Source organism: Desmodus rotundus, chromosome 4, assembly GCF_022682495.2.
Source record: "Desmodus rotundus isolate HL8 chromosome 4, HLdesRot8A.1, whole genome shotgun sequence".
In the NCBI taxonomy this organism is placed as follows: Eukaryota; Metazoa; Chordata; class Mammalia; order Chiroptera; family Phyllostomidae; genus Desmodus; species Desmodus rotundus.
Window position 1 is genome coordinate 94,426,761 of NC_071390.1, and position 72,089 is coordinate 94,498,849.

The 72,089-nt window shown below is 37.1% G+C and overlaps 1 long non-coding RNA gene and 1 pseudogene across 1 annotated transcript; one reads left to right on the top strand and one right to left on the bottom strand.

The window, feature by feature from the left end:
* The window catches only part of LOC112317695 (aromatase pseudogene), a 1,506-nt pseudogene extending 1,108 nt beyond the window's left edge, over positions 1-398 (top strand).
* Positions 399-23,462: 23,064 nt separating this feature from the next.
* On the bottom strand, positions 23,463-55,164 carry LOC128780710 (uncharacterized). The gene is made up of 4 exons (XR_008426713.2): positions 55,028-55,164; positions 37,411-39,359; positions 35,341-35,404; positions 23,463-28,280 (listed from the first exon to the last, which is right to left on the bottom strand). It is a non-coding gene; the product is annotated as an uncharacterized lncRNA (long non-coding RNA).
* Positions 55,165-72,089: the final 16,925 nt, after the last annotated feature.

Consider the following 72,089-nt stretch of genomic DNA (forward strand, 5'->3'; position numbering starts at 1 on the left):
GTACTTGGTCATGCGCAAAGCCTTACAGGATGATATCGTCGACGGTTACCCAGTGAAAAAGGGGACTAACATTATCCTGAATATTGGAAGAGTGCATTGACTTCAGTTTCTCCCCAAGCCTAATGAATTTACTCTTGAAAACTTTGCCAAGAATGTTCCTTACAGGTACTTCCGGCCATTCCGTTTTGGGCCCTGTAGCGGTGCAGGGGAGTAAATCACCATGGTGACGATGAGAGTCATCTTGATTGCCCTTCTGAGACGATTCCGTGTGCAAGGTAAAGAGGGTGGGCTGATAAAGATGCAGAAAAATTTACTTGTCCGTGCACCCAGATGAGACTAGCAACTTCCTGAATATAACTTTTATCCCAAGAAATTCAGACAAGAGCCTCAAATGCTAAAGAAGGCTGGTCAGTGCTTACTCTGGAGCACTTTTCACCAGTAGTTTATAAGAAAATCATTCAACTTTGCCAGGTAGTATCATCCTCACAGTGAACATTCAGTGGTCTACAGCATTTTGATAGGCATACATACCTCCTACGAGTTGTCAGCAAAGCAGGAGACATTAGTCATTTGATCTTGTCCAAACCATAGAACCAGAGCAGGAGAAAACACAAAGGCCAAGAGTTTGCAGGGAAAATGGTCAGTGAAGAAATTGCCGCCTTAAAGGCCCAATTCTACAGAATGTGTTGGAAAACACAGGCCATCAGCAAAACTTACATCTGACTGCCCACGGGATCTCCATTGCCCTGCCCCAAGAGCAGTTAAATGTCAGGGGCACAAGAACCCAACCTCATTAGAAAGACAAGGCCAATTTCCAGGTGCCTAGAGCCAAACACTTGCTAGTGTGAATAAAAGTATTTGATTTGGTTTTCAGTGGGACTGGGGATGTAGTGGGAATATAGGGGGATTCAGTGGAATATAGTACTCACAGTTTTTGGAGGAATACAAGTTCTGCATTTGCCTTTTCCAATGAATTATATTCAATTAACTCTTGTTTATTCACATGTGACATGTCTGTAGCAAAGTCAAATTGGACACTATCCTTTCTCAGTCTCTCAACTCATGCCTCAACCACTTACCTCTGCTATAATAGATGTAGGTTCAGATAATACAGGGTAACCTAGTAATTATTGAAGTAAAATATAATTAGGACCATATGTCTACTATAGGAATAGAAAGTCACACAATGCATTTCAAATTCAAATGTTTTCCTTTATGTTTGCATTTTTGTTTAGCTCCATTAGTATGGATAACCAAGAGAAAACTTTAAATAATGTTATCTGGTGACTTACAGTAGCTCCATGATTTGGGGGATGAGAAGTCCCTGACCATTTCTAACTGTATAGCCCAGTGGGTTCAAACTTTTAAGATGTGCTACTCCCATTGTGGTATCTTTCTCCCTCAACATTTCTCCCCTCTCTTATTATGACCCCAAATTCAAGGGCAACAGATTAGTAGAAAACGTGATCAGTGTAGAACAATCATTATTTATTCTACCTCAGATTTAATAATTACAGTAGAGATTTAACAATTGTCTAGTTTATTGAATCATTATCTGTAGCCATGGATAAAATGCACACCTTGGGATTAACTAGGTAGAGGGAATCATTTAGTTAATTTTTTAAATGCCACTTCTGTTATAGTATGATTGTGTCAACTGAATATAATTTAGAAGCTGAAAATTAAACTCATTCATAAAATGCAAACTTAAATAAATAAATAATAAAATGAGATATTTATTCCACACCACATTCATGGAATCAAATTTGGAAACTTTTGTGGTAGTCACTGATGATTACTCACCTATAATAAGTTCTTGTCCCGAATTTATCCTTGTTGGCAGATTGCCTTCTGCTATAGGATCTGAAATTGCTATTCCAGCCTTCTAACGAGCTATAGGAATGTCACCCAAGCCAGGCCACTGATACCTGGAGAAAGAGTTTCTTCTCTGATTGAAACAAACAGACAAAAAATTCATACACAAAGAAACTGTCATTCTGTCTCTGGACTTGGTTATAAGGATATATCATCTGGATTTGTGACAGCCATCTTTGATTATGAGGGGACAAATCTTAAAAAAAAATGATCTGAGGGATAAGCCTTAAGGAATAAGAAATAGAAAGATGGAAGGAGCTTGAGGGTATGATGATATCATTGAGTCACTGATTAGTCAACTCTGTAACTGCCCCACTTCAGAACTTTTGTTTTATGAGACAATACATTTTTAAGACATTTAGTTGGTATTTTCCATTACTTGCATCTAAAAGAACCAAATGATATTAATATATCACTACTATCACAGGTTGAGTTTTCTGGAAGCAGATGCTGAGATACAGTTTAGGTACATGATGTTTATCAGGAACGAACAACTGTAAAAAGGAAAAGATAGGAAGCAGAATTGGACAGAGGAAGAAGGTGAACTGGACAAGAGTTATGAAGCAAGTGCTGCTCATGACAACATCTTGCAGAAGGTCACAATGGCCAGACATTTACACTCCTGCCTCACTCAGTCACTGAGTGTATGCTGCTCTGGGAGGGATTTGACCTTGGGCAAAGATGTCTATCACACACTTGCATATGTGATAGGCAAGACAGCTGGCTATTGACTTCTGACTACGTGCCCTATTGCTAACCAGCAAGTCCTCCCTTATAGGGTGATCTGGGTATCTTTATGTCCTCCTAGGCTATATGCATATGTGCACACATAAATACATGCATATTACATGTATTCTACCTGCCAAGTCTATCTCCATTTTAACATCTCAAATTTAATTTAATCAAAATTAAAAGATGGTTTTTATATCATCAAAGTAGGATTAACACCTCAAATCATCTTTGATATTTTTTTCTTGATTCTACCCAATCAATGTGTAAGCCTAGTAATATCTTACCTTGATCTCCTCTTTTTTCCCCATTGTCACTGATGTCAGCAAAATTCAAGCCTTCTTGTGCCACAACTAAGGCTAAAGTAATTTTGTCTCTGAACCTTTAATTTTTTTATATATATTTATTGATTATGCTATTACAGTTGTCCCATTCCCCCCCCCTCACTCCACTCCATCCTGCCTACCCCCTCCCTCCCACATTCCCCCCCTATAGTTCATGTCCATGGGTCATACTTATAAGTTCTTTGGCTTCTACATTTCCTACACTATTCTTACCCTCCCCCTGTCTATTTTCCACCTATCATTTATGCTATTTATTCTCTGTACCTTTCCCCCCTCTCTCCCCCTCCCACTCCCCTATTGATAACCCTCCATGTGATCTCCATTTCTGTGGTTCTGTTCCTATTCTAGTTGTTTGCCTAGTTTGCTTTTGTTTTTGTTTTAGGTGTGGTTGTTAATAACTGTGAGCTTGCTGTCATTTTTACTGTTCATATTTTTTATCTTCTTTTTCTTAGATAAGTCCCTTTAACATTTCATATAATAAGAGCTTGGTGATGATGAACTCCTTTAACTTAACCTTATCTGAGAAGCACTTTATCTTCCCTTCCATTCTAAATGATAGCTTTGCTGGATACAGTAATCTTGGATGTAGGCCCTTGCCTTTCATGACTTGGAATACTTTCCATCCCCTTCTTGCCTGTAAGGTCTCTTTGGAGAAATCAGCTGACAGTCTTATGGGAAGTCCTTTGTAGGTAACTGTGTCCTTTTCTCTTGCTGCTTCTAAGATTCTCTCCTTCTGCTTAATCTTGGCTAATGTAATTATGATGTGCCTTGGTGTGTTCCTCCTTGGGTCCAGCTTCTTTGGGACTCTCTGAGCTTCCTGGACTTCCTGGAAGTCTATTTCCTTTGCCAGATTAGGGAAGTTCTCCTTCATTATTTGTTCAAATAAGTTTTCAACTTTTTGTTCTTCCTCTTCTCCTTCTGGCACCCCTATAATTCGGATGTTGGAACGTTTCAAGATGTCCTGGAGGTTCCTAAGCCTCTCCTCATTTATCCAAGTTCTTGTTTCTTCATTCTCTTCTGGTTGGATGTTTTTTTCTTCCTTCTGGTCGACACCGTTGATTTGAGTCCCAGTTTCCTTCGCATCACTATTGGTTCCCTGTGCATTTTCCTTTGTTTCTCTTAGCATAGCCTTCATTTTTTCATCTAGTTTTTGACCAGATTCAACCAATTCTGTGAGTGTCCTAATTACCAGTGTTTTGAACTGTGTATCTGATAGGTTGGCTATCTGTTCGCTGCTTAGTTGAATTATTTCTGGAGCTTTGAAGTGTTCTGTCATTTGGGCCATTTTTTTTTTTTTTTTTTTTTTGTCTTGGCAAGTCTGTTACTTAAAGGGGCAGAGCCTTAGGTGTTCCCTGGGGCAGGGTAACGCTGGTTGCTGCGCTGTGACGCTGTATGTGGGGGAGGGGCCAAGAGGGAGCAATGGCACTTGCTCCACTCTCCACCAGATATCAATCACTCCCTCTGCTACCCACAATCAAATTGGGCCCCTCTGGTGCTGGTTCCCAAGTGGGTGGGCTTGTGCATGCTCTAGGCCCTTGTGGGTCTCTCCAACGAACTCTCCTGTGAGGCTGGGAGTTTCTCCTACTGCTGCCTCAACCCCCACGGGTGTTTTCAATCAGAGGTTTGAGGCTTTATTTCCCCCCCCGCGCTGGAGCCCTGGGTTGTGAGGTCTGCTTTGCTCCCCCGCCATTTGTCCTGGTTTATCTATGCACAAATGTGGGGTCACGGAGTCTGCTACCCGCCGCTCTGCCTGCCCCGTTCTCTGCCACTCTGAGTCCGGCCCTCTCGGTTTATCTGTGTGCGAATGTGGGGCCGCAGGGCCTGCTAGTGGTCGGACTGCAGGCCTGTTCGTCCCACACTCCGTCCGCCAGTCTTGGTCCCGCCACGGCAACTAGTCCTCTCTACCCCGGCTGCCTGTCTCCGCCCCTCCTACCGGTCTGGATGAATGTTTATTTTTTATCTCCTTGGTGTTGGACTCCCTTGCCATTCAATTTTCTGTCAGTTCTGGTTGTGCGAGGAGGCACAGTGTCTACCTACGCCTCCATCTTGTTTCTCTGAACCTTTAATTTATTCTTCTCAATATTGTTACTAACTTGTGTTTCCTTGAGCCAAGTCTGATCATGGTGTTGTCTTTTGTGAAAATCTCTCTTAGCCCTCCTCTATTTCTCTACTAAATTTCAACAAATTTCTTAGTTTGTCATCCCAGCCCTTTCAGGACCTTGCCTTTAACTTATTTAACCGAAACAATAAGTTTATCGCTAATTCCAATGCGATGCATTCTATTTTCTGCCTCTCTGCCTTTCTTTGAGCTATGGTATTTTAGAAATCTCTTTCTTTACCTTCATTCATGACTTTAAACATTTTATCAGAGTCCAGCCTGACCCATCAGACCCTTTGGTCAGTATGCCACACCAGGACACACTAACTGAATTTCAATCCAATTTTTGGTCACATATTCTGCCTTTTATTATGTTTGCAGGGCTGATGAACCCAAATAAGCACACTAAATAGGTGCTAAGGCACCAGAAAATCACGGCACAGCAGATTCAGTATACCACCATGATCTATACACTTGTTCTGCATTTAGGCCAAAAGTATATTAGCAACAGCACACACTATTCTTGTACCACTATAAATCAGGGGTTCATTCAGCTGGGCAACCTGTTCCTCATATAGGTTTCAAATATGTACCATTTGCTTCTCACTTTATGTCTATCACTCTCCTGTTGTAGGCATGAGATGCCATGGAAACTACTCAATGCTCACACATGAATATCCCATAATTGAGATGAAGTTCAAGTCTCATGAGTTAGACTTGATGCTGAGGGAAAAAAGAGGCTGAGTTGTGTACTATACTTGGACCTAACAACACGTGCCTTCCATTACCCAAGGCTGACCTAACTACTGTTCCAGTTAAATGCCCAATGTGCATGCAACATAAACCAACATAAAGCACTAAATAGGACTTCATTCTTCAGGGAAACCAGCTAGCCCTTGGTCACAGGCCAATTTTATCTGATTCTTTCTATCTTTGAAAGGGCAGTGATGAGTTCTTACAGGAATTACTATGTACTCTCATTGTGGACTTCCAGCCCCTGTCTGCAGTGTCTCTTCTTTTACCATTATCCGAATGTGAACATAATGCCTGATCTATGAAAATAGTGTTCTCCACAATATCTTTGACCAATGACCCATTCTAAAGTGAAGGACATGCAACTTTAGGCTCCTGACTATAGCATTTGCTTATTTACCAGGTGCTAGCCTGGTAAATTTTCTATAATCCAGAAAGTGCTAGCCTGATAAAAAGTGGAAGGACCTTTTAAATGAAAGCTCATCAGAGTTGCCAAGTGGAGAACAGCACCCTGTGATATTGTGGTGTTATTTCCTGGGATGCACAATTATGTTCACTCACAGGAAGAGTGCAAGTGAATACAATATGAATTACACTGAAATAGAAGTTGTAAGTATCATCTGGCTTCTTTTTAGGCAAAGAAAGGAATTACTGTACAAGTGTGATAATCAAATCTGATTACCATAAGGAGCTAAGGTTATTGCTACACAATGAAGACAGGGAGGAGTATTTTGAACAGTGAATTAACTGTAGTGGCTCTTGGCTCTCCTCCGTCAAATGAAAACCATGAATGGGTAATTGTAGCAACCACAGTTTGACAAGGGCAAGGCAACTCTGGGCTTAAACCTCTTGGGGATGAAGATCTGGGTCATCTCACTAGGCTAGCAGTCTAGGCCAGAAAGGGTGTTAGCTAAGAGGGAGGAAAATCTGAAAAGGGGTTGTAATTAATGGAGGGAGATAATGAGTATCACTTACAGACTAGGAACTGATTATAGAGATGAATACTAGAGCTTGCTTTGCTCTTTTTTAAGGTCCTTTGTAAGGTTAAAACTTTCTACCGCCTTGATGAATTAGGCCGGCACTTCCTATCCCAGAAAGAATTGAGAGCATCTTTATCTTGGAGAGACATGGATGTCATTAAGAGAAACAGATGGGTTGGAAAGGGAGTTCTTGTTTATGTGACATCTCAGATTCATGCACTTGCTTTGCTTTTGGGAGTGTTAGCAGCAGCTTACATTATTCCCATGGTTGTGCAGCCAGATAGCTGCTTCTGCCACTACAAACCTAGACCCTGCTTTGCAGAAGGCTCCCCGTGACACCTGCTGCTCTGATGCTTCCCTGATGCCACCATGACATGAGATAGTGCAGGACTCACCTGACATTCACTCATGTGCAACCCCGAAGTTTGAAAGAGTAAATGCTCTATGGGAGGAGTTTGGATGAATGAAAGTTAGGAGTCAACAAATACATTTGGATTTCAGACATGATGAAACTTAGTGACTGTTAAGTGCTAAAAGAGATTTACGTTGGATTGGTAATTATGGTTCACCTTAGGGTAATAAGCACACCTTGGAAGACCCAGATAGTCCATTTAAATGACTATATCTAACAGAAATACGTATTTAAGCTCTCCAAACACATGTACAGGACTGTCCAGGGAAGGACTGTATGTATTCTGTTGCAGGTGTAAGCCACATTTTGCTTATCCTTTCATCTGTTTATGCACATTTGGGTTGCTTTCACCTTTTGACCATTGGGAATAATACTCCTACAAACATAGATTTACAAATACTTGTTCGAGTTTCAGTTCGATTTATTTTATAATTTTCAATAGTGACAAGTTTACAGCTTAATTTTTTCCCTCTTTCAAGTTAAACTTCCATCGTAACCCTTTAAATGTTTGTTTTATTTTCATTTCACTACACCTGACAATGTTCTTACTTACTGTGGTATCATTATGAAAAATTTAAATGTTGACAGCAATAATGCAACATCATTATATGTTGTTAAAATTCTGCAATTTCTTTTGCATATAAACTGCTTCATATTCCTCTTATGGCAAGTCTGCTTTGAGTTTACAATTTTTATTTTAGTATCTTTCATTCTTTTGCATAGAGAAAACAACTAATTATTGGCTAAATGATTAATAACATATATTATGAGTAGAATTTCAAAACCGTTCCTGTGCTGTTATAAAGAATATCCTGTGGAAGTGACAAGAGAACAGAGAGAGGAAGGTCAGGACTGAGAGACCAGTCTGGTCTGGCGGAGCAGCACAGGCCATCAGCCAGCCTCTGGACAGTCAGCAACTCAGTTTTGGGAACACTGGATTAGGGCGAAGATCTAAAGAGTTAAATAGAGCAAGACATCAGGGAGCTCTTCAGCAGAATGTCACCAATACTAAGGGATATTTGGGTTGGTCTGACTGCATATAGCTCAGGGAAAATATTTTAGTCTCTGGAAGGATTGGAGAATATGGCAAAAAACTGGCCCCTGGAATGTGATGTTGAGAAGGAACCAATGAAGAAATTTGAAATGAGTGACAAGACAGTGATGATTTGTTGTCTGTCTCCCATTAGACCATAATAAGTCATATGAGGGCAGGAAATAATGTCTGAGTGAGACAAAAGCAAAGCTTATGAAACTTGAGCTTCTTTCACATCTCTTTTCTGAAAACAGGGTTGTCTGAAGATTGTAGAAGTGTGTTAAATCTGCAGTGTTAAAGTGACTTGGTGGTGAACGTGTAACCACCATAGGAACAAATAATTAAGCATGCATAGTCTATTGCATGCTATGTGCTCATTTTTTTTGAAGATGTAGAACTTCAGGCTTAGCTAGATCTCTTTTCTCACCCTCTCTTTAAGTTTGGTTCTTTGTGAAGAATCTTTTTTAAACCTTATTTTTTGATATGTGACAGGAACATGCCCCCACTATTTTGTATATGCATTAAGGGGTGTTAAGATTTAAATACTATGTTGGGTGTTAAGATTTAAATATGGCTATTTGAGAACAAACATATTTACTCTATATTTATCTATATAAAAAGGAAAAGACTTATGTAATTCACCACTTATCTGTTTTATAGGATATGAAAGACAGGATATTTAGAATTAAAATCAGGAGCTTAAGAGCAAAAAGTAAGGGAGAAGAGAAGAGATGCTAAAAATATTGAGAATGGATTTAATAATATAATATGAGGATCATTTAGATTTTTAAAATAGTTTTAACTCATGGAAACAAGTACGATTCTTTTAGGCATAATATCCACTATTACAGTAAATGAGAAAAGAGCACGAGATTCCACACAAGTTACCAGGACATTCTCAGTTGTCCATGGAAGATATATGAAAATCTTTGCAATGTGAAGAGTACAGTTTCCAAGAGATTAAGGATGGAAAGTTCATGTTAGCAAACAAAACCAATTTACATACTTTAAGAACAATAGCAGCCATTGAGATTTTGATTTTACAATTGTGTATTTATAAGGAATTTATTAGACACTGTGGCAAATTATGTTATTGAACAACTACTTGGAAAAAGTTGACATTTTGCTTCAATATTTTAAAAAGTTAGGTCTTGTAATAGCCTGAGAAAAATGGGACTTCTGTAAGAACGAACACTCTGTCAGAGATGTTGAAATAAAATTACTTCAGCCGGGCAGAAGGCAATAAAGAAAACAGCTGAAGATGGATGGAGAGGAAACATCATAGATATTTGAACGATCTTAGAAACTGTCCGAAAGAGCTACCTTTAACAGAGAAAAAACTATATTTTAAGCATTCTGCATAATCATATTGCAATTTTTTTCTCTCTCCAGTAAAAAGTCACGAAAAATGTAAAAGAATTAAAAAGCTAAAAGTAATTCTAAAAAAGTCAATTAGGTCCTTTACTTTTCTGCTTATATTAGGAATGGTTAAATATTTAGGGTTAAAGAGAAAATAAATTGTTAATGAGAACATCTCCAAGGTTTTGATACCTGTTTGACAGAAAATCCAATTTAAAACTTGAACATTTAATGTCCTAGATAAATTTTAACCTTAAGGAAAATTTTCAGGTTGACATAATAGTGTTCTGTTTGAGACCATAATTAAATTAAAAAGAGGTGAAACACAGGTGGAAACATGAAATATAATCTATTTTACTTATACCGTATTTCTTAAGACATTCATATAAATTTTATTTCAATGTTAAATAGAATGTTGCAGTTAACATAAAGATTTTAACATATTTTTATTATTTAAATTGGAAAAAGGAGTTGATTTTTCATCCAGTTAACCTCATCTGTAGGAAACTGGCTATTTAGACACACAGGACCACGTCTTCTATCCCAGGCCAGGCCCCTTAAAACTACATGCAAGTTTACTAAAATGTACTAAAACTATAATTTTAGCTTAAAATTTTAAATATAGGGTCTGGAATGCAGAACAGCCTCTGGAAGGCTAATGTTAAATCATCCAATACATTTAGTTTAAGTGCATGTAGGATTTAAAAAGAAACTCGTCTTACGGATTTATTGGTAATTCTGCAAAGCCGTCATGGGTTTTGAAAACCGCTCAGCTCTGCCTCTCACTGACAGCGAGAGCCTGGGTGGGTAAGTTATATCATCCTTGTTACAATGTTCTTAATTTCAATGTCTCTGGTTATATTTTGTTTGCTTTATTCTTTTGTTGATTATGTTCCAGTTAAAGGTGAGATCATATGGTATTTGTCCCTCCTGGGGAGAAGGGTCTATAGGAGCTACTATAAAGGACACAAGGACAAAATCAAGGGGGAAGGTAGAGGTGGGGGAGGGAGGTGGGACTGGCTGGGGTGGGGCGGAGGGAAGGGGAGAAAATGCAGACAATTGTAACTGAATAAAAATAAATTAATTAATTAAAAAAAAGTTATATCATCCCTCAGTCCTCGATTTCCAGTCGATGAAATGGGCTAACCACACCACTCTCCTAGCTGTGTTAGAATTGAATAAAATCATGTTATAAACACTGCACAGTCTTAGTAGAGATAGCATTCTGAAAATGACAGTTATTCTCGCCTTATGTTTGCACAGGGGCTTTTGAACAACCACACTGTTAATGTTTAGATAGATCAGACAGAATCCACTATTTTAGAAGGAATCTAGTATCTGTTACTTGTATGTATCCCTAGATCTAATTTATTCTTCAAAAGAGAAAAAATAATGAGTCCAAGTGGGGCTCAGCATCACATCAGCACAAGCCTGATTTTCGGTCCACATTTCTGCCTCTCACCAGACCTAAGGCTACTCTAGAACAGTCCGTCTTTTTCAAGACTGTTAGAGACATAATTCCCATTTATTAATTTGCTCTGTAGACCTATTCATAAGGTGACTGAACTTTTATTGGCTCCACAGCTTTTCATACATTGAGACAAGTTTTCCCACATTGAAATATAACATCTAAGGTCAACGTTTGCCTGTAAATACTTTGCAGTCATTTAAACTTTCTTGTCACCTTAGGTGCAGTTTGTACGCAACTCGGATGCTCGACCTCTTTTTCTCGTTACACAAGGTGAGATGGCTCCCAGAACAATTCAGTGTATTGTGCTTTCAATCCCTAACCCAAATGTTTGTTTCTGCCCTTTCCCCCAATTTTTCCTCTGTGCCCTCTGAAGCCCTCATTCCAGGGCAAATTCTTTTACATATGTATCCTTTTCATAATTTATTCTCTGCAGTACTTGGCTTTAAAAAGAATATGATTCTTCTGATGTGTACACTATACTCCTTTTTTATGTCCCCTCGTGTTCTCATATCTCAGAGCTCTTGACTTCCATTGCTGTGTATATGCAACTGTGCCAAATTCTACTACAAGATTGTTTTTGGAGGCTATGAGTTGACTGTAGCAATTGCTGAATTTTGGCTCACAGTTACAGCCCAAATGCTACTGACATCCTTGATACTTTCTATGTCCATTTTATCTTCTAGACTGGCATTCACAAGTTGGGCATGACCACGAGCTTTATTTTCTTACTGGCAATTCTGCCATTTGATTAATTGTCTATATATCCTTTCTCTGCTTTTCCAAGCATATGACCACCCCACAGCTTCCATGTTTCAGCTTACATAGAACATAGTTTCTCAGTTGGAATGTCAAATCCCTAACAGAGACAACACGACTGTCTCAAGTTTGATAAGGCAACACTCGTGGTACATTGAGTTACAGTGGGATTGGAGGGGGGTGGGCAGAGTCCTGTAGCACAGAAGGGATGCAGTTTCCTGCAAACAGAGATTGATGGTTCTGAGGGAGAAAGACAACTCAAGCACTATGCTACTGTGCCACTACTTTGCTTTAAAATCTTTCATTATGTCTTATCTGTGTCCTTCAAGAAAATTCTAAATTTCTCAGCAAAACATCCAAGTTCCATTGTGATCTGACCACTGCTTCTCTCTCTGACCTTATCACTTTCTTTTCTACCCCCTTTCATTCTTCTTTTCAGCAATGCTAATGCCTTTGGGTTTCTGAACACAAGATTTCTCTTGCTTTGCAGTTTTCCCTTGTTTATCCCTCCACACATAACACTTTTTATCTCCCTTGTTTGCAATGCAAGCCCCTCCTTTTCCCTGTATCCATATTTCAGGTGGGGTCTTTTGAAAGCCTTTAATAAATACTTCTCCTCCCTCTCCTCGGGCAGAAGACACCTGCCCCTAGCACTCTGAGCACTTGAACACTTTCTGTCCCTCAAGTACCATATCTTGTTCTCCATGTGCTTGTAAGCTGTTCAAGGGTAGTGATTTTGTTTTGTAATTCTTTTTGTGATATCTAGTGTCTATCAAAGTATCTGGTATTTATTATATACTCAGCAAATGTTTGTTGAAAGGAATAAAGAGAAGAAGTAGAATGACACGTTATAGTCATTTCATCATCAATTGTTGGAAATTGCTAATGTCTGGTATAGTTTATGTGATTTGAAATATTTCTGTCTCAGGAGACTCTAATATAATCATAACAGGTAGTTATGTAAGTACGGTCCTCCCTAAGCTGTCCACATAGTACACAAATAAAATCAACTGCTTTATTTTCTGCCAAAGGCTCCTTTGAAATGTCCCGTAAGATGTGCAACTTAAATAGCCCAACCACTTTGTCCAGGAGATAAGGCCAATATATCAAATATCTGCCCGCTCGGACATTTGCTTGACTTTGAAAATGTCATGGTGTCTATAGAAACCCAAACATAGTTGATGAACAGTTACTTTAGTAACTTACCATCAGAATCAATTTTTTTTTGAGAATGTATTCTGTAATCACTAAGAATTGGACCAAGAGTATAAAGTCATTCCCAATTTGTTAAGTACTAAGAAAATAAATACACATGAGTTTTGCTCCATAATTTGCCAGAGGAAAAAACAGTAGTTTAAATATCATATGTTAAATAAACTTTTAAATAGATACTGACAGATGTAAATACATAATAATAGTTATTAAATATTTTTATCTATGCAGCACAATTGCTTCTGTGACTTGTATTAAAAAAGTGTTTTGCAGAGACACTTTTTCCAATTTAATAAATCATCGTCCTGTTTACCACCAATCTAAATCTCTGACCTCCTATTGAGAACCTGAGATTTCTTCCCTCTCCACTCTACCCCAGGTGCCTGGGATTTCCAGCATTGGTTTGTTCCTCTTCGGCATACAATCCTTGTTCCCTCCTCCTGGCTATGTGGCAGTCATAACTGTCTAGACTGTGTCTAGTCTAGCCAGGGTCCAATGAGAACAATCATCCCCTCAATTCAACGCCATAGCCTTACTTTACCAACGTTAAGCCTGTATCAATATAACTCAGAGGGCTGCGGTGGCAGCTTTTTACCATTTTATTTTAAATACACTTCCCCACCGTTGTTTTGGTCATCTCGTTCATCTCCTACACTAACTGGCATCACCCATTTGCTATTATTGTTCCTGTCCTCCCTACATTTTTTCTGTTTTTACTTTTGATATGCAAAATGCCATAATCCGTGAGATGTCTGCCAAAGAAGGGACTTAAGGAGTATTATGAGAATCCTGTAATTGTCTGGTGAGAATTTGACTTGGAAGGTCATGATGTAGCCATGTGTGCCAAGGCAAAATAACCATTTATTCTCCCATGCCACTCAACTGTGAAAGGGCTGCTTGCTTCACGGGGAGCCGACACTGTGGGAGTGACAGGCATTCGTGTAATCACATCTTTTACGCACCAATTTATACCAAAAATGACAGGAAGTTGGCAAAGGTAAAGCAAATATTCTAACCAAAAGCAAATGAAGCAGGAAAAGTTGCAAAATATAAGGTAAAGAAAACATCCTCAATTCAGAGCTAGGTTGGCTGCCTTGCTAACCAGCCACTTGGGTTCTGTTTTACTAAACTGTCACCTCTACAACCCCAAAATGTCTCTGGTCAATGTCTCTTCACTTTCTCCAGGGCTAGCAGAGACTAGCAGAACTAGTGACGGTTCAGTTGTGCCCAGATCTTGGTAAACAAATAGGCAAATAAATAAATAAGTAAAATATAGAACAAATGGTAGGTAATGTGGCTATGATCCTAGTGTATGAAGGGAAAATACTCAATGAAGATACTATACAAAATATTTTATATATTCCTTTTGTGTGTGTGTTTGTAAGTAATTATGGCAATCTTTTCAAATAAAAATGATAAGGAAAAACTTTAATTTTCAGGATTAGTGTTCTCTTTTAAAAAATAAACTAGTAATTGAAGGGAGAATTCTACACATTTTAGTAGAGGAGTCATTTCTTAATTATTGCTGGAAACCTACTTTTTCCCAAGCAGTTTAATGTAATAGATAAATCTGGCATCTTTATTATTTGCATAGACAAAATGTCCTACAATAAATGTATGTAATCTATGATACATGTATACCTGCATCTGATAAACTAGAAGTTCCTTTATTTAAAATTTTACATTTATAAAATCCCTTTTCAGGGTAAAGCATGTCTAGGAAGCATACATTGATGGCCTTACCATGTGCAAGACATTGCATACAAAGCATTTAATAATAACTACAGAATTTATAGTCTGCTAATGAAAAGATGACTTAGATGCATTCTTCATTTAATGTTATTTGATAAATGTTATTAGAATATGAAGCTGTTTATTTCTGAAACACTTCTTAACTAAAATGTTGGTAAATATATAAATAATCTATTATGGTACACTGCCAATATGTATGTATGTATATGTGTTTCTGCTATGTTCTCAGTCCCATCCAATCCAATACGACTGTGTCAGTATCAGAAGAGAAAAATTTGAATGCAGATACACATACATGGAAGACAGTCATGTGAACACAGGGGCGGAGACTGGAGTTATGCTGCCACATAGCAGAGAATGCCTGGGACTACCAGAAGCTGAAAGAGAAATATTCTCTCCTAGACTTTGTAGAGAATATTTCCCTGGCAACTTCTTAATTTTATACTTCTAGCCTCCATAACTCTGAGAGAATAAGTTACTGCTGTCTTAAACAATCTAGTTATGGTATGTTTCCTAGGCAGGTCTAAGAAACTAATGCATACCATAAGCTAAATGGTATATGCATTCACAAATAACCAGTGTGATGGGAAAAGATAGGGAGTGCTGTAGGCATGTACGCAGGCAGTATTTTCGCAATACAAGCAGCAGAGGTGATTCTTAATGAGAAATTAGGGCAGACGTCAAGATAGATGTGACATTTGCAGTTGACTTTGAAGGAAAGATAGCATTCTAAATCGAAGAAAATGTCAGCTCTTGCCCTTTGTCAGCTATAGGCATTAATGCTCCCTTCCAAAGGCTCCATACCACTTATTTCCTGAGATTATCCTGACTAAATGTGAGCAAATATTAAAAGTACTATTTCTAGCAGGAGGTGGGGTAGGGAATTGATCTTATTTCCTAAGCCCCACTGCTTGGAATGAGCTGTGGGCTCCTGTGAAATTATTAAGTTTTCTGGAGCAGCCTTCTCTCATGTCCTTGACTTGATCCTATAACAGGACTTTGTCTTGGTTTCTTGAGTTGTAATTCACCTCTACTACCAAGTCGAGAGTCCTGCTCTGAATTCTGATTAAGTTGTCTGGGAATCAGACACCTTATATAATTTTTGCTGGACTTTTCAACTAGGAACTGGATCTCTTTTTCTCACACTTCTATGTTTGCTGGAAGAATTCTACTCTAAACCAGCTCAGGGCCTGTCATAATGCCTAGCGCTGAACACCACCATTGTGAATCATACACTTATCCTGCCTGTGGTGGTCAGAATAATGGTCCCCTAATGACATCTCTCTCCTCATCTTTGGAATTGGTCGATGTGTTTTGTTGCATGACATGGGATAGTTAAGGTTAACTATATGGGAGTAAGGTTTCTAATCATCTGGCCACAAAATGGGAAGATTATCCTAGATTATTCAGGTGAGACTGATGTAATCACAAAGGTCCTTACAAGTGAAAGAAGGAAGGAAAGTTGGTGTCAGACTGACACAGCACTAGAAAGACGTGACTGGTCATTGCTGGGCTGGACAATGGAATGCAGCCACAAGTCAAGGAATCCAAGTGGCTTCTAGAAGCTGGGGATAGGCAAGGAGATAGATGAATTCTACCCTAGATTCTTCAAGAGGAATGCAGCCTTCCTGTCACTGTGATTTGGGGCCAGTGGCATCCATTTCAGGTTCTGACCTCTTGAGCTATATGCATGAAGAGTGTATTTGTGTTTTTTTAAGCTACTTTTTTGTGGTAATTTCCTGTTGTGGCAACAGGAAAAAACACACTGCCTTTCCACAAAACAGAACTTAAGACTAGCAAAGCTAGCTTGTTTAGAGTATAAATTATCATGTTCCTTTAGTTTCCTGAAATAGAGAAAATATAATTTGTGGTTAATAACATGGCCTTTGGAATCTAACAAAGCCAAGGGTAAAATTCAGTCTCATTAATTAATGGCTTAATGACCCCTAACAAATGACTTGATTTTTTGGTGCTCAGTATCATTTTCTGTTTAATGAGGATAATACTTTTCTCATTAGGTTGGTTTGGAAATTAATTTAAATAATGTATGTAAAAAACTTTTCTCAGTGTGTGAAAAATGTTATGAATTATTCAAGATTCCTATGCCTTTGGTTCCAGAGGTAGGTTCTCCTGTCAGATTAACATAGTGATATTAGATACCATGAGGAGAAAAGGAGTTTGCAGCCGTGCCAGGAAGTGTCTTTCATCACACACTGCTTAAGGAACTGTGATTTAATTTGATAAGCAAGAGGTTGTCATTTAAATTTAAAATGCTTCTGGTTTCAAAAAGAATTTGTCTAAGTACAACATATAGACATTTGCAGGTATAAAGGAAAAAATGAAAGGTCATAGTGATGCCAAAAATGGGGTCTAAGGGTCAATTTTTCATTGGAAAATGGGAAGAAAACTACTCAATAGTCATAAAGCAGATCTCGATTAAAAAACACAATAATTAGAAGACTTGTTTTCTTCTGGAAACATCTGGTCAACCTACCTGAAAACAGCTATTACTACCTCCATCCGCTCCTCATGTTTAAAAACATGCTTTCAACAACTTGAAAATAATCTTATATATGCATTTTTTTCAAAGATCTTTTGAAGAATTTCTTCTTCCGTGTTTCATTGTATTTCCTCACTAATACTGTTTGCATCTATTTATTGGAAGGGGGACCCATCGGGGGAAATAAATGAAAGGCAAACTGGTGGTGTTTAATTTGCACTTAGAAGATATAGCCCCCCCAACAAATCACCAAAGGTAGGGACAGAAAGAGGATTAACTTTAAGAATAATATTAGCAAATATTGTATATATAATGAATTGCAGATTTTCAATCTTCAGTATTTTAAAGTGTCAAAAAGCTAAACAATGTGGAGAGAAAAACAATACAAATTGTAGGTCAAAATAATCACACTTAGATGGATCTCTGTTACTATGTTTAATTGTGTCCCCCCCAAAACAGGCATATGTTGAAGCCTTAACCCCATTAACCTCTAAATGTGACCTTATTTGCAACAACCTTAACAGGGTGCTTATAGATGTAGTTAGTTAATACAAGGTCATGCTGAGGCAAATTGGGCACCAATTCAATATGACTTATGAAAGAAGAGATGTGTACAGCAAAATAAAGTGAAGGAAACAGTCAGACAAAAAGGCTAGGTCAGACTAAGTTCAGTGTATCCCACAGGGAACCTTGGAAGGTAAATGGTGTATATCCTACTTTAAGGCAAGGGGACTGGTTTTTCTGTACTCTCAAATAAGATCCTATGCCTTCTTGGATGAGCCATGCATGAGTGATCTGAGGAGAAGGAGGCAGCTGTTCGCAATTAGCCGTCACTACTCCTAGCATCTGGGAAATGGGTGCAAGATCTAGTAATGGGAACCTGGGAAGGACACCACTGTTCTCTAATACAGTGGACACAGGAATAGAGATTAAAACTTTAACTTAGTAATTGCTGGCATTCATTGACATTAGAAAAATTGTGACAGAGTAATAAGCAAAGACAAAATAAAAGTAAAAATTATCTTGACTTTAAAATAATTAAAACTTGCATAATACACAATTTTAAAGGGCTAAATGAATTCCAAGAGACACATTTGGAAATAGAATCCAACTAAAATATTCGAGCAATTTTTTAAAATAAAAAAGACAAATACAATCTACAAGCCCTTAAGAAGAGAAAAAGATTCTATTTACCCACAATTGAATGGAAATCTGACTGATCTTAGAATTCTAAGATATGTATCAGAGGACAATGAAACAGCATCAGAGTCTGGGGTCTTTTTAGAGTGCTCTTGTCTACTTAGTCTAACACCATTATCTTCTGTATATAGCTGCCCCTTGGTATCTGTGGAAAATTGGTTCCAGGACCCCCCAAGAATACCAAAATCCAGTGATGCTCAAGTCCCTCTTATAAAATGGTGTAGTACTTGCATATGCCCTACACACACCCTCCTGTATACTTGAAATAATCTCTGTATTACTTATAATACCTAATGCAATGTAAATATACTGAAAGTATAATTATTATTATACTGTATTATGTAGGGCATTGTGGCAAGAACATAAGTTTGTATGTGTTCAGTATGGATGCAACCACTGTAGTCCTAGCTTCATAGGTTACATCAAAATAACATTTAAAACAATTTTGTACTCTGCGATGGATTGGATGTGTGAATACAGAACCCACAGATAAAAGGGGCTGACTATACTGTCCAACATATTTAAAATATTATAAAATGTAACCTGTAAATCACATGTATTATTACTTGGATGCTTTTGTCAACAACAACTGCAGCAACAACAAAATCTCACAGTGGCATGCACAGCAAAGTACTAAAATATGCAGAAGTATTGTGAATCTTGGATTGGATAATTCAGTGCCTCAGTAACATCAAGAACTCAAATCCTTTTCCTTTGTCTCCTGCCATCCTGTTTTATTCTTAGCCTAATTTCCATGTGAGATGCAAGATTGGCGTACTAGGTAAAGATGACAAGAGATTGCTCCCCACGAATCTAGTATGGGCACAGAATCGTCTCTTCAGGAAGTAAGCTCTTCAGCATACTTCCACACTTGGTTGACTGAAATCAGGCCAGGTGCATTTTATTCTCTTTCTATAAACCTATTATTTTAAGAGAAATATGATTACCACAATTTACTTAAACCAAGAAAGGTGAATGCCTGAATGAAATTACGTTTCTGTAAAAAAAGATTGGTGGGCAGGCATGGTAAGACGCAAGTAGGAAACCAACAATCTCTGGCAGATTGGATACATGCATTGTCTTTAACCGAACAAGAAATAAATAATTTAAAATCTAAAAAATATAAAGATGTTAGTTAGAAAAGCTGAAAGCTCTTTCTATTCACTGTGGACCAAGGCTAAGTTATTCTATTTGGTTACACTTTGATAAGTAGATACTCATTTAGTTTTTCTTTTTTATTTAAAAAGTGTTTATTGTTTTTTTTTAAAGTTTTCCTTTAGGTGTGGTGTTTATGCTTTATTTTTTTTTAATTTTATTTATTTTTAGAGAGAGGGGAAGGGAGGGGGAAAGAGAGGGAGAGAAACATCAATATGTGGTTGCCTCTCAGGCTCCCCCACTGGGATCCTGGCCAGCAACCCAGGCATGTGCCCTGACTGGGAACCGAACCAGCGACCCTGTGGTTCACAGGCTGGTGAGAAAAGGGGATTACAGGAACTACTATAAAGGACACATGGACAAAATCAAGGGGGAGGGTGGAGGTGGGGGAGGGAGGGGGTTTGGCTGGGGTGGGGTGGAGGGATGGGGATAAAAGCCACACAACTGTAGTTGAATAACAATAAAAATTTAAAAAAATTAAAAAAAAAGTTTTTTGAACATATGATATGCCAGGCATTATATGAGGTGTTAGGAACACAGCAATAAGGAAACCATGCAAGCTTACTATGTTGATTGACTCTCATACATCCTGTTGCTGAAGGAGGGATTCTTGCCCTAGGATTATAGGGCTGGCTGAACACCTGGCACCTGGACAGAGAGATCAACAGTAGGTTTCAGTCACATGTACTCACACGTTGGGTGGGGAGAACACCATATGCCTTCATGAGCCTCACAGGGTTTGCACTCAACAATGAACAGGCAGGGGCCCTAGAAGGCGGATTTGGTAGTAGCGAGAGCATGGGGTGCCCTCGGATTCCTGTGGAAGGATGCAGTTGGCTAGTTTGTATCATTGCACAGGCTGGCAGAGAACTGAAGCCCAGTACTCCCAGATTAGCAGGCACCGTGCCTGGTTCCAGTGATAAGGGGTTGTTTGGCTGGAGGTTGTTATCTACGAGGGCACAATGGGAAGGTGAACTTGAGGTTATGTCCTTAGAAGCCTTCCAAGTTTCAGATGTCAAGACAGCACTTGATATTAACTTTGGGCCTTATGCCAGACTCTTTCTCATATATACTTTTCCTGAGCATATAGCATGTGGAGCATAATAATGTTATGCAGTTATACTGTGTTCAGATACTACATTCTAATTAAAATTTTGTTTTTACTATCTTTCTTGAGGCTTGTTTGGTTGTTTTTTGTTTTTGTACCTTTTGGAGGTGTTGTCCATAACATCTGGAAATTTCTCAGCTTTGGTAAATTTATTATTTGGTAAATATTGTTTCTGTCCCATTCTTCCTCACCTCTCCCTGTCGGATTCCAATTCCATGTATGCTAGCTTTTTCCTTTTTAAAAACCTACAACTTTTATACTCTTTGTTTTGTTTTTATGGTTTTTACCCATCTTAACTGCATTCTTGCTAATCTCTCAAATTTTACTTGCAGTTCACTAATTCTATCTTCGACTGTGTTTATCTAAATTTCATTAGTGTGCTTGTGTAAATTTATCTAAATTTAACTTTGTCCACTGAGATTTTAATTGCAGGTATCGTCTTTTTTCAAGTCTACAAGTTTTAGTTAGTCCTTTGTCAGATTTGCTATGTCACCTTTTTAATTTCTTGTACCCTGCAAACATTTTCTAGCTCTTTTATGTAAAAATAGATAAGAAGCATAGTTGTCCTATGTTCTGTGTTAGATAATTTCAATAGCTGAAGTGCTTGTGAGTTTATTTCCATTGCCCGTTTCTTTGGTTCTCACTGACAGTGAACACCTCGTTTCCCATTGTATTTTGTTACCCTCGATAGCAAATTATTTGGAAAATTATTTGGAGGAGGAATAATTTGAGACTCAAGGTGATTATACATACCTCCAGAGAGGATCTCTGTGACTTCTGCCAGGCCTTTGGGAGAGTACCAATCCAGGATCAACTTATGTTTGAATTCCATTTTGTGGTTACCAAATGACCCAAGAGACATGGAACAAAGGCTGGTTTACTTCTGGTTCACTCTTACTGTGAAGGTACAGCCCTGTGGGGTCTAATTTCAAAGTGATTGTATGGAAGGCTATAAAATCCTTACCTTGGTGAGCTCAGACTTGCTTTCTTTCTTTTTCCCTCCAGAACCCTAATGCGCTGCTAGCACAGTTCAGTTTCACCACTACCATGCCCATTGGACAAACAACCTTGGGGCAAAAGTGATTTGCATTCTAGGCTTCCCCTCTCCAGCTTCCTTTTCTTCTAGGTTTGGTTTGGGTAAAGCACCTAGATTTTGAGTGGTCAAATGTAACTATATTGCTCGTTTTTTACTTGTCTGGTTCAGGGTTTTTTGTTGTTACTTTTATTTAACATTTCCTCCAGCTCTTGGTTCTAATTACTCAATTCACTATTATTAAGATAAAATCCCTTTATCTTGTAATTGACAAAGAATTTGTACTATATTTGAAAACATTTAATTACTGTTTTTACTGTGGTTCAGCTTTTCCCCACCAAGTATCATTATTTATACTTTTAGGATACAATTGGGGGGTTATAAACAAATCTTTCCCTTTCTTTAAGAATAAACTTTGAAAAAAAAAGCAATGGCCATTTGTATGACTAAGAAACTCCATAATGATTTTCAGTACTGTTGAAAAATTGTACTGAACCTTCAAAGCATTTTTGTTTGTGTGTTTCTATGTAACTGGTGGTGGCTAAAAAATAATGCAGGGATAGATACTATTTGTCAATTAAACCCTTCTAGTTTATTTTTATTCAGCGAGGAATTAGTACTATTTCTATTTTATTCTAGTTAAAATTTGTATGTATTACCTCAAATATACATTCTGTAAGAACTCAGAGTAAAGATTTCTAAGGATGCATTAAAATGTGTTAGTATTTATTGTTTATTTTTCTTGCAGAGCAGAATTCTTGGTGTTTTTTCCTTCTTGTCCTTGCAGTTTTTCAATATTTCTCTAATTTTCTTCACATTGTTTTTACTGCTCTGACACACAATTTTATGTTAAAAGCATTGTACAAGCTGTCTTGCCATGGTCACAATCACATACACAAAAAATAAAACGTTGAGGAAGAAAAACATGAAGTGTTACTACTGTTTAACTCTGCATGTGGCATTTTGTTGTCTATTTTTTACTGTGTAGTTTTTCTTAATTTTTTATGTTTCCAGATTTTCTCTAAAACTCATTTATTAGTATTTTCATGGAAAAGAATAACTAGCAAAAACCACAATTTTGAGTACACTAATAATATACTCACAATTACGCTTGAGGAAGATTTCTTTGAATTTAAAGGGACAGAGGTAGGCATTGTCTCAGAGAACCTTGTAGGGTTGTGACATTATTTTAGTTGAGAGGTGTTGACTACCAAAGGCATTGTGTGTCTGCTGCACTGAAAAGGAAGTTCGGATTCAGGGGCCGCAGTGAAGATAACTTCAGCAACACGTGACCAATTATTAGGTTTAAATAGAAAGAGGAATCAGAATACCTACTTGGTCTGAGGACAGGATGGCCGTTTTAAGACATAAAGGGTAAGGAAAGTGATTGAAAAGGGCTGTACCTGGACCACCCTTGAATATCATGTATGCTTTAAGTTTTCACCATTTGTAGGTGTGATGAGTTAGTCCAGCACTAAGGACTCATTTTGTACACAAATGTTGTATTAATTTACTAGGGCTGCCATAACAAAATACCACAAATTCTGGGTAGTTTAAACAACAGAAATTTATTTTCTCACAGTTCCAGAGGCTAGAAGTCCAAGATCAGAGTGTTGCATGGTTTTGTTCTTTCTGAGGCTTCTCTCCTTGGCTTGCAAGTGGCCCCCTTTTCCCTTTGTTTTCACATAGTGCTTCCTCTGAGCACAAACATTGCTGATGTTTCTCAGTGTGTTCGAATTTCCTGTTCTTATTAGGACACCAGTCATATTGGATTAAGGCCCACCCTAATGACTTCATTTTAATTTACTTAATTGCCTTATCTTCAAATTAAGTGACATCCTGAAGTATTCGGGGTTAAACTTCAACATGACAATTTAAAAACATAATGCAGTCTATAATAAAAATAAGTTACATTTATGCAAAAAAAAAAAGAATGAAGATTGGTATGCCCAGCAGTATTGTTATTGAACAGAAATGGAGGTTCTGCTGCCTGCCACCACTCTCTAGGCAAATTCCAGAGGCAGAGGTTTGGTGTAAAAGGAAAGGAGTCTTTTATTCAAAAGCTACACAATTTTGGAAGAATGGCAGTCTTCTGTCTCAGAGCCCATCCCCTTAAGACACCCAGAAAAAATCCCCACCATCCTCTGCCAGACCAGTCCAAGGTTGTACCCAGAGTTCCTTTTCCCATTTAAAAATACCATCCTTTGGGAAATGCACACTTGCAACATGAGCACTCAGGTGGCTTAGCTTGTCCAGCTTCAGGCATCTTCCTGGAGTCTGTGCATGCACAGTCCATGCCACCAGCCACCACCCCAACTTCCTGTGCTGGGGGGACACAGGACCACTGCCTGGTCATGTGGTTTCTGGTCATCTGGTCACAGGGCTTGCCCTCCCACAAACGCTCAGATCTTTCAAGGAGCAACTTCAAGAAAGGAGAAGGTGCATGTTTCTCCCTTCCCTCTTTTTAAATCTCCCAGCCCAACCTTCCAAGAGCTTCGAAAGGGTTCAGCTCCCTAGCTAATCCCATCCTTTTCCCCTGCGAGACTGGCAGGTCTGCATCTTCCCCTGCTGTATCTCCCCCTGCTGCCATATTCCAGCAGGGAGTAAGAGGGCTCTTCACTCCATCAATCACCCTGCCATCCTTTCGAGACTCTGTGCAGGGACCGCTCCTGCCTCATCTCTGACTGGGGCAGGTAAATCTGTTATCCTGCACTGCACTAGGTTAGTTACTCAGGCAATGCAAGCTTGTTTACCCTTTACCCAAGGAACACAGCCTCTTTTGCTTGCCTCAGGGTACCTTTGCCCTGCCCAGATATCTGGCCAAGTCTACCGGTATCAATATATTGGATATAACTTAATAAGTTTAATATGTTCCAATAATTAAATGTAATAATAATTTTAAAATTAGCATTTTTGTAAATTATTATGATTTAAACCAAGTTGCAAAAATAAGAAGTAGGAAATGGTAACTAAATTGCAATCTCAATTTTCTTTAACATAAATAGACATATATCTATACATAAAAACATAAGGGAACAAATGAGATTAACAGTGGCTATTTCTGATTTGTGAAATTCCAGAGCATTTGTTTATTCTTGTATACTCTGCTTGCATTTTCAAATTCTCTACATTAAGACATATCACCTATATAATAAAAATATTGAGTTATTAAAGGGAAGACAGACTGATTTTTTATCAGTATTAGTCCATGTTTGAGATCAACAAAGAACAATTTAGTATAATTTAGACAAAAATAGAATTTACAAAAAGGTTATTCTGGTACTTAGTAAATCAAACAGGCTGATGTAAGGCCAGGCCATAGGAACTCTGGGAATCTGGACAGCTGGAAATGGCTGACCATTTTATCAATGAGTCACAGCTTAGATGTCTGATCTCTGACTTTATTCACCATCTCGGTGCCATTCTGTTCAAAAGAGTCTGATTAGGGGTTCTGCCTATAGTGGTTGAGGGGACACTTTGATGGGCAGTTCCACTAACAGAAAAAAAAAACACTGAGGAGAAAAAGTTCCTCAAAAGGAAATCAGGGTGATGTTACCAAGGAAAGGAAGGACTACTATTATAGATCTTCATTACAGAATTAAAGCAAGAAATCCATTTAAAATCTATATCATACAGCCCCAATTAGATTCTAATTTTAATAGACCACAAAGAAACATTGTCTTTATTATGTACCATATTGGTATTGAATTTCATTTGAATATTTTAGTGTCATCTGATGTGAATTCTGGATAATTATTTATCAGATATTTGAATTATTAAAAATGTGTATGTCATACATAGATTCTCAGTATGATGTTTTTGTGAATCTACAATTTTCTCAAAATAAAAATAATTAATTAAAAATGCCAGCGACATTTTGTTTCTTTTGTTATTATTTTTTAAATATATAATCAAAAAATTGTATTTTGTGTCCTATTTAACCCAGATCAGATTTTATTTTTAGTGAGTAGACCAGGTGTCAAAGAGACACATTTTTAACATCTCATTGTTCACTATTCCTTGTAAGTCATTAACACTACCCTTAAGGCACATCTTTAATGGCCTGAAACTTTTTTGGAACCAATATTTGACTACTTTCTCCAAGTTTACAAGTATTCTCTGATAAAGCACTTTAAGATACATATTAGTGATCTATTTCTGATGTTGTACTTCTTTAATCCCCTGGTGTGATGCTTTAGAAAAATCCCTTGGAAAATCTAAATATGTTATATTTATGATTCTCCTTCATTTTCCTAAAAATATGCTCTCAAGTATCTTAAATACCAGATATGGTTCATACCTACAAGACTATGAAAGCCATCTTCTCCTTAATGCATATAAAATTTGAAATTACTTTCAGTTATTTTCCTAAGTAGTAAAGGAGTTTCAGTGACTTAAAATACTCATAACAGCTCAGATTTAACAGGTCATAAACTAAAATTTATAAGAAAAACTTAAATTTCTGAATTCTGTTTCTCCTGTGGAGTGATTATGGATCCTAACAAAAAGAGTGGGCCCCTTTTTTTTAAAGTTCACTGTTTAAAAGGTTGTGTATAGAAGAAATGTCATAGATACAAAGGCCAGATGTCCGAAGACCAACTAACATCAGCATATAGAACTAGTGTACATAGTAGCCAAAGATGAACACTTAATCCAAAATTCCGGCAAAACAAATAGCAACACTCAGTTCTTATCATTTTGAGAAAACAAACAATGGAGCCTCAATACTTTTTTTATTCCATTTGAAAAGTGTGTGTTCTACTAGGGTTTTCTTCTCATTTCTTCCAAACAATATTATGTTTAAAATCCAAAACAGACCTTGGGAGAAGTGAAAAACTTCTCATTTCAAGGCACTGGGATAATCAGATGCATGGTTTTAAAGAAGGGATTTGCTTTTCTGAATCTGCTTCCAAACACATTGTGAACAGAATCTTTACCTTTGTGGGTGACAAGAAACCTTGACTAATGGATGTCTCTGTTCTGTTGAAAATTCACCTGAATCATACTAGATCATTTTCTCACACAAAAATAAGAAATAGCTTATTAAAATAAACATGAACTTTAGCATTAAAATGAATATTTCCTTATTCTCCATTGGATTCTTGATCTATGCTGCTTAAATATAGGCTTAGCACGCTGTAATCCATACTGCTTTCCCAGCATTCTAGGCTTGGCCAACATTTATTAATGGCAACAGACTCACGAAATAGCTAGGGAAAAATGATCACTGCCCCATGTCAGTGTCTAAAGGTTAGCAACTCTTCATTTAAATCAAAGTCTTTTTCACTGATGCATATAAAATGCCTATAAATTCCCATGGAAATGCGTTCCCCAGGGACAGGTCCTGTGACCGTCTAGGATGAGCAAAGATGAAATGCTCTACATGAGCTTGTGGGCTCCTATGGCTTCAATTTTCATCTCTGCGAGGATGAGTCCCAGATCTGTGTCTCCAAATCCTTGTTCCCAACCCTCAATCCCATAATTTTAACTACACGATGTGCATCTCCACCTGGGTGTTCTGCAGAGCCATCACACTCAATGTGTTCTGTAGTAAATGCATTTTCTCATCCAAGCATGCCTCCTTATGATTTTCCCAGTTTCTTTTAATGACTTAATTATCTTCCCTGTTACTCAGGACTGAGGACTCAATTTTTAAATTTATCTAATTTACGGTTTTTCCCTTATATTAAATTAGTTGACATGTTTTGATGACAATTTCTTGAAATTTTTATGTCCAATTTCTGTTTTTCTGCCACTATCTTGGTTTATTACAAATCATTTTTAAATGGGTTAAATTATAAATAAATATTGTAAAATCTCTATTTGGGATTGAATTCTAGTAAATAATACATGCTTTCTTTAGTTAGGCACTATTGCAATTATAACATCTTATTTTTATTCTCTAAATCTTTATTTACTATCGTCCCAATTACTCATTCACTAGGTCATCTGTTCAAGATTATGTTCCAGTGGTCAAGTCAATGAGGATAGAATACATGGTCTCTGTTCTCACAGAGCTAACAATAAATGAATAAATTATTTCAGATATTTTAAGCACTGTGGAGAATATTATAATATGATTTGATAGAGCAGAACAAAGTGGTGTTACATTAGATGGAGTGATGAGGGAAAACTCCTCTGAATGATTAAAAGTAGCCAGTCATGTGAAGTTCTGCAGGATAAGCATTTGTAGAAGAACAAAGTAACATGTCTGGATGAAAAAAGGCTGGTGTGTTTAATAAACAGAAGGCAAACTAATGGAGTGGAAATTTCCTGAGCCCAGAACATGTAGGTACAAGAAACATCAAGCAGAAAGGCATGGGAACAACTCTTGTAGTATAGTTAAGCCACGAATAAAAGGTAAGATTTAGAGATACATTGGAGAGCTTTTGACAAGAAGGTGGCATTATCTGAACAAATGACACTAACTGCTGAGTAAAGAATGATTTCAGAGACTTCTGATCAAGATGGCAGATTGTATACTGCAACTTCCCTCTCTGGTCCCATTGCCTAAAAATAATCAAAACAAACAAAAAAATTAATTAAAGTAACAAAAAAATAATTCATTGTGTGCTTCAGTTCTAAACCAGAAAGGAAACAGTCATGAAGAAAGTATGTAGGCATGAGAAACTGGGACCTGATAAAGATTGTTTGTCACCAGAATATCAATGAATATCAATGACTGTGCCTGGACAGATGCCTCGTCCCGAAGCTGAGAACTATAATCTATAAAATATCGTCACAATCCCTTGCCAAGACAGATAAAAATCTAATGACCATATTTCCTCCATAGCTACGAGCCTCTTTTTTTTTTTCTTTTTTTTTTTTTACCACTACTCCCTTTGAACATCGTGTATCATAGACATCAGACTACTCAGGTTTCCCAACATATCCTGTCTTTTTAGTGCTTACTTCTCTGAAATTGCTTTGTTTTGACTTAGAATACTTTATCACATCTCTTTCCCAACAGCATAAATATATCTTCTCTTATTTAGACATAATTCTTTTATGACTGTTATGTTTACACTTAAAGCATTGCCATAAGTGGTTCAATAATGGGGACAATATCATCTCTTGCATTACACACTGAAGTCTCAACTGCTGCCACCCACTGTGATATGTGTCAACAGCATAACCCTTCTAACTGTTCCTGAAAACAGAACTTATTGACAGATACTTAGTAAGCAACAATGGTAAAATTAATTTTTTGATATTAACTGTAAACATGACAACAGTAAGAAATTTTGTAGTGGACTGAGATTATTTTATTAGTTGGAGCATGTACAAGACAGTGTCTGAAATTCTTATAGGCATGTGAGCTTTGATTATATGAGAAATATGTCGTTTAAAAGCCGGATTTGTTTTTATGTTTGTTGTTGTTGTGGTGGTGGTGGTGGTGTGTGTGTTCAACCATTTATCTTTCATTTGTCATTTGTATTTAAGTCCTTAAGTCCCAGCCAGTGGGGCACTAGAGGCAGCAATTGAGTAAGCAAAGGTAAAAATAAATTAAAAAAAATAATAATATCTGTGGGCAGTGGTTAACTGTCAGTTCCTGATTTTTCAAATGAAAAAGAAATGGTTCCATTTCTAAAATCCAAGCATAGTACAGTTTGAAAATATTTCTGTTAGCGCAAAAAGTTGAGTAGTCTTGTGTAACCCCAACATATGCTTTTTTATTTACAAATTAAATACATGCATTTGTATTAATTAGGGTTCTCTAGTGAAACACACTCAATAGAAGAGAGAGATTGAGAGAGAGTAAGAGAGACTATAAGCACTTGTCTCATGTTATTATGGATTCTGAGAGACCTCAAGATCTGCAGTCAACAAGCTGGAGACCCTGGAGAGCCAAAGGTGTAAATTCCAGTCTGGAAGCTGGAGAACACTGGTGTCCACTTCCAGCAGTCAGGTATAGGGAGATCCATTTCACTCTCCGGTCAGCCTTTTTGTGCTAGTCAGCCTTCAGCTGACTGACTAAGGCCCACCTACATTAGGGAGAGCAGCCTGCTTTACTGAGTCTCCTGAATCAAATGCTAATCCATCCAAAAACACCCTCACAAACACACCCAGAATAATGTTTGACTAGATATCTGGGCACCCAGTCAAGTTGACACATGAAATAAACCATCACACATTATTGAATAAAAATATTTGGCATGTTAGAAAAAGTAAAATCTTCAAATAATTAGTTTAAAAATATTAAAGGGTATTTTAATATTTTCTTTTTAATTGATCCAATTTTACTTAATTAAAATTTTAGACATGTCTTCCTTTGGAGGTCATTTCTTAGTTGAAATTATAAGTTTTCTTTAAGTCATCTTTTCTATTTTTAACCAAATTTAATTTCTGCCACTTTTGTCCTTCTGTAACATTTATGTGCTACTTTTTTAGCATTCAACTCAGTTTGTGTCTTGGTAAGACATAGAATGTCTGTGTATTGCCTATTTCTCCCAGTAAATTCCTTGGCTATTAGTAAGAGTCATTAATTTTAATGCCTTATTGAACAAAGAACTATTGTGTTCCTGGTAAAATATTAAGAAAATGTTTGTGGAGGTAAATAACATTGCTTAAGTAAAAAGGCATAATTTTCTATTTTAAAAAATGAAAGGATTTACCAAAATGAATAGTGGGGTCATATTTAAAACCCAGCTAAGTAGAGTTGGACATATATGTTTCACATTAAAGGCTCAGCAATTTCACTGCTGGGATTATACCCTTAGAACCCTGAATCACCAGTCCAAAAGAACCTATGCACCCCAATGTTCATAGCAGCACAATTTACAATAGCCAAGTACTGGAAGCAACCTAAGAGCCCATCAGCAAATGAGTGGATCAAAAAGCTATGGTACATTTACACAATGGAATTCTACACAGCAGAGAGAAAGAAGGAGCTTATACCCTTTGCAACAGCATGGATGGAACTGGAGAGCATTATGCTAAGTGAAATAAGCCAGGTGGCGAGAGACAAATACCATATTATCTCACCTTTTACTGGAACCTAATCAACAAAAGATAAAAGGAAACAAAATATAACCAGAGACATTGAAGTTAAGAGCAATCTAACAATAACCACAGGGGAGTGGGGAGGGGATAGTGGGGAGAGGGGTTTTTAGGAACTACTATAAAGGACACATGGACAAAACCAAGGGGGAGGGTGGAGGCAGGGGAGGGAGGTGGGTTTGGCTGGGGTAGGGTGGAGGGGTGGGGAAAAAATGCAGACACCTGTAATTGAACAACAATAAAGAAAATGTTTAATTTTAAAAAAAGGCTCAAGCCCGACCCCACATTTCAATTTGACATGCATATGCAATTTCCTGACTTAATATTCTAGATTGTAATACTCTGAGAACTCTAGCAAAGACACCCTGTCTCACCTCACACATTTTTTTTTTTTATCCTCACTGAAGAACGTGCTCACTAAGTTTAAGGAGAGGGAAAAGGAGAAAGAAAAACTTCTATATGAAAGAGTAACATCAATTGGTTGCTTCTTGCATGTGCTCTGACTGGGGACCGAACTTGCAACCCAGGTATGTACCCTGAGCTGGGATCGAACCCATGACCTTTCAACATACAGGCAGAGGCTCCAACCAACTGAGCCACACTAACCAGGGCTTCATTGCTATTCTTAATGGTATTCTTGGTTTGGGGGAATAATGACCTCACTGAACCCTTCAGAACAAACCACTTATTCCTCCTTGATCATTTTTTTTTTTTACAGAATTGAGTTGAATCTGTTAATCAAATGGTTGGCCAACAGTGGTGTGAAAACAGTCTTGTTAAGTTTTTAAGTGATGTAAAAGTACAGTCATTTTGAAAGAGAAGTTGTTACTATAAATACATAATGGTGGACACTGAAAAACTGAAGAAATATGAGGCAAGAATAGTAGTAAAATTTTCAACCGGGCAAATTGGTAAATTTTCATTCTACACAATTGTTTTTTGTCACCAAAAAACTTATCTTCCTCCATTTTCCCAAAGCTTTAACCAGCCTTTAACATTTCTGAGGGAAATACCCTAAAGATACCCAAACCCAGAGAGATGTATATTTAGGCTTCCAGTGAGTCGGATATGAAGTGCACTTATCAACACAGTCCTGGAGAGAATGGAATGTTCCCTACAACTGCAAAGCAAGCAGATTTAGAATTAACACAGAAAATTTTAGAGATAGATTGCTTTGCCTTCTAGAGCAGAGAAAGACTGGCACCATAGGAGGCCCTGGCTGCCTACAGCTTTGTCCATCTGGAAGGGGGTAGTGTGCCCTTGTTGCCGGTTGCTCCCTGAATGTTTGGGTTTAGACAAGTCTAAATATAATAAAATAAATGTGTATTACGCTAAGGTAAAATGTTTGATACTTTAAGTCATATATAAAGGAAATTTAAAGGAGGGTAGATCTGTCCTCTACCCAGGTCTGTCCAGGAAAGATTAGTGATGGGAAAGGCAATGCGAAGTCAGGTGAACAAACCAACGTGTCTAGGGGTTCTGTAGCTTTGACACAGTAATTGAATTTGGTTGACAGAGACAAAGATGCTTGAAAGGTTTTCCTGGTTATTATTGAAAGAGAAATCTTACCTCTACCAACTAGAATACCATGAACATGGGGACCTTATCTCCTTTGTTAACCATCCAATGCCCAGAAACCAATGCATGGTTCACATATAGTAGGCCCCCAAAATATCTGTTGCAAGTTTTAATGGGCAGAATTATAAAATTTATACCCATCAACACACTCAGAGCCTTAGCCACTTGTGTTGTTTAAACAAGGCTGGATTTTTATCTTTTGATTTTACTCTTCAATGTATAACTATTTATATGTGTGAGTGTGTGTATAACATAAATAATATAAAATAAAAGGTGAGGAAAAGAAAGTTAGGATCTCCTGTCACTGTTAATGCCATTCTGACTCATAATCGTAAGGAAACTCCTGTGGGTTTCAGTATCTCAACTATAAAATTAATGACTAAGACAAAGTGATCTTTTAAAAACCTTAGTGTAAATTTTCAATATAACTCCATTTTTTTATGAGTATTGATTTTTCTTTTTCCTTCTCTTTATATCTTTAATTTCTTCTCTTTCCCTCTGGATTCCCTTTTCTTTCTTTCTCTTTTTTTCTCCCCTTTCTCTCCTTTTCTCTGTGCTTCTGTCTCATTCTCTCTGTCTCTCATAGATAGATAAGTCAATAGATAGATATATAGACACATAGAGAGAGATCTTCTCTTTTCTTGTTTTTAAAAGATTTTATGTATTTATTTTCAGAGAGAAGGTGAGAGAGGGAAAGAGAGGGAGAGAAACATCAATGTGTGGTTGCCTCTCACACGCCCCTCATTGGGCACCTGGCCCACAACCCAGGCATGTGCCCTGACTGGGAATCAAACCAGGGGTCCTTTGGTTTGCAGTCTGGTGCTCAGTCCACTGAACCACGCAGCCAGGGAAGATCTTGTCTTTTCTGAAGCAGATATCAAACATAGTGATATAAAGTGTGGGTACCTTAGTAGGGTCAAAAGAATATTGGATCTTTACATTCTCTGACCTAAGTGTCTGGCTAATGTCAGAAGCTACTAAGTGCTTACACACCAGAGGAGTCTTTCAAGGAGACTTTAGTGGGTAAAGTGATTCCAAAAAATCTTACAAATTGCATGTCACTGACTTGAGTCTTAAGAGCCTTATGTAAATGTCTAATGTCATTTTTATTAATGATGATTCTATTTTTCTGAACAGGGAAAAAAATAGATTCTCATTTAACACAAATGTTTACCCAAGAATTGTTTTTTCCCTAGTAGGCAAGTAGCTAAATCACACTGAAGCATTAAATGAAAATTGTATGGAATTTTGTAAGCACATAACATAACTTTGATTGTATTGTAAAGAAAGTAGGTTTTCAGAGCTTTATGACATGGTGTCTGGAGAGAGCTTTTCACAAGCAGTCCAGTTTTCTTTGGGGGCTAGTTATAGGTAGTGCCCTGAGGCGTCAGCAAAGCCATTGTCTCTAGGAGCCCGGCTGCATGGCCTGAAGTTCTTGCTGGGTGTACTTTTTCATTACTTGTTGTGAATGTAAGGAAAGTCTAGTATGAATATATTACATAAACTGTATTCATGAGTTTATTAGTATAAATAAATTTTCATGACACATTCAGTTCAAAATAAATTTAAAAATAAGAAAATACAGAAAACCAAGTTCGACCAGAAGAAATAAATTACTATTAACTCTATTCCAATTTTATTTTAATTTAAGTAATCAGTTGAGCCTGATCTTCACTGTCATGCCACAGAGGCAACTACTATACACATTGTGTTTATTTAATGCTCATTCTGCGTGCATGTGTCTTGCCTTTACTTATGCATTAAAATAATGAAAACTGTGTGTCTACACATTAAAATCTGTTATAAAATCTATTGAGTGGTTATGTCATAATTTACCCAACTAGCCTCTTGTTGATGAACAAAAAGGTTTTTCTCAATTGAAAAAATAAAATATAAAAATGTATACATGTATTAATGCAATATAAAAATCTTGCATTAAACTTGCATTCATCATATATTTGCCTGCTTAAATTAGTAGATCTATAGGGAAAAAAATCATTAGATATGGAACTGGGGGTCCAAAAGTATGTGCACTTTAAGTTTTGATGGATGACGCCAGATGGTTACCGCAAGTTATTGAGCCTATGAACATTTTCTCCTCCACTCCAATACTGACTGACATTGCATACTTTATCTTTTCCTGTCTGAATGGTGAAAAATTCTATCACGCTGCTCTAATTTCCACCTTATTATGAGTGAGGTAGAACATCTTTTTATATGATGGTTGGTATTTTTATTTCTCTTCCTGTGGATTCATAATGTGAATGCATTTTTTAATTTGTAGCCTCAGTGAGTCCTGTTAGTTTCTGCCAAGTACCCTTCAGGCAGGGGTGTCAAACTCATTTTCACCAGGGACCACATCAGCCTCTCGGTTGCCTTCAGAGGGCCGAATGTAATTTTAGGACTGTATAAATGTAACTGCTCCTTAACTAGGGGCAAGGAGCTTGGCGCTGCCGCGGGGTATACACAAGTTGCCGGGTCGGATAAAACAAGGTGGAGGGCTGGATTTGGCCCAAGGACCTTATGTTTACTACCTGTGCTAGTGGCTACAAAGAATTCTTAAAATAAATGATATGCCCCCCCACTACTCTTGATCAATAGTCCAGAATCAGGACAACTCTGCCTCAATCAGAAGAAGAAATAAGGAAGGAAAAGAAAGGAGAGGAGAAAATAATAGACAATGACTACAGAGTCAAGTGGTAGAGTTTGAACTCCTAAGTGTTGTAATTTCGAATTCCACACTTGCTAAATAGAGGTACTCCCTGATCCATCAATACGTGGCATTTTCAGTCTTTGCTATGGTCCTTCTTAGCTCTTTCCACCCAGGCAGTGGGCATAGGGGGAGTTAGAGTCAAAAACCTGTGAAAGCCCCAAAGTTCTGCACTGGATTCACAAACAAAGGTGAATTTATTTCTCAATGTCTTCCACATAAACTTCTTGTAAATAAGTAATGAAAATGGAAAATGTACACGTCTATAAATATTCTACTTACCTGTCCACCCCTGCAGAGATTACACAACTAGGAGGACGGCTTTGGTCACCAGGCCTTGTATAAACTGTGGGTGAAACAGGGGAGGAAGGTAGGGGCTTCTCACAAAATTTATTTTCATTGCCAAACATGAGGAACTTTCCCGTGCTTTTGCTAAGAATTCATTAAATGACATCTCTCACCTATTTATGTGTCAACACTCTGAAGTGATAAAAATGAGGAACCATACATAAAAATCCAGTCTCCTTACTTTATTGCCATCCTTCAGAAAGAACTTTTTCCACTCATATTTCTTCATTTCTAAAAATAAAGGTAACTGAAAATAAAGCTGACTTTTTTCATTCATTGTGATTTATCAGTCATTATCCTTATCGCATCTTGCCTCATGAACTGCTTACTGGCTTGTGCTGAAAATAAAAATGACTGAGGGAGGCGGGACTAATACAGAGAAGAGCAGTGCTAATAATATGGGAGGAGGAGGAATAAAGAAAATTCTAAAAGTGAGAAGAATCAGTACATTATCCTCTCAAAAATAGAGATGGGGCTCAAATTCCCTTCCATTGCTGTAGCAGGATTATGTATAGGTATAGATAGAGATCGGTATATGGAAATGATTTCAAAGAGGATCCACTCTCAGCTCCATGGCTCTGGAAGCAAAGGCAAGGCCACATCCCCTGCTCAGGAGAATAGCTTGTGACATCAGTGGGACTTGGGTGTCCTAACAGACCTGAATTAGTATTGGATTTATAAATTTGCAAGAACTTCAAGTTCATAGATTTGCACATTTAGTAAATTTTTACTATAGTTCCCTTTATTTTTTTCATCTATCATTATTTAAAAAAATAAAGCAAGCGCATACATTTAATGGAATTCGACATGTTGGGTATGTGAAAAGCTATACAAATCACACCTATGCATTCTCAGTTTATCATCTAAAACAACATGGATCTTTGACAAAATTAGAAGTCAGTGTTAGGAGAGGTATATTTTTATTAACTGCAGACAGCAAGTTACCCAACAGCCAGGTGAATGAGTCAGCAGCATTTTAATAACTCTATTTACTCTGAGAAAACCAAATAACAGGTTTCCATTGGATAAATATGATTCTGTGTTTACTCAATGACAAATTCAAATTGGAAAATAAATTGTTTTTCAGAAACTGCAGAATCACATAATTCATCTTTGAAAATACAATGCTTTCTTACAATAGACTTTGGGATTTCTTTCTTTCTTTCTTTCTTTCTTTTTTTTTTTTTTTAAGTACTGCGGAACCTAATCCTTGACAAGTTTGAGCAGTAAATTTCCTTTGGTCACTATTTTAGTCATTTCCTTCATTCCATGAACAGGATACGGGAGGAGTAGCTGTTTCCCATTTATCTAATCTATCTCTGACCTTGGAAATTAAAGGTTAAACTCAACTTCATTCTTGTCCATGGGCTGACAGAAGAGAATTACTCAGCCACAGTATCCATCCATTTACTTATCTTTATGAGCCATTATCCAATCCAGATAGCAATGGTACGGGGCTGGAGGAAAAAACCCTGTGTCTCCCATTCAAAACTACTTGAAGGCTCTCTGTCATGAGCGAGGACAAACTGTAATAGAGTGTTCATCAGTACAGATAGCTTCAAAGTGGTGTCATGCAAATATAAATTTTTCTACCATAACGGTTATCTTCTTTTTTATGGTAAAATTTTTATTGCTTAATGGTTAACTAATAAAAATAATCTAGTTTCCTTCACGTATGAAGATGATGTTACTGATCTTGCAACATTGGGCCAATAATTCAGATCATATTGTCTAACAATGATGAAAATGGGACAGAAATTAAAAATATAATAGTTGGCTTCAAATGTAAAAATCTGGAAGTGAAGCGTGCAAAGGAACTTGTAATTGTGTACTAGTCACTTGTCTTCTGCGCTGGAACAAGGCACGAATAGAATAAAATAAAGGTTAAAGGCATAACTATTTTCAGGGTCAAAAGACGTAATAAAGCATTGCTGCATTTGCCACTGGTATGTGGATGACTAAGCTTTTCACTCTTTGTAAACAAGAAAGGAGTTTTTCACTTACCGCACAGTTACCTGACATCATCTCCTCCCAGAACGCTGCCTCTTGGGAACATTAGCAATGAACCAGGGGTTCTTGGAGTTTGCTTTGCTTCCTGGTAGAAATCACTTGACTTTGGATAGTTGTCCCAATTATACAAATGGGAAGAATACAAAATTAGAAACAAATTGAGGACTGGAAATGTAATGATGGTAAATTTTTGTAAATGTTGTCATGGGAAATTTCATTACTTTATAAACTTTGCTAAGATTTCACTTTCACTTTCATTTTCTACTTGCTTAAGAATTGACTTTTATATTGTCTCAGGTTTGAATTCTAGATGTAAACTTTAAAATATCACTTAAGGACAAAAAAATATGCCCAAGTATAACTTTGAAACAAATTGATATGATGATAAAGAGCACACCCACTCCCAAACCTAAATGTGGGTCACTAGTGTGGGAATCTATGGCCTTTGGACCAGAAGTGACTTGGTGATGTGATCTGACCCTTTATTCTTTCTCTTGTGCTCTGAGAGGAGTCTGAATGGCCTTCTGTCTGTGAGATGATTGGAGGTAAGAGAAAGGCAGGTCAGGATGTATTCATAAGCTTTTTAGAGCTTTTCGAAAGGTGACACCAATAGAAGTATCATTACATTTGTGTGTAGATTTAAAATTCAAAAGGATATGGAGGGCAATTACTTTATAAGCAAATGTAAAATGAGAAGCTTGCAAAAGTAAAACTCTCATCAGTGAAATACTGTAAAGCTAGTTATAATTCACATTTTAATAAAACAATGGCCATAAATGATGTCTTCTGAAATTCAGTTGCCTGGGTGAGGTCTTCCCCTCACGAAAAGATTGTTTTGCTGTAGGACACTTTTACCAATTAGGGGTAGAAACACTTCAAAGCTGACTCTGCCTTTCTTCCCCTGTGATGACAAGTCTTCCCCCAGGAGAGTCCGCCTGTCTTCAGAAAGAAGATAATCATCTGGTAAGATCTTTTAATAGTGGGGATAGTTCTTTAAGGTCCTAAATCTCCATGCAGGAGATCTCGTCAACGTTCCATTAGCAAGCTGGGGGTCTCTGACCTTAAATGCTCTATTATCTTTTACAATTAAATATATTTTCTTTATTAAACACTATTAGTATTGAATAATAATAATTTCATATGCGAATTGCCAGCATCTTTTAATTAATCATCTATTTACTTTTACGGTAACGTGACACTCAACTCACAATCTTCTGGTCTTAATCTGGTGTCACAAACAGCCTTTCCAACCAGAGGGAATGCACAGTCTGATCGTGAGCATGTGGTTGTTATATTTCTACGACTAAAGTGGAAAGATTTACCCATCGGTTTGTCAGTGAAGAGGATTGGTCATGGAGGTTGTGGTGGAACTAAGCCAGCAGTTGGATGTAAAGGGAGTTTTCAGAGTTGGCAGTACCGCAGGAAGGAGAACAAATGGGCTGTTACAGAGATCTGAAGTATTTGCTTCATTCTGCATTCTTGTTTCTCAATCCAAACTAGCAGGTCTAACAAATCAACCTGGTGGCAATAACTAGAAGCCGAGTGTTAAGAACAATTAACCATCTCCCTTGTGACATGTGACAAAACCTCGGACTGTGACAGGATGCAGCCAGGTGAGGGCCTGGAGAGAGCACAGCACCACAGCTGCAGCAGCCAATCGTCACTTCTGTCAGCACTAGGACACATCAACTTTCTCCTTGGAAAAGGAGTTGACATCACCTCCCCCTTGTCATCTCCCAGTCCTGTGACCTATGATTGGTTCCCTGATGTGCTTGTGGCTTATTACTCTTTCAGTTCTGTACCTTAGGTTACCTTGTTAGCAGACCGTACTTCCCTGCCACTCAACTCCCATTCTTAAGGTAGAAATTATTGATGATATCTCCACTGCTTTGAATAGTGGAAATGTGACACTTTGGTTGAATTGGCTCTTCATTATTTTCTGTCTGGGAGAGGAAAAAATATAAGAAGTAAGGACTACTCAAAATTCAAAAGAGCAAAAGAATTCCAGGAACAAAAATAGTCAGTCATCATCCATCAATAGTTTACTTTGCTTATAACATAAAAATGAGGCTTTACTGAGAGAAAACCCAAGCTTCAATAAAAATCAGAGGGCCTAGTTTGCCATTTGGCATTCCCCATTACCTAGGCCAGGGAAAAGCAGCCTTTCTGAATCTAAACTTGTAGAATTCTAAGAACCAGACACAAAGTCCAATGCTGGGAAACATGCCAAGTCAAAACTTAGTTTAATATATACAAGGGAAGATACCTCCCAAACAGAATTTTATTTTAGAGGGTGGGCCCCCAGTAGCAAATGCTTCTCCTGCTAGATGAGTGTTCTGTGAACCCATCTATATCAGTGTACCAGCAGGTGTTATTGTGAGAGGCTGTGCTTGGCTTCAGTGAATTTTTTTTTGAAGACTCTCAATGCATTTGCCCACTTTATGGTAGGTGATTTACAAGCACACGTGCCCACCCTGCTCTGGATGTTCAGCATTTTTCGACCACAAATGTCATGACCTCCATGCCCCACGCTCCCTTTTCACCCAATCTCACCCCAAGATATTTTTTTCTTTTTATTTCCCTGGATGAAAAAAGTACTCACACAAAAACATTTTGCTGATGTGGAAGAGGTGAAACAAAAAATGGCTGAAGCACTAAAATGCATCAAAATCGATGCATTCAAAAACTGTTTTGAGCAGTGGAAAAATGTCTAGATAGGTGTATTGCCTCTAATGGAGAGCACTTGGAAGGCAACTGAAGTTTAAATGTGTAAGAATAAATGCACAATTTTTTATAAATAAATTCCATTTTTAATCCTCCCTTGTATTTTATGTGGAAAATAAAGCATATAATAGTACATTAATATGTATCTTAAAAATATTCCTGGGTTCTGCCACAACTTCTACAATTCCTACCTAGTCCCCCTTTCATTTTGTAAATTCCTCTCTTATTTAAGAGACATCAGAAGGCACAACCTGAAAACTCAAGGACATAGTTCAGTAAGTTATTCCATTTCCATCACTGATGTAAACATATGCCTACACCATTTTCTACTCTCTGAAATTCCGAATCTATCTTTAGAAGTTGAGGAGGAAATCCTAACAATAATCTCTGTTGGCCACACAAAAAGCAGTCATTGAGTGAGACCCAGTTTTTACAGGCAAAGTAGTTTCGTTGAACATTCCTAAGGTGAGAAGTTCCCACTTTAAGGCCATACATTGAAACAAAGAGGTAGGGTGTTGAGACAGAATAAAGATGGATAAAAATGTGAGTCAGTCCTGGGTTTTATAACATAAAAAACCCAAAAGAGCTTTACTAATTAATGCATTTGAACTATAGATTCAAATGGACTGTGAATTTCCACTAATATTGATGAAGTTTTGAAGATAAGTTGTTTGGTAGAAAGTTGCAAAATGGCAGACACATTTTTATCTATTCAACAATTTTCTCCTATTTAATATTTTTGGTGCATGCAGAAAAATTTGTGACACTTGAGCTTTCCTTTGGAACTGGCTATAATACAGAGAAAGGTCAGTCAGCTCCATTTTTGGTCTGTGAATGGAAATTCTGAGGAGAGAAAAAAATGATCTCATTCATCTCTTGAAACCTGCAGAAATCATAAAATGGCCTTTTGGGAAGCCTTGATTGTTTTTTTTTTCTACTTTTCTCTGCATTTATTTCTCTTGAAAGTAAGCTATTCAGGACTTGGTTGAAGTGAGTGACTGTGTCAAAGGAGACAAAGTTTGTGTGGGATCCAGACAAAGCCACAGCCCCTCGATCCACGTCAGCCTCATTGTATTAGTCCAGAAGAGATAAATTCAGAGGCTAGTTCTAATTCACTCCTGCTTCCACGTGAACCCAACCTGAACGCTGTGTTTGCAGAATGTTAATTGTGTGCTCTTAATCCTAAATAAGTCAGAAATTCCAGAGCGAATACTCCCACGGCCACTTTAGCTCTGCCTCTCATGTGGAAGGAACCGAGACCCGGAGGTTCTCATTACATGGTTATTGAATACAGCATCTCAACGACTCTGAAAGCGTTTGGATAAAGTGGCTACCTTTTTAAAATTCTTGTTTGTTCTGTTAGAGTTGTTCCAGTTTTTCCCCCTTTGCCCTCCTCTGTCCAGCCCACCCCTTACTCCCACAGTCTGCCCCACATCATTGTCCAGGTCCATGGGTCATTCATACATGTTCTTGACTAATCCCTTCCCATTATTTTCACCACTCACCCCTCCCCACATTCCTCTGGCAGCTTCCAGCCTGTTCCATGTTTCCATGTCTCTGGTTCTGTTTTGCTCGTTAGTTTATTTTGTTCATTATATTCCTCTTATAAGTGAGATCACATGGTATTTGTCTTTCACTGACTGACTTATTTCACTTAGCATGATAGTCTCCAGTTCCATCCATATGATCGCAAAGATTAAGAATTCCTTTATTCTTTGTGTTGCATAGTATTCCATTGTGTAAATGTACAATAGTTTTTTAATTCATTCATCTACTGATGGGCATTTAGGCTGTTTTCAACACTTGGCTATTGTCAATACTGCTCTCTGTAATTAAAACAGTCTGATACCAGAACAAGAACAGATACATGGATCAATGAAACAGAATAGAAAGCCCAGAAATAAACTTGTGTTTCTACGGTCAATTAATATTTGACACAGGGGGCATGAACATACAAAAGATTCAAAATAGTCTTTTCAATAAATGGTGTTGGGAGAACTGGACTGGTACACACACAAAAATAAATAAAAAGGAAAGAAATTAGACAACAAAATTACACTATACACCAGAATAAACTCAAAATAGATAAAAGACTTAAACATAAATCATGATACCATAAAACACCTAGCAGAAAACATAGGCAGTAAAATTTCAGATACCCCACATAGCAATATTTTTACCAATATGTCTTCTAGGGCAAAGGAAATAAAGGAAAAAATAAACAAATGGGACTATATCAAATTAAAAAGCTTCTGCACAGATAAAGAAGTCACCATCATAATGAAAAGAGAACCAAATGTGTGGGAGAACATATTTGCCAATGATACATCAGACAAGGGTTTAATCTCCAAAATATATAAAGAACCCATACAACTCCACACCAGGAAGACAAACAATTCAATTAAAAAATGGGCAAAGTACCTGATCAGACACTTCTCGAAGAAGAACATATAGATGGCCCATAAACATATGAAAAATGCTCAATATCACTAGCTATCAGAGAGATGCAAATTAAAACCACAATAAGATATCACCTCACACCTGTCAGAATGGCTATCATTAATAAATCAACAAACAACAAGTGCTGGCAAGGATGTGGAGAAAAGGGAACCCTAGTACACTGTTGGTGGGAATGCAGACTGGTGCAGCCACTGTGGAAAACAGTATGAAATTTCCTCAGAAAACTAAAAATGGAACTGCCTTTGGACCCAGTGATTCCACTGCTGGGAATATACCCTGAGAATCCCGAATCACCAATTCAGAAGAACTTATGCACCATTGTGAATATGTGTAGTTGACTTGAACAACACACTTTCTTCTATTTGAAATATAAAAATATAGAAGTATCATAAGAAGGTTTTTTTTTCAAACCTACAAATTATGAACTTTTCAGCATGCATAGAGGTAACTTACAGACACACTTTCAATTGACTTTTCAACTTATTTTTTTCTCATTCTTCTCTGTAAATGTATCTTTCACATAATTTGAAGAAAAACTCTAGATTAAGTCTAAATTAAATAATTAGGAAATTATTTTTGATGTTTCTGTTAAATTGACAGTCTTATATGATTTGTGTAGGGAACATATTCAAGAATTGTCATAAAAACAAGAAAAATGCTCACTTCTACATATCAATAAGACCAGAATCAGGGATTATAAAATATTAGCAAAGTAATTACTAACGATTATAATTTCACTTATATTTTTAACTTTAGTACATCTCCCTGAGCCAGGACAAAGGTAGCATTAAACCAATGAAAATGATATAGTTATTTCTTAGGTATATGTGTTATTCCTCACTTCTGACAGCTTTTGCGTGGTTTCCATGGTGTGCCATTTGGAGCCAGGTGGATATGAGTTTGCATCTCAATTAAATCCCTTGAAAGCTGTTGACACTTACCCTCTTTCTAATTTGGTTTTCTCATCTGTAAAATGGGGTAGTGACACTCATCTCTCTATTTTGAAATAATACAATGAAAGCAGTGAATACAGGCTTATACATAATGAACAATACATATATTTTTCCTAACATATATGTGTTACCATGTATATGTGGGATAGTTTTTATTCAAAACTATATGAAAAATGTAGAGGAAGTGACTGTGGTATAGAGAAAACAATGATAGAGATTCTGATTTTATTCTCAGCTTTACACTCTCTTTTTTATATTTGTGATCTTCAAACCTCAAGCTTTGCATCCATGAAATAAGGATAGAAATATCTGCTTTATAAGATTTTGGGTCATTTAGTGCGCAGAGTACCCACCATAGTGCCTGACAATAGGTAGAGCACCAATGGATGACCTCTGATGTTGTTTATTGTCCTAGTTTTGATTTAAAAAGGACAATGTTAATATTATCAGAGGTTATGCTAGAGAAAGGTCAGTTATGAGTGGAGTATAAGTAATAAAAGCAAGACTAAAAATTCAAAAATTTTCATGAAAATGTAGGTATTACTTTTAATAATAAGTGATTGTCATTAATAATAAAAATAAATATTTTATTCTAATTTAACATAATCCTGTACTAATTAAACATAAAATATACTACATTACTTTCTGTTACTTAACTTTCCGATTCTGAAATACAAAACAAATATATATATATATACATAAATATACATATCTATATGCAGTGTATTGCTCATTTATTATTTCTTACCTGAAGGAAGTAATTTTTTTCTCCTTACATTGAACATAAATATGATAACATTTCATGGGAAAATGAAAGTCTGACAAAATTCTATAAGGGTTACTTTTGTCATCACTTATGTGATCCTTTCACTTTGACAGGCAGTTCACAATCATGTGTGTGAGGTTGTATCATATCTTCCTTTTTCCCACACCAGACAGCATGGATTACAAATACCTAAATAGGAATTAATATTGTTTAATTTTCTTGTTCCATTGAATTTTGTGTTGAATCAATTTGCTATTATATATAGAAAATATAAATCAACAAATCAATTATCCTGTTAATCTGGTATATTGAAAGGTCTACAAATGCTTAGAATGAAATGAAAATTTATTTTTTTATCTGCCTTCTAGCAACACAAATTATCCAGCTTCTCTATCCACGTTTACTTTCTAACGTTCTTTTGTATTTTCGTCTTGTACTCAAGGTGAACAAAATGTTTGCAGATCTTTATGTTGGAAAGCCCATTACGAAGCATTAAAAAATTAAAGATTTTCTGCTAATACCCCATTGGACTACTCTACAAGGGCTTCTATGAAAGTGACTTAGATTCACTTTGGAGTGTGTACATCCACCTCTTTCACATTCTGGTGCCTGGGCCTCTTATAAGAATGTTGCTTATAACCAGCACAGGGTGGCCAGTTTCAATGTTAGGGAAAATATAATAACACAGGGAGCATAGTGTTAGAACTAAAATGTCAAGCCAAGTTAAGCAATTTAGGCCATGGCTTTATTCTGATCTCATTGGCTGAAGGGGAGGAGGCAGTTCAGACATTTTGGTAACACTTCAAGGTCAAGGTCATTACCAAAACTTAAAGGTCATTCACAAATCTGTGAGGGTTAGAAAGACTTTAATCTCCTACACAATTTATTTATTCAACAAATATTTATGGAGTGTTGCCTATGTACCACTCACTCTTTTATTTTCCAGAATTAGAAATAAATAGACAAAAATTCCTATCTTCATATAGTTTATATTCTGGTAGTGGTAGGCAGATAGCACATAAATAAGTAAACTGTGTAATAATGTCTGTTGGCAATACTGGAGAAAATAAATTTCAGAGGTGCAACTGGCTGTTAGAGTTAAGAAGCGGTATACTTTTTTATAGAGTGGTTAAAGAAAGCCTCGTGGAGCAAAATCCTAAAGGAGGTGAGGAGCAGCCCCGGCTGGTGTGGCTCAGTGGACTGAGCACAGACCTGCGAACCAAAGGGTCACTGGTTTGATTACCAGTCAGGGCACATGCCTGGCTTGTGGGCCAGGTCACCGGAGGAGGGTGCTCAAGAGGCAACCACACATTGATGTTTCTCTCCTTTTCTTTCTCCTTCCCTTCCTTTCTCTCTAAAAATAAAGAAATAAATCTTTTTTTTAGAAAAGGAGGTGAGGAGCGGAGCAGATCTGTATAATATCTGGGGTAAGTGTGCTCTCACAGAGGGAACAGTATGTTGAAGGCCCTGCAGGGAGCAGGAGCCCCGTTTAAAGCATAGCAAGGAAGGCAGGGTCGTGGTAGCTGAGCAAGTGAGAGCAGAGTCATCAAAGGATGGGGAAATAATGTCGGCACTTGTGGGCTATGGTCAGGGTTTTGGCTGTTTCTTTGACTGAAAAGGAGAGCATGTAGAGGGTTTGCAACCAAAGGGTTTTTGACATTAGAGTTTCACATGTCACTTGCAATTTAAAATCATTCATCAGCTTTCTGTGAGTAGAAATGGCTGAACAGAGGGAGTGAACAGGAGACTATTGCTAGTGGCTCAGGGGAGATGATGAGGGCTAGGCTCTAGGCTGAAGTGGGGAACATGGTATGATGGTTCGGATATATTTGAAAATAAAGCCAAAAGCCCATATTTATTTGCACATCTTAGGTCAGCAATATTAAGGAACTTCTCAATCTAAGGAAGTACAGTTTCCTGGAAAATCTTTATTACCTAATTAAGTTGGAAAATACTTTCTAGTGGTCTCCTGAGTCTTTTGTCACTTCACCATCCTTAGCCCTCCTCGAATCCTAGAACTCAGCAACTCTTGCAGGTGAAGAGGTGGACCATAAACAATGATCTCTCCTTCTACATTCATTAGAAATGTTGCACTTGGCACAATGGATTTCCAGTAGCTTACGGCTCATTTCCTTAGGTCAACATACCATCTGGCAGTTAACAAAGACTTTCCTGATGAATCTTAAGATGCAGAGCAAGCTGATGGGCAGGAACAATATCCAGCTCTGGAAATCCAATGGAAGTATTGAATTTACACTCAGTGTGGAAATGGAGTGCAATTCCCTCCTGCTAACTGCCCCTTTGTTTAAAAAAAAGGATGGAAATTAAATAGGTATCTTAAGAAATTAAGAGACAAATCCCTAGAAGCCAGAACCACAGAACCAAGGGTTTCTACAAAAATTAACTTTACTTGATAGCAACAAAAAGTTAGCACTTAACACTAAAGAATAAGTCTTTATGTACCTTCAGTGATACAGTTATATAACTGCTGTCTTGATTAGTGTCCCATGTAAAGTCTCACATTTCAGTAAGATTATTTTATATGTATTAGTGAAGCAGGGTGCAGCCAAGAGGAGGGCCCCAAGAAGGGATTTGTAATGGGGTCCAGGACTCGGGGTGTCCAGGAAATATTAGAAAAAATGTATATAGGATGTCCTCACCCCCACAGGCCTGAGCCAGGGGGGATGGGACACATGGAACAGGGCCATTCAGAGCTGTTTTGGGTAGCAAGAGCTTTGCAGCTAACCCCTGGCACAGTCATTTAACATATCTATAACCTTTAACTGGTTTCATGGATATGTTAAATAGCTATGGCCCTGCTTTGAGCCAGGGAGATGGGAGTGACTTCCACCCAAGGTGGGACTGGGAAGCAACTCCCCCTGGTTACAGGGCCTGCGTGAGAGCGTGGAGATGATTGGCTCCACGCCATGGGGCCACACCTGCCCAGACTTACTATGGCAGCCCAGTAAAGCTGGAAGAATACAAGGATGCTGGCAGGTGTAATTGACTGTAGGAGGAGTCAGAAATGGGGCTGCAAAGGAAGATGGGTGCTGGGATTTAAACCTAGGCACGGCAGCCATACAAGGGGGAGGACCACAAGGTTTTGAAGTAGAAAAGAGGAGACCACGCGGCTCCAAAGTAAATGGGGAGGAGACCACTCGGCTCTGAAGGAAGGAGTAGACCACGCGGCTCTGAAGTAAATGGGAGAACCACGAGGCTCTGAAGCAAGTAGATAGATAGAGGTCCATGTGGTTCTGAAGTGGGGAAAAGGGCCACGCGGTTCTGAAGGAGAGTAGAGAGGACCACGTGGTTTTGGAGTGCTTCTTTTTGCCACTCGGCTTAGGCAGCAGGAGAGACTTTGCCAGGAAGAAAGGGGAGAAAGGACTCTTGCTGGTGGGCCATGAGAAGGTGCCACATGGCTTTGGATTAACTGGAGATTGCGGCAGCCACACAGCTGATGGTGCCGGGAGCCTGAACCATGGACTTCTACTTCTTTTCCTGAGACACGGTACCCCAGACTGGGCACAGGGAGAGGGAAGGACTGTGCATCTGTGGGTATTCTAAAGGACTTTAGTATCTTATTGAAGACATTAGGTCATTATTCTAAGTTTGTGTAACTTTTAAATAAACAATTCCTTTCCTTTTCACCAGTCTCTGGCATTGAGAGACGTCTTTCCTCTGGTGGCGGGCATTGCGAACCTAGCAGGTGGGCGTGGGGGAAGGAACCTCCAGAGACAGAAAGGGGGAATCCTTTCTGTAATAATTTATCGTGAACCACCCCCTGCTCTGCTCTGTAACATTAGGATCTTTTGTTCCCTCCAGATTTTAAGTCCCACACAAGAAAGTGCTATACCTTGAGATGCCTCCATTCACCAGGGTGTCCATAAACAGTTTTTGACCTGATACATGTTTTACACAACTTCTCCTTTCTTAGAAGAAGATTTTTTTTTTTAATTTATTTATTGTTATTTAATTACAGTTGTATGCCTTTTCCCCCATCCCTTCACCCCACCCCAGGTGAACCCACTTCCCTCCCCCCTCTCCACCCTCCCCCTTGGATTTGTTCATGTGTCCTTTATAGTAGTTCCTGTAATCCCCTCTACCCACTGTCCCCGCCCCCACCCCCCACCCCCGCCCTTGCTATTGTTACATTGTTCTTAACTTCAATGTCTCTGGTTATATTTTGTTTGCTTTTTCCTTCTATTGCTTATGTTCCAGTTAAAGGTGAGATCATATGGTATTTGTCCCTCACTTCCTGGCTTATTTCACTTAGCATAATGCTCTCCAGTTTCATCCATGCTGTTGCAAAGGGTATAAGCTCCTTCTTTCTCTCTGCTGCGTAGAATTCCATTGTGTAAATATACCATAGTTTTTGGATCCACTCGTTTGCTGATGGGCACTTCGGTTGCTTCCAGTATTTGGCTATTGTAAATTGTGCTGCTATGAACATTGGGGTGCACAGATTCTTTTGGATTGGTGTTTCAGTGTTCTTAGGGTATAATCCCAGCAGCGGAATTACTGGGTCAAAGGGCAGTTCCATTTTTAGTTTTCTGAGGAAATTCCATATAAGGTAAAATATGATACTGCATGTTTGAGAAAATTCTGAAGCAACAAAGCACCATCTTCAGGATCACATCAGGAACTCGAGAATCATCATTTACAATCGATGTCCATCACTGGAGAATGCTGGAGGCAGTTCAAAGCACAGCAACACTTAATTTGCACAGAGGAAGTTCCACACAAATGATGTGAAGAGAACGAAATCTCTCTGTGTCCGTGTGCTAATTGTATCGGTTGTGGTAACCCATTTAAGATCACACTTCCTTTCTAACAGTATTCTACTCACATTTATGAATGTTTTATATGTGCAAACACAATTTTAAGTGTTTTGTAAGTACAAAGCTTCTCACCAGTTTTACAAATGAAGAAACAAAGGTTTAGAGGTTAAATAATGGGACCATAAACAAAGATTTCCTCCTAGCTATAGAACTTACACTCTGAACCACCACATAATTAGCCTACGATATGATGTAAACATAACTATATGTTTGTGTCAGTGTGTATGTGTATGGATTTGTACACACCATTGCTTCGCTTCATGAGAAAAAGTTTTGCTGTAATTTGTTTCTATACCTTCATACAGCATACCAGAATACGTGAACTGTTCTGTTCCCTAACATCACATTCTTCTGCTTGGTACTTGTGCGTGCGAAAAGGGGAAGGCCCAGGCTTTGGAGCAAGGTAATTTTGTAGCCACAAGAAGCACCCAAGTATAGTATGGGGTGTGTAGAATGCAATCTAAAGAATCTGTTCAGACAAATAAATAAAACTGAAGTTTTCCCATCCTTCAATGCCTCACGTGTGTACTGAAGTTTGTAAAATCTCTTGAAAATTATTTTCCTGTCAATATTTTTCCACTAATGATATATAATGGACTATCTAAGTATATTTATAATAATATACTTATAGGTATATATTATAAAATATAATGATATATAATTATTTGTGTCATTTTTCTTTTTCTTTATGTCAGATACTATTCTTTGTCATGGAGTAATTACTTTCATATATGGAATTTTAATCAAAGACATGAAATAAACTTACAGATGAAACATAAAGGGCAAATTACATTATTTCAGTGTAAGTATATACACATATAGTTAGTTACATTAGTAAAGCTATAGATAAGGAGGAAACAATGCCATTGGAAAAAAATACTTTTTGGCTATTGAGACCTATAACATTTTATAGTAGGTTGGATGCCCATAGTTTTAGTGATTCAACATTTTCTGGTTTGGGATAATAAATTAAGAAGCCTGTTAACACAGTCTTATTGGAGATTCCAACACTAGTTTCAAAACCTGAAACAGCAATTGGTTATATAGTAAATTTCTATCTGCCTAAAAATAACAAAATCTTATTTTTTAGACTCATTGCTAATAATGTATACTTGAGAAAGTGAGCATTTTGGAACACAAAAACCTCAACTTACATAAACAAATGTGTGTAACTTCCTTGGGAAAGGTTTGTTGTTTAATTTGTTTTTGAAGGAAGTAATTGATTTATCTTGGCAGATCTGATAAAAAATAATGATGTTTTGATTGTCTAATCTGGAGGTCATGTCCTCTGAATCCACCAAAGCATAACTCAGATTTAAGTGAATTCAAGTTCTCCTGGGACTCTTTTGATATATGACTGAAATTTGCTATCACACAGCTCTTCTGTCAGGAAAATAACATAAATGGATTTTTAGTAAAAGAAAAAAGTGTACATGTGAATGTGTGTGTGTGTGTGTATATGTATATATACATATACCTATATATTTCTTGTTTGAATGTGTATATACATACACATATGTATATATTTCTTGTTTGTTTTGTGTAATATATGAGTACTATGGAAAGAATAAATCAGAAAGCTAGACAGTCACTAAGAATACTTTTTTACTAACTTCCCATTAGTTCTGTGCACTTCTATCACAAGCAGCACCACTAACTCTGAATTTATGAAATTTTGGAAGGCACAATTACTAGGTTTTCTTTTTCTTTTTAAAAAATTCAAAAAATTTTTTAAAGCTTAATTTTAATTTTTTATCCTGACCCAAAGATCTTTTTTCATTGCTTTTAGAGAGAGAAGAAGGGAGAGAGAGAAATGTGGGTGTGAGAGAGAAACATCAGTTGGTTGCCTCCCATAAGTGCCTGGACTGGCAATCCTATGCACCCAGACCAGGGTTTAATCAATAGTTTTTCTTTGTACTATGAACAAAGAAAATGTATGAAGATAGAATTTGAAAGCAAATTAATAATGCAAATATGATTTTAAGATTATTTTTCAACATATAAAATGAAGAACAATTAATTTACAAATTTTACACATTATAATCAAAGATCATTCTTATATCTTTATTGGAGAAAATATGGAAGGACTTTTACCCTGCATCTTTTTTAGCAGCATTTTTTACAGTGTGTAGACTAGCAAATAATGGAAAATAAAATCTTTTTTACAATTTAAATTCTAAATTAAATGGTTTATATTATCACTATTATTAATTCAGATTAATGTAATTTGGTGGCTGATGAATTAAAGACATACTGTAGACACAGTAAATGTGGATTTCTGTAAAAATTGTGTGAAGTTAATATCATTAATATCCATAATTTCCTTGTCAGACTTATAAAGAAACATTGGACAAACACACTTATGTAGTATTGGCCAATGACAGCTCAGAGGGAAGATTGTAATTTTTGACTAATAAACAATATCATTAGGTTGAGCACATAGAGGGCATGCTGATAAAAATGTAAGATGACATGCAGATTTTTTTAAAAAGTGAACTAATATAATGACTGATAATTGTGGTTTTAAAAGATTTTAATAAGATGGAAAAATGGACAAAATAAAAAATGAAATTTATTGGAGCAAAATGTGAAACTTACACTTATGTTAAAAAGTAAAATGTGTAAAAAATTGGTTCCAAATGGACCAAAGATCTAAATGTAAAAGCTAAAACTGTAGTATACGTGCTGCTGAAGCAAGCACTGAAAGTAAAATTATAAAACTCTGAGAAGAACACACAGGAGAAAAGTTTCATGGCATTGAATTCAGCAATGATTTTTTTAATGTGAAAACAAAAGCACAATGAACAAAAATTTAAAAAGGTAATTTGAACTATATCAAAATTTAAAACTTCAATTCATCAAACATCACAATGAAAGTAATAAAAAGGCAACTTAATAAGAGGAAAAATATTTACAAATCATATATCTGGTAAAGGATTAATATCCAGAATTTAGAAAGAAGTCCTACAACTCAACAACAAAATAACTCAGTTCAAAAAATGGCAAAAGACTTGAATTGACATTTCTTCAAAGAATATATGCAAATGGGCAATTAACATATGAGAAGGTGTTTAACATCATTAATCCTCAGGGAGAAGCAAATCAAAACCACAGTGAGGGACCACTTCACACTCATTAGGATAGTTATTGTAAGATAAGAAAAGAAAGAATGATATAGAAAGAAAGAAAGAAAAAGAAGAAAGGAAGGAAGGAAGGAAGGAAGAAGAGAAAGGAAGAAAGGAAAAGAAAAAAGAAAATTACAAATGTTGGCCATGATGTGGAGCAATTGGACCCCTGATGGTAATAGGAATGTAAATGGTGCAGCCACTGTGAGAAACAGTATGGTGATTCCTCAAAAACTTAAAAATTATATTACCACCTGACCCACAAATTCTACTGCTGGATATATGCTGAATGAATTAAAAGCAGGGTCTCAAAGAAATATTTGTGTACCTGTGCTCATAGCACTGTTATATATAATAGCCAAAACATAGACATAATGCAGATGTCCATGAATAGATAAATTAATAAGCAAAATATGGTACATATATACATATATATATACACAATGGACTAATATTCAGACTTTAAAAACAGGGAAACTTTGGTACATTATATAATATGAGTGAAATTTGAGGTCAGTATGCTCTGAAATAAGTCAATCACAAAATAACAAATAGTGTCTGATTCTACTTATATGAGATACCCAAGTACTCAAATTCATAGAGATAGGAAATACAAGAGTTTTGACAGTGGGTGGAGGGAGAAAATAATGGAGGGGTGTTTAAAGTGTAGAGAGAATCAGTTGTGCATGTTAGTTGTCCAACACTACTGTCAATACACTTAACATACTGAACTGAAAACTTAAAATAGTTAAGATGGTAAATTTCATGCCATATGTGTTTTACTACTTTTTTTTTCAAAAAAAGTCAATTGTAAAATTTTCTGATTAAGGAACTATTATATCAAAACATCATCTTGTTTTAAAAAAATAGAAATTGAGTTGGGCAGAAAATGGCCACAAATTGTATTTAATTAAGAATGCATTTGTCTTTCTCTGACTGGCTCATTTTACTTAGCATAATGTTCTCCAGGTCTATCCACACTGTTGCAAAGGGTAAAATTTTCTCTTTTTTTTATGGCTAGTAGTATTCCATAGTATAAATGTCCCATAGTTGTTTTATCCACTCATCTACTGATGGACACTTGGGCTGTTTCCAGATCTTGGTGATTGTAAATAACACTGCAATGGACATAATAGTACTTATGTTCCTTCCAATTACTGTTTTGGGTTCCTTCAGATATATTCCCAGATGTGGGATTGCTGGGTCGAAAGACAGATCCATTTTTAATTTTTGAGGTATTTCTATATGGCTGTTCATAGTGGCTACACCAGTCTGCATTCTCACCAACAGTGCAAAAGGGTTCACTTTTCTCCACATCCTCACCAGCACTTGTTTGTTGACTTATTGATGATGGCCATTCTGACAGGTGTGAGATGATATTTCATTGTGGTTTTAATTTGCATTTCTCTGATGATTAGTCACATTGAGCATCTATTCATATGTCTATTGGCCCCCTGTACATTCTTTTGGAGAAGTGTCTATTCATGTCTTTTGTCCATCTTTTAATTGGGTTGTTTGGGGGTATTTTTGGTGTCAAGTTTAATAAATACTTTATAAATTTCAGATATTAACCCTTTATCAGATGTATCATGACCAATATGTTCTCCCAGTCACTTGGTTGTCTTTTTATTTTGTTCATGATTTCCTTTGCTGTGCAAAAACTTTTTAGTTTGATCTAGTCCCATTTGTTTATTTTTCCTCTTGTTTCCCTTGTCTGGGGAGATACATCTGATAAAAAATTTCTATGAACAATGTCCAAGATTTTGCTTCCTATGTTTTCTTATGCGATTTTCACGATTTGGGGTCTAACATTTAAGTTTGTGACCCATTTTAAATTTATTCTTGTGTGTACTGTATGAAGATGGTCTCGTTTCATTTTTCTGTGCATATCCATCCAATTTTCCCAACACCATTTATTGAATAAACTATCTTTACCCCATTCTATGTGCTTGCTTCCTCTGTCAAATATTAATTGACTGCAAAGGTGTGGGTTTATTTCTGAGCTCTCTATTCTGTCCCATTGATCTATGTGTCTGTTTTTATGCCAGTGCCATACTGTTTTGATTACGATGGCCTTATAGTATAATTTAATATTAGGTAGTATGATTCCTCCAACTTTGTTCTTCTTTCTCAGGATCACTTTTGCTATGCAGGGCTTTTTGTGACTCCACATGAATTTTTGAAATATTTGTTCTAGTTCTGTGTTATATGTTGCTGGAATCTTGATAGAAGTTGCATTGAATCTACAGATTGCTTTGGGTAGCATGGGCATTTTAATGACGTGAATTCTTCCTATCCATGAACACAGCTTGTGCTTCCACTTATTTGTATGTTCTTCAATTTCTTCCTTCAGTGTCTTATAATTTTCCAAGTACAGGCCTTTTACATGTTTGGTTAGTTTTATTCCTAGTTGTCTTATTCTTTTTGAAGCAATTGTGATTGGGGTTGTTTTTCTTTTTCTTTTTTTTTTTCAATTTTTAAATTATTTTATTGTTGTTCAATTACAGTTGTCTGCATTTTATTGGGGTTGTTTTTCTTAATTTCCCTTTCTGTTAGTTCATTATTGGCATATAAAATATAGTTGATTTCTGAATATTAATTTTGTATCCTGCTACTTTGCTGAATTCATTTATCAGTTCTAGTAGTTTCTTGGACTAAATGGTAATGGAAAGAATACAATAAAGATTAAGTTAAAAAAAAGAATGCATTTGTAATGTGGATACAGAAAAGTTAGAGTAAACTTACGTTGTAATACTTAATATATCAAGTCTCGTCCAGGGGTAGGAAGTTTTATTGTACTTTGTGCTGGTTACATAACATATTGAGTAGTACTACCTCCACTCCTGAGCACTGTATCTAAAGAAGCATATTTTCAAATTAAAGGCATTAAAAATAGATCAAATGAAATGGTGAGAAATCTGGAAACTATGTCATACTATAGCAGTAGAGTAAAAAAAAATTTCAGAATTTGGACTCTTTATAAGAAATAACTGGGCTTAAAATGAAACTCTATCACCTACTCACCCAGCAACCTTGAGCAAGCTCTTTAACTTCTGTGTCTCTACTTGGGTCCTCTCCTGTAAAATTACGATCTTAATAAATACTCTGAGTATTCTGTGATGCCCAAAGAAAGGTGCATAATGTAATTAGCAAAGAGCTTAGCATTGGCTAATATCATTATGATTTTTAAGCTATATGATCAAATGGCCTCTTTAAGAACAAAGTCATAGTGAAATATAACAAATAATTTAAGAGTATGTTTAGGGCTATTCCTGTGAAGACAGTTTATTTGTGTTTGGACTAGAAGACGTAACTAGAAAGGTTCAGTAGAAAGTAAAAGAAAATAGACTTGTGTTATACTGAAGAGTGTTCCACAGAACAAGATGTTTGAAAATTAAACAAGCTGCCCTAAAAAAGCAGTGAGTTCCAAACATCGCTCTTCCTGAAGCAGCAGCTGGCAGGCTATATGGAATGTGTTAAGATGAATTCCTACTCTGATTAGAATGATGTGCTAGACAATTATTTCCTTCTACTATTCCATCACTCTATGACTTATGTATTTTTCTTACCACTATTGGCTCCAATGCTCCTCACACAGCAATTGCTTAATTCTGAAAAATTAGCCCCAGAAGAAGTTTAGGTTCATGTATAGCTTAGAAGTGGGGAAAGATCATACTATCCATTAAGATAATTGGATAATGTCTTCAGTGCCTACCATTGTGTGTATTTACAATGAGTGGGTACTGACTGTAATGTTGGCGTTGAGTGAGATAATGGCTTTGGGTAAAAATAACAGGTGTTTTGTTTCGTCCTTTTGAATTGTTGCTAATGCTTGAACACATGATTAAGGCTGACCTATAGGCATTTAAAATAGATCAAATTAAAAGCATTTAAAAGCTGGGATAGAAAATGAATCTCAGGATCCTTCACAGAGTTATTGAAAAAGAGAGGAAAGAGTGGAGGAAGAAGAAGCATTTTAAAGCTGTTTCATTAAAAAAAAAATTCTGTTAGATGAGAAACAAAAGAAATGGTTTAAAAGGTGGGTTCTAACCGAAAAGAGGACTGTCAAGGTCAGCGTTACCAGAGTCTGCTAAGAGTGAAGCAGAGTGTGGACCTAATGGCAGCTTGAGCTGCACTAACAAATGTGGAATGCAGGTTATGGGACAGAATCAGCCATTGTATTCGGTATAGGAGAGACCGTACATGGGTATTATATTTAATTTAATTTAACACAGACACCAACTTCAGTTTGGTTTGGAGGTCAAAACACAAAACAGAAGATTGGAATCATGTTGTAAAATAAATGGTTCAAGAAACTAAAGAAGATATAGCTTTGGAGGGAAAAATATAGACCCCTTAAGATATTTGAAGGATTCTCATATAAAAATAGTTTCTATTGCTGTAGAAGGCTGAAGGAAGCCAGCAATGCATCCCGCTCCACAATGGAATGTACTATCTGACAAAGTGGTCAGATTTCTCACTGCCAGAGTTATCTGGGTAGACACTGGAGGATGGAAGTTGAATTAGATGGCATAGATCTAAATTCTCATTTTTGATTTTAAAATGATCACTTTTCTCATGAAAGAGGGGTAGAAGACTAATTCAAGACAGTGGCTCCCAATTGTTTTTGTCTTGGCTTCAAGTCTTTCTTGAAGCTTTCACATATTTTTAGAGTGAGAAGAAGGAAGCAAAAATAATAAATCCAGGGATTTCAGAATATGGTGAGGAGAGTGAAGGCAAAGAGGGTAGAATGGGAGAAGCCATCATTGCCAAGCAGAGGACACTAAAAATGGAGACCTAAGTCAAATTAGGAACATTCAACGGTATTCCATTCAACAGTATTTATTAAGGAATTACAACATACTCTGGGGCCCTATTCCAGGACGACCATGGTGAATAAAAATACTGAGTATATTTGATTTATTGGTCCTAGGCTCCAAATCCACAGAAAATACTTAGATTTTGACATCTTGGAAGAATTCACTAAAGGAAATTTCAATCCAGTTATGCAGAAACAGCATTTAAGATGATTTTATCTTTAGTGGAAGAAACAAACTGAATTTTAAAATGTTATATATGAAGTGTTTTTTATATATATATATATACATATATACACATTTATATTACATTATATAAGGGAAGAATTTTAGAAGTTTGTATTAATTTGAATAGGCTAGAAGTTGTATAATGGGTAGAAAATTACATTTAAAATATAAGATAATTACATACATGTAAGAAGCAAATATAATAGTATTTCAGATGGTATACTTTGGCCAGTGAAAATAAATATATAATTTTAAATTAAAATGCTATTAGTATATATTTTTTATTAACTAAAGCATCTATAAAGTCTCTTTTCCCACAAAAAACCCTTTCTATATTTTTATGAATATTTAGAGTTTTCCAAGTTATTTTTAGACTATTAGCTATCCCCAACTTCTTGGCTAATAATTTTTTTTAATTCCAAAATGTTTAGATTAGTCTTAGAACTCTGGGATAAAATAATTTTTCCCCCTTAAATATTTTTTTAACTCTTGTTGCTTCTAAGCATGGCTGCAAAATCTGCAAACATTTTCATGTAAATATTTTCTATTAATTTTGATTCACCAAACAGTGTTTTAAAAACATCTGTTAAAAAAGAGCTGGTACTCATCTGATTGTTTGTTGTCCCTTTCTCTGTTTACACACTGGTGCTAAGGGTTATGCTAACGAAACTCCAGAGATGGATCATTCATTAATTGCTACAGTATCAGTGGCAGGGAAATCTCCCACAGTGGCTTATTAAGCCTTGCCAAACTGGTCATCATCAATTTTCTTTACATAAGCTAGTTACTGAACCATAACATACAAACAATAATGTGCACAAATCATAAATGAACAGCTTGACAAATTTACACAAATTTAACACAGCATGTTGCACTCACTAACTTTAAGAAATAGATCGTTACTAGCACCTAAAAATACCCCCTCTTTTCCATGCCCGGTCACAAGTCCCTGGTAGGTAACTAGTATTCTGATATTAATACCAAAGATTGGCTCTGCCTATTTCTGAATTTATGTAAATTAAATAACAAATATATGCTCTCTTGCAACTGACTTTTTCACTCAAAATTACATGTTTGAGATTCATGTATATTACAGTATGTTATTTGAATTCATTTATTCTCATGATTTTATAATATTCTATAAAATAAGTATACCAATGTTTATCTACTTTACTCTTAATAGATATTGGTTTGTTTCCTTTAGGACTATTAAGAACAGTACTTCTATAAGCACTCACATAGAAGTCTTTTGAAGAACATATGGGTACATTTCTGTTGGATATACATACACAGAAGTGCAAGTGCTGGGTTAAAGGTGTATGTATTATATATTTAACTTTAGTAAATATTGACAAAAAGTTTTCCAAAACAGCTTTAGCAATGTTTGCCTTCTCACCAGCAGTCATGGTTGCTCTGCATCCTAACCAGCACTCAGCGCTCTCATTCTGCTTCATTTTAGCCATTCTGGTCAAGGTGTCATGGTATCGCATTGTGATTTTTATTTGAGTTTTCCTGATGACTAATGAGGTTAACCAACTTTTTACTTGTTTACCAGTCATTTGGATATTCTTTTTGGTGAAGGTCGTATTCTAACATCTTCTCATTGTTCTATTAAGCTGTCTCTTTTTCTCATTTTTTAGCTTTCCCTTTCACACCTTTATTTGTGCTCTGTTGATTAATAGAAGTTCTTAATTTTGGGAAAGCTCAATTTAACAGCATTTCCATATGGACAGTACTTTTTAAATTCTCTTCATGTCCTCTACAAGACATCTTTGCCAATAAAGTTGTTTAACTGTTCCCACATTCTTGTTCAAAATATTTAATGATGAAAACCAAAAAGAATTGTATAAGAGTCTTAAATTGAGCCATTGCAACTTGATTGGCATTATATCATGTAAAAATAATTTCTAAGAATGATAATTAAAGAAGCATTTATGAAATCATGGAATGTTCAAAATCAAGAAGAATTTATTTTTCATCAGAGAAAAAATAATTTATTGCTAAAATGTCTTCCATTTCACATTATTTTCTAAGGATGAAAAACTAGGAAGGCACTCACATGCATGTCTTTTGAGAAATATATAGGTACATTTGGTGAGTAAATAACCTCACTGTACATCTATTATCAGAAGAGCTCCTGGTCGTCTTTGCAGACTGGGAAGCTTAGTTACACGTCATTAACATTGAGCTACAACTTACAACCCATAAATTAAGTGCCTTGATTATTCCTTGAAGAAAAATGGCTTCCATGGAAATGAAAAGATACACCAATTTTCTGAGTTTCTATTTCTCCATCCTTTCTTAAATGAAGGTTTTTCCCCTTTTAGTCTTCTGCAAGTATTAATGATTTGAAATAAAATATCCTACTTAGTGTTAAAAAATGTTAGTATTTGTTAAATTAATATAAACTATGGTAAATTGGTATTAGTATTAACAACACCAGATGTATTTCTTCCATCTAAATTTGTTTTTTAAAATCTTGCAGTAAGCTAAATCAGAAACACTTCTTTACAATTTCTATCATTACGTACACAATTAAATAATAGAATTTTTTTTCAGAAGATTTTTGTTGTTGTCGTTTTTTGCTGGAAGCCATAAAGGTTGGCAAACCATCCTTTAGGGAATTTAGAGGAAGTTGTGTCAGTTTTTAGCTTTATAGTGCTAATCTCTTCATTGTTCAAATGCTAGTATTCTGAGACAATTCACAGACCAGAGGTACTGTTTATCTTAATTATTAAAGAACATCATGAGTGATTTTAATTGCTATTTATGTTTTTTCAGTGTCATGATCTATGCCCCTCAACCTAGTTGTAAATATTATTTGAATATTTCTACTAGTTACATGTGAGTTTCCATTCAGCTCACATTGGAGATGCCAAGGTTCACTTATGCACAGAAATATATGTGTGTGTGTGTATTTATGTATATATATAAAGTGTTATTCTTTGTCACAGAACTATGTGTCCTGCATTATGAGTCCATCACTCAGGAGTGCGAAAACAGAAACTAACAGACATGAGTGGCACAGAGAAGGGCTTATGCTTTGACGCTGTCTTCCATAGTGCACCTGGAACCTCTCAGAAGTCATGGAGACCTTGAGAAATAGGAATGAATGCTTGAAACCTAAAGAGAATGGGAATTAAAATCAGACCAGCCTCTAGAACAATGAATCATGGTCTGAAGAATAGGAAATCAGGATAGAGATAAAATTTGTAAGTACTAGTGCTCTTCCAGACTCACTACCAATAGCTTTTAAGAGCAATCTATATGGGCAAAGCCACAGTTAAATACAATGGAAGAAAGGAAGAGAATATTACTAACTCCAAGTCACACCAATGTTGCACTGGATGAAGTAACTTGCTGTGTTAAGAATATGTATATGACATCATTTCCATTTAGTTCATCAATTATGTAGTTCCTATAGAATGCAAGGCTCCAAAACTGATACACAGATAAGTGAGATAGACCTTCAATTAATTTTAAAAGACAAAAAACAAGAGAAAGAAAGAAGAAATGACTTTATTAATCAGAAAATGTTATTGAACAAAGTGAGATTTGGCCACCTGCCACCATACACAAGCCTAACACAATAATCGGTGGGGAAGGAAAAAGGTCTTTATTAAAAGGTTGCCCAATTTGGGGGAGCTAGGAAGCTATTCTCCAGCTCCAAGCCATTTTCTTTTGCAAAACACAGAAAGAAGTCAGCCATCCCTAGTACCAGAATCAGTCAGTGCCTAGACCCCATGCTCCATTTTTATCTGTCCTCCTGGGGTCCAAGGCTGTACACAAATGGTTCTTTCGCTCCAGCTCCAGGTGCGCGCTCTCTCTCTCTGGAGTACACACTTGTGGGTCCTGCATCTCCATTGCCTCGCTGCAGCTCGCTCCCTCTCTGGGGCTGGGGCCACTACCAGATCACTGCAGTCAGTCGTGCACAGAGTTCCGCCCGTGGGGCTCCAGCGTCCATAACCGCTTGCGCCCCCGAGGCCGGTGAACATTCTGGCCCATGTGTCTGTGATGTGTTCCCAGGCTAAGAGTATGGAAGTGGTCCGGGACCCGTGCCACGCAGCGCAGAGCCACAGCATCCCTTAGGCTGTCGCTGGCTAGTCCTGCATCCCATGCGACCAGCTCCCAATTTGGAGGACAAGGGCAAAGCAAGAGCCACACACGCTTTGGCCCCCCAACCAGGTGGATGAAGGGAACGCAAAAAAGGGTTAAGACTCCCTGCTCTCTCTTTAAATTGTCTGCTCCCAAATCCTGTGTGCTGTAGGAGCATCCAGGTTGCCAGCCAACCTAGGCTAACGTACATCAGGCCCCTCAGCCTGCACAGCGTTTCTGCCCCTCCTCCTGTCGCCACGGTCTGGAACTGGGTAGGAGGGTTTCTAGCCAAGCACAGGGGCACCATCCCTGCCTGGGGCCGATGTTGGCATGTTCATCTCTATGATACATGTGTGTTGTGACCTTTTCAGCCTGTGCATGCTCTGTTCAAGCTGTGTCAGGGGACCAGTTAGTTGTTTACCCTTCATCAAGGGCAGGGAAGTCTGTCAGGCAGTTTTGGTGCCGCCTTCAGCGCTTCCCGAACCCTCTTGCGGGTCCCTCTCCTCTACCAAGAGATCTGGCCAGATCCCCACTGTTACAAAACCACTTTTAAGAAATTGTGCTAGGTTCTGTATATGCATTCTATCACTTAATTATAATAACCATGAGAAGGAGGCCTTTTTCTTCCATTTTACATATAAGTAAGCTGAGTTCTGTGAGTTTAAGTGATATACCCTAAATCTAAGTAAAAAATTAGAACCCAGTTCTGTCTGTTTTCGAAGAACTCTTCACTACACCAAGCCATACCTATAATAAATGGCTAAAAACCATGCTAATAAAGTGATACAATGATACAAAATAGCAAATAACACAAGTATAAATGAATGGTAACATCCAGAAATGTCTTCTAAGAAAAGGGCTCTTCCACAAAACTCTTGGCAGATAAATAGATTGGACAACAGAAAAGGAGAAAACTTTTTCAGAAAGGGTTATTAGAGGAATAAAGAAAGAAATTAAAGAAAGTCTTAAGAATAATTTTTTTAAAAATCTCAACCAAACAAGAGATCACTTCAGTGAAACTTAAAATGACACCCGTTTCCCTTGGGTCTGTTCTCCCCCTACCACGCTTCAGCACCACAGCTAACGTAATCTGGAAAACCACACATCTGACAGCTCACTCTCTGGTTTAAAATCCTTCCCTGACGGCTCTGGCCTTTAGGGTTAAGTCCAAACATCTTAAACAGCTCACAGCCTGCAGGATCTGGGCCTCTTTTCTTTGTTGAGCTGCATTTTCGCCTCAGGGATCCTTTTTCATTTCCTTAAAAACCACCATGTTCTTTTCAGCCTCAGCTTCTCACTCTGTCCCTCCCTTTTGTGCATTTGTTCAAAACCTACTTTTCTCAGACTCTGAACTCTTTGGAAGCAGAATCACATATTTGCCAAATCTGCTGGATTTTACTAGATCTAGCTGACTCTGATTTTAATTTTTTAATCCAACATATGTAATTTTCAATTGTGAAAGACCCTTTGGAAAGTACCGTTTATGGGGCCTGAAACCCATGGCACGGCTGTGTAACAATTTTTCTTGTCTCAGGAAGAGATGGAAATAAAGGACTGTTAACTATTATTCTCAAATGAGGTACCGCAAGATTTCTGGATCTGGACCCCTTCCAAAAAATTGGTTGAGGAATGGTTACTTGAATAGAGAAACCAGAACCAGATGAGGTAAGAATGTTTTAACTGAAGATCACCAATAAAATGTTCATCTCTGACAGAGAGAGAGAGAGAGAGAGAAAGTCAGAGCAGTCCACAGAAATAGTTGCTCAGTTGGGCTCACAAATGTTGATTATCTGAGGGGCAACCGAGCCTTCCGTCTCCTCCCCCATTGCTTGTGGTGAGCTAGTGCTGGGAGCCTGGTCAGTTCTACAGTTACAAACATCTCATTAAGCAGGGAACAGACCTGAAGCTGGCAATAACAATGATATTGGCACCACTTTAAACTGGAAATAAAAATATCATAAACCCATGGACTGAGTCTGCCATTAAAGGTTACGTAATTTGACAGATTGCAATAAAAAAGAATCAAAGGAGTCTTACCCCCAAAGAGAGGCAGCCCTAATTTGGGTAAGCTGCAGATTACTATGTGCTTAGCCTACAGTAATCCTTTCATAAATATTTGTGGAGTTAATAAATAGATGATCACAGAAGTGATGTCAGCCTAATCAGATATTTGAGAAATGGCTTACACATAGTAATGTGTTAAATCCATAAACACATTAAATCAGTCAGAAATAAGCCCTATATAAATACATTGTCATAAAGTATGAGGCAATTTCAATGTGTTTTCAAGCATTGTGTTAAATCTTTTCAACCAGAGAAATTCTTAATTCATGAATGATCCATACTACTGCTAAGTATTATGGTTTTGATTTGTTTTTATTTTATAGTCCATGAAGAATTGGGCTGTGCTTGGATAATTAGTTTTCTGAGCTGTGTCTTTTGTTTTTGTAGGAGATTGGAGAGATGTGAAGGAGAAATAATCTATTGCAGAAGGTTTGGGATATATCTAAAAACAAGTGAGTGACAGAGGTTTCATTTAACACTGCTTGTTTCAATTCATATCTACATAGGAAGAGAGAGAGACAGAATTGAAATAAAATTATAATAATTTATAGCAATAAGATGTTTTTTGCTTGTTTATTTTTGCTACTTTTGAGAAACCTGAAATGTCACTTAAATATTTTAAGAATCATAAATAAGATGATTTGTTACCCCATAATATAAACACAGAGATACTATTATGTTTAATGATATTGATTGAATCTTTAGGAAAGCATAGGATTTTTATCAAAATTTAAAAATAATAAAAGCAACTGACATTCACTGAATATTTATTATGTGTTAGCATTCTTCTAAAGGCTTTCTTTATTTTAATTCACTTAACCCTCATCCTGACTCCAAAAAGTAGGTACTTATTTATCAAACTGTTTGTATAGATGAAGAACAAAAGAGAGAACATGTAAATAAGTTGCTTGAGGTTACCCAAGGCACTTGCAGGGGTGGGTCTGATTCCAGTTCTGTCCTGGTTAAGAGCTCCATTATATGTCATAATAATTCTGCTTTAGGAACACATATGGATCTGAAGTTTATTAATCTCCTCCAACATTTTTCCACCAGCCCATTTAGACAACATACTTGGACTGCTTATTTAAAAGAAAAGAACAATGGAGAAGGTCCTCTCTAGAGTATGTGGGAAAGATGAGCTGGGCAGTGAGCTATCCTTTTTCTAAGTTCTCAGGATACTTTTTAAATGGAGAAAGAGTCCATTTGTTATTTTACCAAATCATTTGAAATTAGAACATTAAGTTTACAGATTGACCATATAAATTGTTGGTGTTATAGGTCAAAATTGGTCAGGTATTGATAATTTCATAAAGCTCAACCTATTAACTCCCAGTTTCTCTTGGCAATACTTCAACCTATAGGAATTACAGTGAAGAATATAAATTTAAACTACTTAAAAGTCCAGAATTGTTCAGGGCCCAGCAAAGAGAGGCAAATAGAAGACATGGCCACTGCTATTCAATAAACTTAAAGTCATACATGAAACAATCAGGGTCAAAGTTATACAAAAATAATTATTACATCATTATGAAGTAGATGAAGGGAGCTGCAGAAACTTGGCTAAGTGCCTGGATGTGAGTTTTGTGAAAAGAGATCAGCAGAAAAGGGCTGTGAAGCTGTTCGAGGCAGAAGGAAAAGCATGATAAACAGTGGACAATTGAGGACCAGGATGAAGTACGAACTGTGTGGAGTCCAGAAAAAAGAAAAGACTTCCTGGATCTTGGGTCCCTGGGAACCATGAGCAGGTTAGGCTAGGTCGGAAAGAGAGAAGAGCTGAAAGTGTGAGGAGAAACCTGGACTTGATTCTGCCAGGATTGATTTTAGGCTTTTTTCCCACAAGAGTATTATGAATAAAACCACATGTTCTAGGATTAAAATGGTCACAGGCACGGCATGAGAGAGTGGGCAGAGCAACTGATGAGAAGTCTAGCGAAATGGTCTAGGGCCAAGTATAAGGGCCAGGGTCAGAGTACTAAAAGTGAGAACAGTATTTTGAATTGAACACCTTGAATAAGAGACACAATTTGAATGAAGAAGTAATAATATTTATGATTTAACATATTTATGGAGTAAAATTAGACTAAGATATTGAGCCTAGGTGATTCAGAAAAAGCAGTTGTTACTGAAAGAGAAATAGAATGGAAAAAAGTAGAAGATTGGTGAGATGACTTATTCTAATAACTATAAAGTAATGATAGCTTAGTTTGACTGCCAACTGTCTCAAGCATTGAATACTAAGGAATGTAGGAAGGTACACACACACCCCCACAATACATGTGAGTGTATTAGACTCAATCCTTAAAACAATATTGCAAGACATGTATTGGTATTTTAGTTTTGTAAGTAAGGAAACAGATTGAAAGAGGTAAAATAATTTTCCCCAAGTTGCACAAGACTAAACATTTTTGAGTTGTAAGAACAAAGCCCCTGCTCTTTTACCTATTTCACCCATGTGGCTATATCTTAAATACAGCGTAGAACAGAACACTAGGTGTGGAGTGAGGAGTGCAGACTGAATCACTGAATTTGAAGTCATCAGGGCAGACTGGGCTTTGGAAGTAAATGATCGCTTCAGGGTTTGGGGGTATGAGAGAAAGAAAAAGGAACAAAACTAAATTCCTGGAAGTTCCTTAGAATAATGGATAGGAAGCACAGAGGACAGGTTAAGAAAGATTAGAGAGCCAGAGTGAGAGTGTTGAAAAATACAGTATCCTGTATCTCAGTTATTTATTCAGACAAATACGCATTGAAAATTTATAAACCCCTAGTAAATGGCAGCTTCTGTGACTACAGCGGTGGACAAACCTAGATATGGCCTTTGCCTTCGTGGAGCTAGGAAGAGAGAAGACTGGCATTCATCTGCAGTTGTAAATTTTTTGAAAGATACCAGCTAGCATGGCGGTTTATAGTAAGGGCCTCAGCTGGGAACAGGTGGAAGGCATTCTGGAGAAAGGGACAACTGAGCTACTATCTTAAAGGTCCAATGGAAGTTAAACAGGTGGAACATATTCCAGATGGAGGGGACCAAAATGGAAAGGGAGCATGCACAAAAGGTGAGCATCAAGAAGCAAGAGAGATTAGGGGGGATACGAGGTGCAACGCTCAATTCCAGGAGCCCTAGGATCTCAGGAGCAGCCCACTTTTTCTGGATCAAATACTTCTGAACCATAGGCTGTCCTGAGCTTCTCAGAATCCCTACTGTTTTGGGTTATAGTCATGGAGACAGCTTCTGTGTCTGACTACAAAAGAATTTTTGAGCCGCTATCGCATTTACCTTCCTGTCAGCTTCATTTGATGATAAACAAGATGCATCACCAAAAACTTCTAAAACTTAAAAATTGCTGATGTGATTTTTACTAATTAGATCGCTACTTTAGGATTAAATTCCGATGTCAGTAGGGAATCTTTGCCTACTTCGGCTGACATAATGTACCTCAAAAGGGTAGTAAAATGAAGAAAAACGGCGGCACATTTCAGAAGATGTTGAAAGAAATCTATTTCCCAACAATCCCTGACTCTTGTGCTTCGATTCTTTTTTTTCTTCATCTGTAGTTCTACAATGGAGTAGAACAGAGAAAAATATAATATTTGACTCAAGAAGTAATAAAACCCCACAGCCCTTTCCACCTGTAGTCATGCAAAGGGCAGAAGAGCAAGCTGGCGACGTGACTCAGCAGAGAGCTCCACCTCTGAGTCAGTAGTCAGTGTGCTGAGCAACTTCCCCAGTCACTTGTATCGTTAGAAACACCCCATTCTAAGGAAGCCCCGTTTGCAGCAAATGGATTTGGGAGAGCAGATATCCACATGGTTGATACACTCTGCATCTTCTGTTAAGAAGTTTCTTGGTCTCCTAGCAACTTTGTAGGGAAATCCATCAGGAGTATGAAATTAGATGGCCATGTAGGTGGAATACCTGTAGAGTGTTCAGTTTTATGAAAAGCTTTTGCTGAAAAATATATATTATGTAAAAATGTTACGTAAATGTTATGTAATGTAAGGTTACGGAAGACATTGTTTAATGCCCCCACAAGCAATTCAAGGTTCCAACAGCACCCAGTAGCCAAGGGTCTACCTGGTACGCAAAAAATAAAAATGTTATGTGGGATGCCAGATAGTTAACTATTAACAACTAGGGAGAATTTCCTCCCTCAAAACACATTTCCGAGCATCCTTATCCAGGGTTTCTTTTGTAAAAATGTGCTCCCCACTGTGGAGGTAGAGGAAAATGAAACATTTTTCCAGTAAATAAACAAACAAGTGAATAAGTAAGTTAGCCTTACAAATGTCAAGGAACAAGGACACAAAGCCCGGCACTTTGCAGGTGGTGGCAGCTGTCAGGCAGGCCCACTCTCGCTGCCTTCCTTCTCCCAGAGTGTTTGAAGAGCAGATTCTGAATGCAGATTCCTGGGCGTGCACCCGACAAATCAGTCCTCGAGCAGCGAGTTCCAGGATCTGCCTCTGGCCAGTCTGCCCAACTGATTCTTGATATTCTTGCTGCATTTTGTAGAAAGTCTTTAGTCCTAACAGGGCCTGCCCATTCCTTCACTCAATGCTAATATTTTGCACTGGAGGATGAGAACAAAGGACCTATCATGTTTTCTTTCTGCCCCATTTTGTGTCAAACAAAAATCCCTTTAAACAACAAAACATGTTTCTTCTCAGTCGATTTATTTACATGTGCAGCTTTACTCATATCCTCTCCTATATGCTTCCAACTAATTTCATTAAATATTTATTGTCTACTGTGTACTTACAACAAAATTACAAACAGGGAATTTTCCAGCACTGAATATGTATGTATATTCTTGGCTTCTCTGTTTGAGTCCTGGCAGGGTGCTGGAGCCGTGAGAAGTAAGATAGACTGCTCTCTCTATAGAGAACGTGCAGTCTACTGGGAATGACAAGGAATCAACCCCATTAAAGATAGGTGCTGTCAAAACCACTTCTTTAAAATTTTAAACACATTTTAAAATTGATTGCTAAAAATCTAGGTAAAATTGATTTGCTTGGCATTATCCATATTTATTTTCAAATGCCATCAAAGATATAGAGCAGAAAGTTAAAGAGCCAAGGGGGTCGGAAGCTATTTAACCTCAAACTCAAATACACTATAGAACTGTAGGACAGTTCTTCAAAATTCAACGTCAAGATTTCTGGGTGGTAGAGTTCCAGAATTAGATGGCGTATATGACATTTGTTGTTTCTGCTGCCCAGGTCTCAGTACCCTTTCTTGGGTCACATTTCATTTCACTAGAGAAGCCAAACGGAGAAGGTATTTCCTCTTTCTACTCTGGCAGTCCGAACATGAGCATATGAGTCCCAAGGCAAAGACACAAAGGTGCAAGGACAGAAGGAGATTCTTTGAAGCACTATGATGGAGGAAGACTCTAAGAGCTCATAGAGTGATGAGTGGTTAATGGTTCGGAGTGATGCCATCAGTAATAGCAGCATCCTAAGCAAAGAGTCGCCATGAAACTGTTTCACCTATTCTGTGACTCGTTAAATTAGTAAATTAAATCATTGAAGCTAATTTAATCAGAGAATTAAGGAAGGTCACCAGGAAGAAGTCACAGGAAGCTAATACCTGCAGCATGAGCAAAATTATGGCAGCAAATTTGTGGATAAGATACTATTCTAAACAGAAGTGTAGAAAAAGTGTGATGGTGTGGCTAGACCAGAGCACAATGTGAAGAAAGGAGAGAGAAAATTAGATGTGTAGGTAACAGTAAGTTGGTGATCCACATTGTATGGGCCACTCTAAGAAGTTAGGATTTTGCTCTAAGGACAATGGGAAGCTATTGATGAATTTTATGAGGAGCCATAAATTTGGCCAGGTTTTCCTGGTTCTTATTACCCCTGTTTGCCAACATTGATTTGAGCATATAATGTAGGCAGAAATCAGAGGATTGAGAATCTTGTGGCTATAACACTGAAATTGGTATCAAAATCACATTTCAGGTAGATCTGTGCAGTTTCTTACTCTCATTGTGAGCCCCTTCCCTGATGAAGATAAAGGGAATTACTGACTTAATGACTCTAGAATCAAATTTTAAGTAAGATCTGCCTAGCTTAACATACTGTTCTAAAGTACGTTATTAAGAAATAATTATTCTCAAGTGTTTTCAGGGTTATTATTTAGCTAAAGAGAGAAGATATCTTTTTTAAGTTCAGAATTTAACAAGATCCTATTTTTAAAAACTTTCAAGTGTTTCTCCTAAACCATTTATCTTTGCCATAATATGAGAACTATTCTTGCTTTTTTCATACAACTTGGAAGTCTACTAGACATTTTTCCTCTTTTAAATAAATTTTATTGAAGTATAATATATCCAATAAAATCCACCCATTTTAAGTGGAAAGTTTGAGAAATACACAGCAATCATGATTGACAACATTTTCATCAACCAAAAAAAGTCCCTTAGTAGATGTTTTCATTCCATTCTCTCTGCCTTCCTTCCTCAGGCCCACTCTCCCACTACTCTGCTTTCTATCACTGTAGACTCGCTTTGTTTAGAATTTCATTAAATGGAACCATACAGACTTCTGTTTCTTTCTGATTTTGGATATCATAGTTCATAAAGGCTTTGGGAATTAATTTTTAGTCTTTTTCTCTTTGTATTTTATTTTGGGATTTCACTGATTTATTTTGTTCAATTTCAGATACTATATTTTTACTCTGTAAGGTTTATTTTGGATTTTTATATCACTCTGAATTGAGGCAGCAAAAGTTTACTGCATATCTTTAAAGTAACTTCCTAAAATCTATGTTAAACCTCCCAAGGACAAGTGCAACCAGTTCAACCACTTTTCCCTTTACATTTGCAAATATCCTTCTTTTTTGATGTAATTAACAACATCCTCTCCTTTGTTTTCTATAAAAGTAGCCACCAAAAGTGAACCTGTGCATGGTAAATGAGGGCCATCCTGAATGTAATGTGCCCAGAAAAAAAGCAATAAAAGCCTGTCCAGGCAAGGGAGGGGGCCAGCCCTCTCTTTCACTGAGAGAGTGGCCATGTCATCCCTTTTCCTCCACAGGATTTCTGTAGTCTGTGTGAATTTGCCTCGTCTCATCCATAATACCACGGACACTGTGGGCCAGTGTCCGCATCAGTCTGTCTACTCTTGCTGGTGGTAATACAAACTACTACTGCTATAAACTCAGAAAATTGTTCTATTCCATTTGGGTATATTTTCCCCCAGGTCTTGGATAACTGTACCCCACACATATTCAGAAAAGCATAAAAGTTCAATGAATCCCTCTGCAGATACTGGGAACAGTCTACGTAAGCAGCTTCTTCCTCTTTGGTAATCTGCTCCATAAATTCCATCCATGTTGCTTTCCCCAAATTTTGTTCTCTGTCTCTTACATTTAGTGAGACCACTGGGCTCTCTCTCAAATCTTCCTTCTTGCTCTTGGGCCAGGTGCTGCCTCCAGGAGTCAGCTTGTGCATCATAGGACTCACCTATCTTGTTTCTCCTCTCTTTTCGATCGCCATCTGGACTGCTTATTACCCAATGTCTACAACTCATGTTTCATTAATTTTATTGATTATTATAGTTGTTTATAGCAAGAAGGCATTCTCATTGCAATTAACCCTTCTCAAGGAAGAGCAAAAAATAGAGTGAAATATGCAATTATGTTGTCTGTTGTATTTGCTCACATAATGACATTTATGGGTTCTCTTCATTTTTCCATACAGACTTGAATTTGTGTCTAGTGTTACTAGCTTTCTGCAGAAGCATTTCCTTTAATACTTCTTTTTTTAATTAATTTTTAAAAATTGTTGTTCTATTACAGTTGTCCCAATTTCCCTCCATTGTTCTCTCTTGTCCTGCCCACTGCCCTGCTCCCACAGTCAATCCCAACCCTGTTGTCCATGCCCATGGGTCATTTATAGTTGTTTTTTAACTAGGGCCTTCCCCTTCTTTCCTCCCTAGTTAGGTTCGTTAGCAACAAATTCTCTTGGTTTTCATTTATCTGAGAATGTATACTTTGCCTCTATTTTGAAAGAGAGTTTTGTTGAATAAAAGATTCTTGGTTGACAGTTTCACTTTTAGCACTTGGAATATGTATGTCAACCCGCTGCGATCTGGCTTCCACCGTTTCTGATGAACAGTCGGCTATGCATGTTATCAGGGTTTCCTTGAATGTCTGAGTCATTTTTATCTCAACCATTTTCAATATTTTCTCTTTATTTTGGCTTTCAACATTTTTACAGTGTGCTTCTGACTATGGATCTCTTTCAATTTATTCTATGAAAATTGTTGAGTGTACAGATATATACATGAACATCTATACACTCAACATACACTTCTTGGATGTATAGATTAGTGTTTACCATTGAATTTAGTAAGGTTTTCCCATTATTAAAAAAATATTTTCCATTCCATTTACACGTATGTTGGTGCACTTAATAGTGCCCCGCATGTCTCTAAATTTGTTTTTATTTTCCTTCATCCTCCTTTTTCTATGTGTTTCAAACTGTATAATCTCCATTAACCTGTCTTTAAGATTGCTGAATCTTTTACCTGTCAGTTCACATCTATCGTAGAGAACTTGTACTAGTTATTATACTTCTCAACATCAGAAAGTCCATTTGGTT